Raw genomic sequence first — 62,515 nt, 5'->3', positions numbered from 1 at the left:
CAAAAAAAAAAAACTAAAATCCATGAAACTTCAAAAAGTAAAGCAAGAGTGCTTGAAGATTGAACTCATTAAAGAACCTATGAATCGCCTTTGTTTGTGCTCCCACCCCAGTGACCCCCTCCTCTTCCAACACACACACACACAAAAGGTTTTCTTTCCTTTCTCCTCTTCCCCGGTTACGCCCAACCCTCCCAACAAAAGTTTTAAGATCGGGAATGCAAAACCGCCATCATATCTTCCTCAAGGAGTAAAACCATGGAAGAGATCCACACGCGTCTTTCAAGCGGCATCCGAAAACCCAGTTAAATATCCAGAATGAGTTCAGGAACACAGCAGGGCGCAAAACAAAATCCCAACGCCCAATACGCCCACCAGAAACCACAGAGAGGAAACACAAGGTCGCAACACCCAGAGAGTCCATCAGAAACCACACATAAAATGAATAAAATAAAGAGAATACATACCTTGTCCGATTCCCGCTTCACCCACTTTCTGCTTATCAATTTGAGATGAAAAAAAAAAAGTACAAGAAAAGAAAAGAACAATTACATATGAGATCTTTTTAATAGTTATGATCCCTGATAACCCGTGTCCGTGAACTTTTCAGAGAAGAGAGATGAAGCAGCCAATGAAGGAAAGGCTAAACTACTTCCACTCCGGAGTCCGGAGGTTTGTTGTTCGGCTGCCGTACAGTTGAAAGACCTTTCTCCCACCTCCTTTCTTCTGCTGCCTTAAACTTTGTCTCGTTCGATTATTCGATTTTGCTGGGTTATCTTTCCTTCCGTAACTTTCCTTCTTTGCGTCTGTTGTGTTTGTATTGGATGCTTTGATTGGGTCTAAAACTAATTACAGAAGGCAATCGAGGAGCATTCAAAGGAGACTCATCTGCCTCGAAAAGCTCCCCCACCGCCCCCCCCCCCTTTTTTTTTTTTTTTTTTGACTCCCTTATTAATGGATTGGATTTTTTGTCTGGCCCTTGAAAAGTTCCACTCCAAAAACCCTTTTCCCATTTTACCAAAAAATTAAAAGAAAATGAAAATCTTTTTCCCGTTGCAGGCTTTAAAGCCCGGATTTAGCGAGGCCGAGAGTGGCGTCCTCGTTTCCCTGGATTTTTATATCCTTCTTAGCAAATGCCCATTCACCAATAAGATCGGATGGAAAAACATTTCAGGAGTAGAATTGTGGTCATTTGACTCCTAAAATAGCACTTTTTTTTTTCTTTTCCGCATAAGTAGCCATGAAACAAAAGTTTTCTCTTTTTTTTTTCTTTTTTTTTGGAACAAAAAGGTTTTCACTTTTAGGCTCGCTTCGGTAACTCTATAGCTATTTCAGGAGTAGAACTGTGGTTATTTCATCACTTCATGCCTATTTCGCTTTGAGAATTAATAAGTACGTGTTTGCAACAGCTCAAATCATTGAGAAAAATGTCATTTAATATAAAAATTCTTTCAAACCTTTCATTTTGAAAGTCAACAAAAGAAAAAAAATTCAAAAAATTTTGAATTTAGGGAGAGAGAAGGATATAATTATGAATTTATTGAAAACTTTTATCGACTCTGAAGTCTGAACTCAAATTGCTCCTTCTTAGGCGTTTTATGTGACTATGATGCTTAGGTAATTCTGTGTTCTCATTATTTATCTCCGACTCCTACTCCCAAATCTCAATTTCGATTTCCCGTCTTCCCGAGTACACATAAATAGAGCCACTGACACTCTCATTAATCTCTCTCTCTCTCTATCTCTTCACTTTGGTTTTTGAACCGTAAGAACTCAAAATGGAAGATCAATCAATCGGTGCTTTCATTTGTCTAAAAACTCAAAACCCATTAATATCTGTGATGAACCAGGAATTAATGACTCTCTGCAACTTCCCAATAAAGATCAGTACAGAGATAAGCGCTCTATCTCCCTTCTCTTGAGATTCCAACACCGCCATGGATGGAAGGGCTGAAGAAGGAGGTCAAAAAAGAAGCTATTGGAGATGGAGCAAATAGGATTTCTTCCCTGAACGGTCCTTCCAAAGCTGGAGTAGCTAGATCAGCATTCTCTCAGACATGTTTTCAATTCAATGATCATCTCCTAGACCGCTCCACCGAGTCAAACAAGTTGGAAGCGTTGAGTAAAGAGAGCGAGAATAGCATGAAACGATGCCTTGATAGAAAATATATATGCAATACATGTATGGAGATTAGATAAGCATACGATACAATTACTACATAGATGAGAACGGCATCCCTGAATCCATGGCTAAAGCAAAATAATCTCTTGTTGCAACACGAACATCGTTGTTGATTTGGTTTACCCTTTTTTCTTTCTCACTTTAGGTTTCTCTAGTTATTCACTTAATGGGTCAGTAATAACTATTTATAAGGGGTGAGGGTAAGGATCAACCCTTCAATAAAATTAGAGTTTTCTTCCCATTAAGGAAATATATATATATCATTAAGGTGTACTAATAAAATCCAATATCTCCATAGAGATCACTTACCAATAATATTAGATCATTTATGCTTACTCTATGTATAGTCAATACCACTAAATCGGTTTTGAAAACAAATCTTAAACTATGCTAACGCACCTAATTGGAAATCTTACATGCCTCACATGGTGGGATCTCATTTCGCTTAACTTCGGTTCTGTTGTTCGCACTTACTTAGCTTCGGTTCTGTTGTTCGCACTTACTTCGATTTGGATGTGAAATTGATGAAGAAACCTCAAATAAGTTCTTATACAGATGTTTAATAGAATGTGTGAGAGAGATTGGGATGCTTGGCTCGGTCATGGAAGAAGAACATTAATAAAATCTATTTTTAAATATTAAAATTAGAGCGATTTACTTCAACCTCCCCTCGCGTTTGTCTATATTATGTCCTCCCCTTCAAATTTTGTTTCTTACATTTAAATCAAAAAATTTAACATCGTAAAAGTTGTTAATTTTAGAATACAAAAAGACATAATTACCCTTCTTCTTCTTCTTCTTCTAAGTTCTTGTATCATCAATTGGCACATTAGTTTGACCCTAGACTAGTAACACCTGAATTTGGTATCGATTTCAATCCCTCTATCCAAGAACAACTACCATCACCACTGCCATCGCCGCCACTGTTGTCAAATTCTAATCCACATTTCCAAGTTTGTATAAGAGAATTTGACATGAATCATAAGTAAGAAGAAAGAATTAATCTTGTTGCAAGATCCATTGTTTACTCAAAATAGGATCCATTGTTTATCACCAACCAACAAGCGGAGGCTCTTAACAATAAGTCCAGCATCAAGGAAGAGGCAAAATTTTTTTTTTCAAAATTTCTTATATATTTTTGGTCCTATTCCTTAGCACCAATGTCCCTCACCTCCTTCAACGTCCCTATTCAAAGAAATAAAAAGGGCCCAAGGGGGGACTGCTAGTTTGCTACAAGAGTGTTGTTGGAGGAGGTTACAGCGGGGCTTGCGGAGGGCATGACACAAGAGTAAGGGTGTCAAAATGAAACCAAAATCTAAATCGAGATGAATTAATTGAACCAAACCATGTTAAATCAATTCGGTTCCTATTCCGTTCAATTGCACTAGTATTTAATTCAATTCAGTTCGATTATGATTTCAGTTCAATTATTGTCGATTTGAACCATATTACAAAATAAAATCCCATACAACACATCCCTTAAGGCTATGTTTGGTAGCTAAGAGAATAAAAGAAAAGAAAAGATCCCTATACTTTTTTCTTAGTTTAAGAAATTTTCTTTGTACTTGATATGTTCTGATTAAGAGAATATATATTTTTTTTAATTTAAAAATTCACCCTAGGAATGGTGAAATTTTTTTTCACTTAAAAAAAAAAATTTAAAAACACAAGAAAACATGAGAACATACAAATTTTCTTTTCTTCTCTTTTAATGATAGCCAAACAAATATACTTTTTCTATTTTCTTATCATTTCATTTATTTTCTAATTTTATCTTCTTCTTTTTTCTTTCATTTCTTTTTTTTTTTTTTCTTCTTCACTTAGCCACCAAAGACTAATTCCCGAATTCCCATGTCCCTTTTCACTTTTTAAATTCAACTCTCAACGACTTCAATCAACTCTCCTACAACCATGAAATCAATGGGAATCGATATCGGCTTGAGTATCGGATACTTATCTGGATCGGCCGATCCGACCCGATCCTTCTAAAAAACAAGTCTCTCTTTCTCCTCTCCTATCTCTTATACTCGTGTATATTTCAGAAACACAATCAGGGCTTCGCGGGAAAAAGGAAAACAATAAATAGAAAGCCTTGATTCGCAGCGTCTTTGGGGTTAAGTTCAGAGCTCGATAGCATCAGATTTTGAGGAGAAGCAGAGAGAAAGAGAGGAATGGGAGGACCGAAGGGAGAAGAAGCGAGGAGCAAGAAACGTCTTTGAAGCAGCAGGTTCTTGAGTTCTCTAACTCGCTTTTGTTCCGATATTGAAATCGGCATCGTACTTTTTCAGCTCCTTTTTGTAAAATTGAAAACAAGATTTTGATTTTGGATTCTAAACTCTTACCAGCCAAGTCTCAGCCGATCGAACTCTTACCACTAGTAAAAGTTAGTCTCAGTGTCTCTTGCAGACGACCGTTACTGCTACCCTTTTATAGATTCAACATACAGTCGACAAACAGCCTTTATTTTTCTTACTTCCTTCTCTGATTTTGCCTTTTTCATTTTTCTGAATTTTTTTTTTAGATTAAAAGAAAAAAATGGCGATTCTGGCCGATACCGTGACAGATCCGGAAAAACTGTACGATTTCCGATACTTGACCGATCCTTATCGATACCAATACGCAGTTGACAGACAACCTTTATTTCTTAATTCCTTCTCTGATTTTGGTTTTTTCATTTTTCTGAATTATTTTTTAGATTAAAAAGAGAAAAAATGGCCGATCCTCACCAATACTGTGATAGATCCGGAAAATCTGTACGATTTCCGACACTTGATCGATCCTAATTGACACCGATCTGTATCGTATCAGTATTGGCTGATAACTAAATCCCTGCTCCCAACTCGATCCCAAAGAACCACAATAAATCCCTTATCTCTTATTCTCTCATCTTCCTCCAGCGGCCTCTCGCCTCTCCGACGTCACCGATGCCTTTTGCTAGATGATTGCTGTTTGCCGTGGTGTTGCCCTAGACTACTGGTGCTTCTTTTTCTTCTTCTTCTTCTCATTTTCTATTTTTCTATTTGATTTCAAAAGGATAAAGATCTGGCTTTTCACACACGGTTAATGTAGACCTGGATGTTGCAGCGAGCAAAGATGTTGCTTTGAGATCAGGTTTCTGGGAAGCTTGCCGTTGCTTCTTTATCTTTGAGATCTGGGTTGTTGGGAACAAGGTTTGTGGATCTGGTAGTAGAGAAGTTTCAGAGGTGACTTGCATCGTCTTTTGATTGTTCAGTGTCCAAGAGTGTAAAAGGGTGCGGTGCGGTGCAATGACTGACATAGTAAGTTTGGAACGGTAACAAATGGGTCCTACGAAAATTTTCAAAAATTTGGTGTAATAAAACACGCAGGACAATGATATAATACGTGTTTAATACAATTGTTATGTAAAAATCTGGGAGCAAAAATACAAGTTTTATTTTGGTATTAATAATGAACTAAAACTGGTTGTTTACAACTAAATTCTAATATCACATGCTCTCATAAAGACTTAAATTCAATTTAGCTTTCCAATTGGAGATCATTTCTCAATTTTGTTTGTTTTACACCTAATATTAATTAATTTTAATCATGTTTATCATAGCCAATGTTGATAGGTGATCCATCAACTACTTTATTTCATAGTAAATAATATCATATATTTGTCAAAATAATAATAATAATAATAATAATAATAATAATAATAATATAGCATGTGGATAATCATTTAACAAATTAAAATATCACCATTGATATTATCTTATCAAACAAGAAAATTCACGGCAACCCCTACTGATGTGGATCTGTATTCTAAAATTGGAATCAGATCGCGTATAGGTTCATTCAGATATTCAATAATTCAATCGTAATAACCAACAGTAGATTCGTAATTAAGATAAGATTTTAAATTGAGGAGTAAAATTATAATTAAGTAGACTTAATAGGCTAACGGATAGGAACAAAAGGATGGAGACATAAGGTTCTTGACTAATAGATTTAGGATAAGCTTGAAATGAAGTTAAATAAATGTATAAGGTAATAAAGAAGAGAATGAGCGGTAATATGGAAAGAGATGTTGGAATTAATAAAATAAGAAAAGAAGACACACGTCATCCACATTTTTTCTGAAAATCGAGAAACCTACAAAAAGGGAGAAGTGCCATTTTGACTTTTGGGGTTGAGTTTTTTTTTTTTTTCTAAACTAAACGTATTAATAAAAATAAAATGTATTACATGCGTATCATACGGGTACCTATAAAATATGCGTATAATATGGATTTTTTGGATTGATATACCAAATTATGACTTTTTGATTGAAATGTTCGGACCCAGTAAAAAATCCGCATATTATACATGAATTTTCTAACTATCTTGACTGACAGTGTAACAAAACTCCAAACTGAATATTGGAATTGAAGTAAGGCTTAAAAATGAACCAAACCGAATAAATTTGACGTATTAGATTGTGGAACTGCTCAATTCCAAATGATACTGTCCAACATTTAAACCGAACCAAAAGGCCAGACCTGAGCCGATTGACAAGTGAAATTTTACTTTTCTAGGTGAACGAAAAAAAGAAGTTTGGTGTAAGTGAGTCGAATTGAATACAAGTCTTCTTTTTTTTGTTTTTTTTTAATTGATAAGAGATTTAGAGTCGAATTAAATATGAGCGGAAGAGTGACAAAGAATTTCCCCAGTAAATGCCACCAAATAAATTGAAAACATTCCCAATTATTTATTTTTGAAAAACACAAACCATTACTCCCAAGCTCTGTCAGGATCAGGTGACATGTCATTTTAGTAAAAATAAAAAAAAGGTTCAAATTCTCATTAACCCTAGGGTTAGTGCAACGATTCAAGGTAGGCAAGGAAAACCTCTTTTTTTTTCAAAAACAATTTCATTGAAAAAATGTAGTGTGTCAAAGAGTCCATTCAAGTTGATTTTGATCTATCAATGAGCGAGACCATAAGGGTGTTAATCGGTTTAATTTCGGTTTAAACGATGTGGATCGGTTTGGTTCACATTTATTTGACTAAAATCATAATCGCACCATTTATTAAACGGTTCCACTTTCTGAAATCGTGACCGTTTAGTAAAGGGTTTCGGTTTTCACGATTTCTAAATGGTGTCGATTTCACGATTTTAAACTGTTTTGGTTTCGATTTATTCTATACGGTTTATAAAACGGTTCACAATCGGTTTGTTATAACTTGCAACCATCTCTAAACTGAAGATCATAAGCTTATCCAAAAATAATTGGCAACCACAAATAAGAGATTCTATATTGACGATGATATGCCTTAATTTGATAATCTAGTGTTATTTCTTTACATGGCCATTTTCAAACATATAGAACTAATGTCATACAACATCCAAATCCAACCTTCTACAACATAAAATATTAAAATGACAGGTGGTTCAGCCAAAATGTCACATCCCGTTCACACAGAATCGGACCGGTGATCGGGTTAATTCCAGTTAACCCAAACCTGCCAGGATCATCTGATACAGTACCCAACCACAATATACACACATCTAAGATAAACGTTCAAAAGTTCAGCGGAAGACTCAATTTGCCTGTAAATACCTCCAATATACTTGATACCCAAATTGTAGTATATAGATAAATACATGTGGGCCTGCAGGCATGATATTTACACAAAAAAAATAACAATTCACGTATCAAGTACACAAAAAGGGGTCACCAAAAGAATCAAAAAGTAAAACCCTGTACGGCGTCAATACTGCGGTCCCGCAGCACAACCCTTGCACGTGCATTCCGTACCGTGCTCATACTCCTCGGGGATCCACCAATCCCTGTCGAAAAACTCAACTGTGGGGCCCGACCCTTGACCTTCAGGCGGGTAACCTGCAAAATCATTTAAAAGAGGTATATACGTGGGATGAGCTCACTAGCTCAGTAAGTGAAAAGAAGGACCACACAACAATCCACACAGCAATCACATCTATATGCACTACATACTATGCAATTCATTTTAAACCTCATCCACCTAAACATTACTAAGTCTTCGGTTTAGTGCTATTACAACTACAGTGTGCGTATACTCCGGGTACGAGCCGCGAACTCCATCCAGCGATACGCCCATAGGGCTGTCGGAGAAGGCCCACCATGAGTACTCAGAAAAGTAAAGCATGTCGACTATCAGCTCTCAACATAAAAGTAAATGACTGAAATTAAAGGTGCTGACTCCAGTAATTTAAAAGCAGTACGATTGGCCCTCTTGAATATACCACTGAGGTTACCGACTGTCCTAATGACCAGCCGGGCATATATCTAACTGCCACAGTGACCCGACAATCTCGACCAATGCTTCCCCCCAAATGGTAACCCAACACCTTAACCCCTGTTGGAAAGGGTCGTAGCACGGGAAGATGATAATCCTAAACCGCATACTCCTATATGATATAGTACGATTGTATAGTGCTACCGCGTCCCATTCCACGGGTCACTAATGCACTCGTTTTCAAGCCGACTACGACATCTAGACTAATAATGCATCATGCACAATGATCCTATCATTCATCACATAAGCACATTATTATTTAGCATTGAGAAAGTAAAACACAACACACATGTCATAATCATATGAGGATGGCTAAGCTACATATAATTTGCATGATGACATGGCTAGTCTAGATACAATTGAATGAATGCCAATCAAGCCTTAAAATAAGGCCAAACGTCCTCTCCCCACTTACCTGTAGTGTACAAAAACTCACGCCCCGTACGGGTGAGATTCAGCGTGAAAAACATAAATTTTGGTGAACCTATCATAAGTGAATGGGGTTAGCATGCCACCACTTTGGGGTCAAAACTAACAAGATTTGATGACAAAATCATGTTTAGAATCATAAAAGAAGGTTGCACGTCCGTTTTGGGTCCATTCGGATGGAAAAATCACGTTGGGGGCCCCTCGGGTGGGTCAGACAGCCCACCAGCCACGGCCCACCAATCATCTCAAGTGGGCGGATCGGCCCACCGGTCGACCCACCGGACATGATCGACGGGCAAGTCGGCCCACTGGTGGGGACCGAGAGTCGGGTCATGATCAGTGGGCAAGTCGACCCATCGATCGGTCGACCCATCGATCGGCCCACCGATCGGCCCCGAGAGCCTGCCCTCTCAGGCGGGTGCCCTCAGGAGGGCCACGTGGCCCACCGGTCTCAGCCCACCCGAGAGGGCAAAAATATGCCTTTTTTGCTGAAACTTTCCCCAACCTTTGGGGAATCAAATGTGACTTTTCCAATCATATTTTCCACACATTCAAGGTCTTATAAGATGATTCTAACCTAGATCTAAATTAGATTTAAGGATTGGGAAACCATCTAACCTTCTTTGCTCAAGAACTCTATCAAAACCCCAAAAATCACTTCCTTGCTCAAGAATCACTAATGCTTCTCCAACCTTGTAAACGCTTCTTCAAATCCTTCAAAATCAACACATAGACCATCTATTAAACCTTAGATTCATCATCTCAAGGGGGATTTACAAGACCTCAAGGAACTTTACCCAAATCAAGGGTTTTACCTGGGTTTGGTGAAAGTTTAAGAAACATAGCCTTTGCTCACCTCCAATCGTAGATCTCATGTTGGGGATCACTCTTCCGGCATCGAAATGGGAAGATCAAACCTTGGCGCCGCTTAAATCCATTTCTTCTTCCTCTTCCTTCCCCTTTCTTCTTCTCCGTTCTCTTTTCTCCCCTCTTTTATCTCTCCTCTTTACTCTTCTCACCAAACTCCTTAATGTAATAAATGAGAAAATGAAAACACAATAAATGGTATTTATACCTTTTTAAAATTTCTATTAACCACATGGGTGGGTCACTCAGGTGGGCGGATGCGCCCACCTGTGACCACCCACCTGAGGGCCGAAAGTTGGCCAATAAGTGAGATTTTGATGGAATTCAACTCTCGACATGTATCTCACTCTCGGCACAGGGTATATTATACGTATGCACTTTAGGATAGACTACATACCAGCATTATCCGTACATGGCCTTATGATACGTGCATGTGCATGGCTTGGGTACACCCGTCTCCTCTGGCACTGACTCGAACTTGTCTGGCCAACCTGTGTTCAAAGTCACCCTTGCCATCATGGTCCATAAGGATCCTGCCTTAACCCTCTCTGGTTTGGGTCTTGCATAGTTAAACCGGGTCAACCATGTAATTAGACCAGGTTTAAAAGTAGGGTATCACACAAAACACCCCATGTGTGATAACATAATAACATATATGGATTACAATTTCATGATATAAAGCCTAACTTGAACTGAATTGCAATAAATCATACAAAAGCAGGATGGACACTTAATTTAATTGTTAATTGTTATAAGGATTACTACCCTTTATTTAATTTTTATACGGATTAATTAGATTGGTTTAAACGGTTTCAATTTGGTTTGAACCCAACGGATTTTGCGGTTAAAATTGACCTGACCCGTTTAGCTAAACTTTAGCTAAACGGCCTGAAACTTGAAACCATAACCGCATCATTTACTAAACGGTTTTACAATTTCGATGTAAATGGATCGATTCGATTTCGATAAAAGGTTTCGATTACAAATTCACATCAAATCCAAACTATTTTACCCGTCTTTGAATCACAATGCCCGAATATTCGCTTTGGATAAAGATGTTCAGTTCAATATAGTGTGTCAAATAGTCCATTCAAAAGATGTTCATTGTTTTATACTTGACATGTATTTCAAAAAAAAAAAAATTTTGTTAAACAAGACTTCTTTTGCTTATTCAGATGCGCCAAATAGTTATGAAATTACATTCATAGCCTCTACTTTTGCCCTAGTCCGTTTGAGTGCTAAATTACTTCTGTAAAAATGCCTAGTGGATATATATACATGATCAATCTACACCAAAATCTAGGGAAATAGGGTTCTCCTGGTTCTGTATGGTGAGAAGAACGAGATCGGTGCAATACCGTACTCCGATCCAGGCAAAAAGGCGATCACTAGGATAGGTGCGATACTATACCTAGGACTAACTTGTACAAAATTAAAAATAAACAAATAAAAGAAGGAAGACCAAGAAGTCAAAAAATGAAAAATAAAATAAAAGCTACTTAAATAAAATAAAAGTTGCTTAACCGGATCTATGTTTCACAGTCGAGAGGCACTACTGTAGGCTTCTCTGTGAAGATAGAACAAGAAGCAAGTTGTAGATGCAGATGCAGATGCAAGAAAATAATGATGCGAAATTATAATTTGAAAGATAAAATAAACTTTGCTTATAATTTGGAGACTTTTGATTATAAGGTTTGGGTAGGCTTAGGTTGGAGGATTTGAGAAGAAGAAGGGTATATGGATCTTTGATAGAGCTTTTGAGGGTTGTTGATGCTAACCTTTGAGGGCGATCAAACTTGGAGGGGACGATCGGACCTTAGAGTTGTTGTTGAAGACCGGTGGAGCTTTGAGGAGTCCGACGGAGCTTGAACCTTGTAGAACTTGAGAGGGGCGATTCCTTTGGATGGAGGCTTCTCACTCTCTAAGTCTAATTTTGAGAGAGAATAACCAAGTGATTTGTGAAGAGGGAGAGTGTCCCTTTTATAGAGAAAGATGACACATTTACATTTCATTTGGGTTTACGATGCATTTGAATTTTATTTGGCACTATTCTAAATTACATTTGAAATAGTACCAAATTACATTTCATTTGATACTGTGCACTTGAATTTGCTTTTGGCACTATTTGGAGGCACTGTTGGCACCGAAAGTTAGACTTGATCTTAGATGTCAAAACAGAATCTTTGATTTTGGAATCTTGTCCTTTGATTTGGAATCTTCGATGATCGCACCACGGCATTCCATGTGTCTGGGATACTATTTTTCACATTGATTTGATCAAGGGGTTTGTACCATATGTGACTAAGCCTGGTATTGGCCTCACTGTCCTTTAACCTCGAATAGTAGTAGTACCACCTTTCCTCTAAGAGGTTGTCCGTGGTTAACTGACTAGGTGAGTTATCGACATCACCGGTCGGCTAGTTTAGAACCATCCTAGCAGACGTTGTAGAACAAATCAGCGTTTAGTCGAAGATTTTGGTTTTGAGGTGACCCGGCGAGATTTGTGAGAGGTCACCGTTTTGAATTTGCTTGAGGATGCTGCCTTGCTGGAGGGAACATCTGGCTCATCATTAGAAGAATTTGGGTCCTAGGCCATTTGTTGAGTGAGGCAATGGACTGCCATAGAACGTTTGATGGAGCTAAGGCTGTAAACTTCGTCACTTGATTCCTCTTCTGAGTCGGAGCCGAGTTCAGCGAGGTGAGCCAGAAGGGCTTCCTTTTCACTTTTGATGCTTGACTTTGAGGAAGCCGGAAGGGCTGGGATTGGTTTGAGGCCCGTAAGGCTTTGGATGAGGGCCACTTTTTCACATTTAGAAACATCACAATTGTCCCACCATTTGACGTGGTAAATACGTGAGAGGATGGGGGCGATCCAGTCCTGGGTTTGGAAGTCATTGATCTCGTAGTCCTAAAAAAGGATCCATGCCAGGCGGCAATGGAGGAAGAACCGGAGGAGATCAGACTGATGTGGTTGTTGTTGGGTGTGTTTGCAGAATACTTGGAAGGATTCTTGTATTTGCTGTGGAAGGATATCGACCATGGGGCCATATTAATCCCACTAACGAGGAAACCAGAGGGGTATTTGATTGTTGAATTTGTAATCAAAACAAAAGAACCAGGGATGCATGTTGTTCCTATTTTGGAATAAGAATGCTTTGTACCATGCCTCCTGGTAGTCATAGTAATGATACCTAGAAGGGGTATAGGTATTTGAAAAGTTTTTGCAAGTGAGGGGATGGTTGTTCCACTATTTGAGACTAAGGACTTTGCATATGGTTACGGTTGTGTGTGTGACCAAGGATGCGTCATTTTTTTCAAAATTGAGTTTGAGCCTGGTAGAGTCAGTGTCGACAAGAATGTATTCATAAAATTCTTGTGTTTTTGCTGCCGTAGGAGAATAATACTGCCATCCTTGAAAGAAGATTCGTTGAGCCATGTTTGAGGGAGAGTCCATGTAATTTTTAAGAACTTCTTCAATAGTGAAGAGATCTTCTTTGAGAGGTTTTTCATGGTATTGACTTTTGATTTTGGATCCTTGAGCAGTTTGGAGAGGTTTTGGCCTGGGTAGTTTGAAGGCTAGAGCTGGCTCTATTTATGGTTTAAAGGGGGCCGACAGCCGAGGAAAGGACTACGGCATGGGAATATGGTCGGTTTACAGAAGCCAACTGCGATTGGCTACGGGTGATAATTTGATTTAATGGAGCGACAGTAGTGCCGTAGCTAGATTTGGATCGAACTAGGGAATTTGAAGAAATGGATTCTTTTGGGGGAGCCATTTTGAGAAGGTTTATTTGAGGAGTCTAGCCCTGTAGGAATTCACGAGTAAGAAAGTTAGGGACAGAATTGGATTCTCCTTTAATATAATCAATTTGAAATTCAAAAATTGAGAGTAAAGCTTGCCATCGGGCAAAAATTTGTTTTAAAGCTAAATTTGAGACATTATTTTGTAAAACAAATTTAGCAGCGCTACAATCAACATGAACTAAAAATGATTTATTTAATAATGCATTTTAAAATTTTTATATACAAAGAACTATGGAAAGGACTTCTTTTTTGATAATGCTATAGTTCTTTTGTGCAGAGTTTCAGACATTAGAGGTAAACTGGACAAGTTGTTCTTTGTTAAAATCTAGGGGTTTTTGTTTGAGAATTCCACCATATCCAATATTAGAGACATCAGTTTCGATAATTTTTTATGCCTCAGGATTAGGGATAAAAGGTAAGGATTCTCTTTAACCAATTTTTTAATTGTTTGAACGGCATTAGTCTGAGTAGAAGACCAAGGTGTCAGATTCTTTTTGAGCCAGAGATATAATGGCTCAGTAATTTTACTAATTTGGGGAAGGAAGTCTCGGACGTAATCTAAACTTCCTAAAAACCTTTGTAACTAGGTTTTGTCTAATATTTGGTCAGAAAATTTATCACCAAAAGATATAGCTCGATCAATAGGGGTTAAGGTACCCTTTTCGATTAGATGTTTGAGAAAGTGGACCTTGGTGAGAAAAAATTTTATTTTTCTTTTTGAAAGGACGAGGCCATTTGATTTTATAATTTGGTAAAAGGTTCGAAGATGTTTGAAATGCTGCTCAATTGAATCCGAAAAAACTAGAACATCATCAATATAGACAATTGTAAACTGCCCATAAGAGTTAAAGATGCCGTTCATAATTTTTTAAAATTCACTGGGAGCATTTTTGAGGCCGAATGGCATAATGTTTCATTCATAGAGGTCAAAAGGGGTTGTAAAGGTTGTTTTGTAACGATCCTTTTCATGAAGCTGGATTTGCCAGAATCTAGATTTCATATCAAATTTGAAAAATATTTTGGCTTGATAAATTCTTTAGAGAAGATCCTTTTGGTTGGGAATTGGATAATGAATCCATTGAAGGGCATCATTAAGGGGTTTGTAATTTATAACTAATCTTGGAGTGCCTCTTTCGATTTCAGAGGCTTTTTTAACATAGAAGGCCGTACAGCTCCAGGGGGAGGTGCTAGGCCGAATAAGCTTTTTGGTTAAAATGTCATTGATTTCTTATTTGCACGTTTCAAGAAGTGTTTGATTCATTTGAGCAGGTTGTGCTTTAGTCGGGATTTGGAGGTCAGAAAAATCTTTGGCGTAGGGAAGGGAAACCATGTGTTTCTTTCGATGTCAGAAGGCATCGGGGACCTCAGAGCAAAGATCATGCTCAAATTTGGAACGAAGTTGATTTATTTAGTGAATAGTTTTAGGATGGTTGATCTGCTCCACAATTCTTTGATGAAGGAGCTTAGTTTTGAGAAAATTTATTTGTTTAGTTTTATTGGTGCTTTGGTTAATAGAAGTTTGAGCTTGTATGAAGGGAAAAATAACCTTTTCGCCTTGAAATTTGGTAGTTATACTGTCTTGCGTAATTTTGAATGGTTTAAGAGTTTCAAGAAATGGTTGACCGAGGATGATAGTTTGGTCAAGGTCTTTCGCCAGAAGGAAGGTTTGGGGATGGTAAAGACCATTTTTGCAGACATGGGTGTTGGATAATTTGTACTGGACATTCAACCCGAACCCATTTGAGGTAGCAAGCCGCTAGGTAGTACATTCATAGTACTAGGTTGGAATGACGCCTTCATTGATACAGTTGAGCTGGGCTCCTGAATCAATAAGGGCAATGGTTGGGAGTTTGAAAGAGGTATTACCCACAAGGGTTATGTGGATGTACCAATTTTGGGAAGAAATACTAAGGACGAATCCTAGAGGAGGGATGTCATTAGCAAAATAATTTTTCAAAAGGTTCATTTAGAATTGGTTCTTTGGTTGTAGGGTTTTGCGGAGGTGTTTACCGAGATAGGAGGGATAATTGTTGTTTGATAGTTTTGATTTCATACTGCAGAGTTGCAATAGTGGTCTCAAGGGTTTTGATTCGAGTTGAATGGTCAAGGGCAGAGGTTTGTGTTTTATCAAATTTGTGAAGTATATTCTGTAAATTATAAGGTTGGACAGTGGTCGGATTTTTGATATTTCGTTTGAGGTGTTCAAGACATGCCTTTTTGTGTTGGGGGTCTGTCAAATTATCAATATATTCAAAAATATTTGATTGGGGAGATGCTCGCAACATACAAATAGATTTGGAAGCACAATCTTCACAACTTAAACCAATAATGCAAGAATCACAAGCACAGGCTTAGAAATTGTCATTATCAGTAGAGCTGGAGACAGAATGCTCAGAAGCTTTTACTTGGTTTAGTTTTTAGTTTTGCTCATCAGAAGATGAGGAAGAAGTGTCTTGAAAAAGGGCTAAAATTTAGGATTTGTTTTCTTCAAAAATTTATAAAGAATTAATTCTTTTTGAGACTCGACAATACTTAGCGATGTGGCCAGGTTTACCACACTTAAAACATCCTTAGGAAGTTTGATCTGGCTTAGAATCTCTTTGATTTTTAAGTACCTTGAAAGGCTTCTTGTATTTGTTATATCTTGGTCTTGAAGAAGGTTTTTGGTAGAACTCTGGAGTTGTAAAAGGTTTGCGGGGAACATAATTTTTTGATTTGTAAAAATCTTTATAATATTTACGAGAAGATTTGTGTTTATGTTTATGTTTTGTCGGTGGCCTAAGAGGAGCAAAGCCAAATTGCTCACAAATACCCCCTAATTCCTTTTTATAGAATTTGTTTTCTTTGTTAATCTGTCTCTTTAACCTGATATCAGTGCACAGGGCTTAGCCCTCTTCATGAATCAAGTTAATAATTTGACCGTAAGTCATTTGGTCATAGGGAATAATCCCATCATTTTCTTTACGGAGACGTTGTTTGATTTTTTCTGAAAATAAAGTTGGGAGACCTGTAAGAAATTTTTCTTTCTAACAGGGAAGGTTTGCATCAGGTCTGGTTAAAACTTTGGTCAGGAAGGTATCTTTATACCATTTGAAGTCATGTAATTTTTTACACTTAAGGTTTGATAATTGTTCGACTATTCTGTCTTTGAAACGAGAAGGGTTACCTAAAAAAAATTTACAATGATGAAAATAAGAGTATTAACATCATCTTCTATAGGTTGTCCTTCAGTGTTAAGAAGGGGAGTACCATCAGGGGTAGTTTGGACAGCCATTAATATTTCAGTTTTTAGTCATCAGTCGGGACATAATCCCACCAACCTTTGAGTTAGCTGGTAAAGCCAGAAGTAAGCAAGGTTGCAACAGTACTATCGGCCGTATTTTTAATACAGTGTGCGTTACTAACCATGGTCATTTCTTGTAATTTGTTCATGAGATTATGTTCAGACAAACCATCTATGTTCCATTCATAGATGATTCCACTTTGGTAAGATGCTTGAGGAGCAGTTCCTCGAGCTTCAATTTGAAGGCCAGGAAAGACCGGATGTTAGGTTGAGCTTTGGCCGATTTGGTTAATTTGGGGGGCCTCAGAGTCAGAGCTGGATGACTAACTTGAAGAATATTTTGAAAAAGCGTCTATCTGACGAATAACAGACTCAGCAGTTGATTGATTTTGTATTGGTGTGTCGGGAGCTTCTAGATTTGCTAGACGATAATGATTTGGTTAAGTAAAAATGATTTGTTAAGTTCTCGTTGTTGTGTTTGTAGAATGTTGTATGGCTTAAAAAGGGGAGTACTAGGAGGAATAGTGGTCGGGATTAAGGATGAAGAGGCCATAGGTTTTGGTTAGACAAGGCTCTCAACTCGGGAGAGTTGATCACCTATGGTTTGAAGACTTAAATTTGTAAAATTCAATTGTTCAATTTGTTTTCTATTTGGATCATCCTGTTCTGCTACTTTGAATGGAAAAGTAGTTAATTCTGTTTTTAAAAGCATATTTGATACTTTCCACTGGGGGATGGATAGCAGTAGTAGTTGGACCAATGCTACGGGTCCAAGATTTATGGGTAGCAGTTTGGGTACAAACTTGATTATGCCATGGGTAATCTAAACTATTGTCTTGGGCATAAATATCAAAGTATGTAAAAAAGAAAACATTTGCTTTAAGATTTATCATAAAATTATACCAATTTGTTCTAATTTGATCTTGTTGTTCAAGATTAAAAGTTTTAAAGAACCAATTATGTTTTGGTTTATTTTTTGGTGATTCGAAATCGGTTTGAAGTAAGGATTTGTCAATTTGATATTCTTTACTAGTTTGAAGCATATAGACTCCTGGGTCACGTTGGGGTGGAGCCACCTCAGACTGGGTAGGAGATTGGGGGTGATTTTGGTCGGAAGAAGTTGAATATGGAACGGATGAAGTTTCATATGTCCCATGGATAACATCTTAACTGGAATTAACTCCAGAAAGGTTTTGGATAGGAGGAGTCCTGAGGGGCAGACTCAAGGGAAAATAATTTGAATTAGAAGAGGTCGAAGCATCAGAGCAAAAACTTCGAAAACTTTGGTAGATGCTTTGGGGTATTTATCGGTTAAACCAGAGGGTTACTAAACCATATATAGTATGGGAGATGGACTGGATATTGGTGTTTGAGATCTGGGGTTGAGGAGTGGTGGTTTGCAATTTCCACTCATTAGATAAAGAGATGCCTTTCCACTGAACGAGTCTAGGATAAACGACTTGACCTTGGATACAGTCAGTTTCAAGGTAAAGGGTTTGTCTTTTTGGAGATCGTTTAAGGGTTTTGGGTTTGACAGTTTTCATTGGTTTATATTTGATATGATGAATGACAGCAATAGGAATTGATCCGTGCATCATTCTGTATCCATGGGTTTTAAGGTTGATTTTGAGGGAATGTAGAATGCTTGGGTTTGTGAGTGCTATAGATATGTCTGGGTAAACATTAAAATGGACAGGACCATAATAAAGGCTAGTTTCAATGGCTCCCAGAAGGGAATCATCGAAATCTAAAAATCTTTGGTCACGTAAGGCCAATAACATGGAAGTGTTAAGGCCTTCACGATGAAGGGGTTTGATGGCCACTTGGACGAGGCCAATATGGACATAATTAAATTTACCAATATATATATATATATATATTGGACGAGGCCAATATATATATATATATATATAGATAAAAGAAAATTTCCAAACCTATTGGATTGAGTGGGATGAGGGAAAGATTGCAGATAGGAGTTTTTCATCAAATTTGTGACAACAGTGAGACAGATATCACGATCATTAACTTAGCATACTACTGGAGAAAGGATAAATAAACATCCAATCGTCCATGAATCTCGATGATCAAGAAATGAATTGGTAATTGATGTGGAAAGGAACCATAGAATACCTGGAATATCACAGAAACATGGATTTTTATGAATTGTTCATTTAATGAATTGTTCATTTAATGTATTTCGAATAGGAAGTATCTTGCTTTGACTGGTATTTATAACTAGATGAGATCGTAACGTGTGATGTGAATCAGCAAGAATCAAGATCAGGTTGGCCTGATTTTGAATTGATTAGTTTTCATATGATCTGTTACTGTCAAAATCCGTATGAGCCAACCCTGCACAAGTACAGAAGGCAGAGGCTCAGAGGTATCTCCAAGATTAGTCCTTTGATGCCCAAGTTTGTGACCGATAGGGCAATGTTTTTACAGGAGTAATGGTGGGTGTCGACGTACCTCCCCTAGGTTCCTTTTTGGTTCCCTCTTTTAGGGTTTCTTGGCCTAGGGTTTCGGGAACCCCTCCTTGGGAATCTTCTCCTCACGTGGTTTGAAGCCTTAAGGCCTCTATCGAATGGGCAACACGTGTCCTTCCCTAGGATGCCACGTGTCCTCACTTTATTGGGTGATAAATTCTATCGTATCAGTAGCCCTCTTCTTCCACTAGGAGGCTCTTTAGTGGGAGTAACCACCTAATTTCTCTTTCGAGTGCCCCTTCAACCTTCAGCTTCGGCGTTCGTCTTGAAAACACGACCTCCAATTAATTATGCTAGGTCCCGGCCTGAGACACCAACCGAGGTTCTGACCTTCAGTCAGGTTCACTCGGCCTTGGCCTGAGGCCACTACTGAGTTTGTGACCTTCAATCAGGTTCACTCGGCCTTCGCCTGAGCTCACTACCAAGTTTGTGACTTCGGTAAGGTTCACTTGGCCTTCGCCTGAGCTCCCTACCAAGATTACGACCTTCGGTTAGGTCTGCTCGGCCTTTGCCTGAGTCCCCTACTGAGATTGTGACCTTCGATCAAGTCCACTTGGCCTTCGACTGAGTCTCCTACCGAGATTGTGATCTTCGGTCAGGTCTGCTCGGCCTTTGCCTAAGTCCCCTACCGAGGTTGTGACCTTCGGTTAGGTCCATTCGGGTTTTGCCTAAGTTCCCTACCGAGATTAGGACCTTCGATCAGGTGCCTCCTCCTCATTGTCTTCCCAACCTCAACCTAGCCATAACCTTTGTTGTGCCATACCTCCTCACCTTCCTCCTGAAATCCTTCACACCTTAACCTATAAGGCAGTCCTCACCTATAGTGCCCATACAGCTCTCCAGCTATTTGAAATTTCCCTTCGCCATGATGGACTATCTCTTGCTGGTTCTACTTTCCACCCAGACTTCCCCTACCTTACAGTCTTCACTTTTACCTCCTTCTATAATCTACAAGAACTACCCTCTATCTTTAAGTGCATTTTCTGGCACTTATGCACGGCCTACTCCATAGCCCTATGTTTTCCCCTTCAGGCTATCCAGTCCATGTGTATGCGTTGGTGTACACCTCTGGATCCGCATCACCCTAACCTAACTATTTTCAGGTTTCTACACCTCTTTGCTCCTATGGAAACCTGGTTTCACCTTTTTACCTCTCTACTCCCACAATCTGATCCCCTTGAGCCGACGATGCACTACATCACTATCCTCTTCCATAGACCTCCAGCTATCCTTCAAACCACTGACCCTTCAGATCCACACCCATGCCACTACATTCACTACACAACAGATTATCATGTATATGGAATAAAGCCCTATGCACTCTTCACCACCAGAAGACAACATCGATCAAAATGGTGTCAGTTTCTCCATACAATGTGTAGAGTAAATGACAGGCAACCGCATCAAGTTCCATTTCCCCTTCTTCAGTCTGTTGATACAGCTTGGGAATTACATCAGAATGGTCAACTTCCCTATCCTCGCATTACTCCTCTGATGGATGCCTATGATGATTGGCTCATTGACAACGCTGTGTTCTATCCAAACAGCAGTTCGTCTGATCCAGATACTGATTAACAGAGTTCTATGTATTGAGTATGTCCATGTATTGAGTATGTCCATGTATTAAGTCTGTATTGAGTATGTATGTGTATGTCTATGTATTGAGTATGTATTGCGTATGCGTATGTATACCGACACTCCCGACATACGGAACACTCCCGACATACGGACCCACAACATGTGATGCCCATGTGTCCCTGGTCCCACATGTCTCATCCTTATCTCATGTAAGTTTTGGCTATTTAAAGCCCTATGAATGAAAGGTTTGGGCAGAGTCCCCTACCAGTTGCAGAGGCTAACTGGAGTAACAGGGCCGGGCTAGTTGGTAAGGGAAACTTATCATCGGCTAGGAAGAAGTTCAGAGGCCGATAATTTATCACCATCCGCATCTTACCACGGATCTGTTCTATTCTCTTGTTCACATAGAACGCCTGACATGCCCAAGGGGACACAGTGGGTTCTAACAATCCTTGAGCTTGGAGTTGTTGAAGTTCTTGGACTACAAGGGTGAAATGTTCTGGATTCATGCCAGGATGACTGGCCTTTGTTGGATGCCCATGTGTCCCTGGTCCCACATATCTCATCCTTATCTCATGTAAGTTTTGGCTATTTAAAGCCCTATGAATGAAAGGTTTGGGCAGAGCCCGGTTGGTGTCTTACCCCCTGAGATAAGAATGGTATCAGAGCCACTTCCTTCCTCCTTCTCCGGCTAAGGTCCTTTTCCGATGGCCTTCTTGGTACGGTTTGAACCTTTGCTAGTTAAAGAGACGTTCTAGGCCACGCCCTTTTGCAGGTTCCTTCTGGGTTTTGGTTTTCTGGTGACAGAGAAAGAATCCTTTGAGCGATGGGTTTTTCAGGCCAAGGAGTGGTTGTTTCTTTACCCAGATTGTAACCTTCGATCAAGTTTGCCCGGCCTCTGCCTGGGCCCCCTACCGAGGTTGTGACCTTCGGTCAGGTCTGCTCGGCCTTGGCCTGAGCCCCCTACCAAGGTTGTGACATTTGGTCAGGTCTACTTTAATCCATGCGCGGTGATATACTCGTGCACTTTGCTCGAGTGTACTTCAGGAACCCCACGTAGATGACATGTACTACATTTAATGAGGCTGGGGAGTTGTATCGACGCACTGTTGCCTACAAATAGTATCACTTTCTCTCATTTTGTGATCTTCTACTCATTTCTCTGACCCTTCGTCCTTAACTTTCCTCTAATCTTCGGTTCGACCAGTTATTCAAAAGTAAGTTATTTCTAGCTCTTTAGGTAGTGGCCCCTTATCATCCGAGGGAGAGGTTTCTAGGCGTTGGAGTCCTGGTCAGGTCTGAGGAATGTCCTCGGACTCGTCCTCCATATCCACATCTTCAGATGTCTCCTCGTACTCTACCGTCAGTGACATGAGTGGTGGAGGTATTAGGGAGGGGCTTCTCGACTCTAGGGCCCAGGAAAACGAGTCCCTGGAGGTCGAAGCCAGAAATATAATTTCGACCATGACCGAGGAGGAACTAATGGTGCTCTGCGCATCATGTAGTATCTCGGACGAGTTCTTCCTTCGGATACCGAGGCCTGAAGATAGAGCAAGCTACTGAAATCCTGAAGAGCTTTGCTTCTATTGGGATGCCTTCAAGGCTAGGCTTCGGCTTCCCCTTCACCCCTTCTTCAGTCAGGTGTTTCATCACTATGGCATCTCTCCAGCTCAGCTGACCCCGAACGGGTGGCGGTAAGTCCTCAGTTTCATCGTCTTCTTTTCTCGGATGGGGAGACCTCTCTCCCTTCCTCTCTTCCACAACTGTATGTCTCTCGGTTCTAGTAAAGGGGACTCGGGCTAGTACTACTTCTTCCCTAGGAAAGACCTCCGATTCCTGAACCAATACCCAACCTCGATACACGGTTGGAAGTTGAAGTTTTTTTTTTGTGAGGGTGTCTGAAGGGTTCCCCTTTGGTAATACTTGGGACATCCCAGACCTGAAGTATGTGAACTCTGCACCTACTCTCTTCAGGACAGATGCAGAGTCACTATCGATGGCTAAGGACAAGACCCTCTGTCGGCCTGTCGAGTCCAGTAGCCTCCAGTCGGATGCCTTCCTATTCCTATTCGGGCTTAGCCCGGGTGAGCCCTAGGTTTGCACATGTTTTTGCTTCGGATTTAACATTCTCGTATTGATCTTGACCCTCTCTGTTGCAGTGCAAATTTTGAGAGCAGAAGCTAGAGTTGCCGCGACCGAGTGAGAGGCCCAGCTGAAGGAGGCCAGGGCCCAAGACTCCCAACAAAGGCAGCTGAAGAAAGGTAAGAATAGAGGGGCTTCGAATTCCAACGCCCTCCTAAGGAAGAAGCCTAGATCCAAAGGCCCTACTGCTGAGGCCGTTCAGGCACTGGAGGCCCCAAGCCACGACACATCCCCTCTGAGAGCCTCCTCCCCTGGTGCTAACTTCCAAAGCCCGAGAGGCAGTCATTCTCAAGCCGAAGTCGGATTCATCCCTCGGTGGTCCATCAAGGAGGGTGAGACACTTTCCATTGGGCGGGTTGCCTGAGAGCTCATCCAGAAGGGGAGCCTGCCAGGGGACGCGGCCGAGGCCTAAAAACAAGGGACCAAGGCTATGATTACAAGCACTTGCGTGTTTATGGAAGCGATAATCCTCAGCCTTCGGCCTTTAGTAATTTTTTCCTTTTTTTCATTTTTTTCTAACTGTTGATCTCTTTCAGGCTCAAAACCGAGTTGGCTAGCTGACTATCCAGGTTGAAGCCCTGTCTAGGGACCTCAAGGTGTCCGAGCATAAAAAGTTGACACTCGACAAGAAGTGCACAGTCCTCCTTGAGAAAGTGGAACATCTGGAGGCCTACCTCCTCTGCGCACAGCAGGAGAGCGATCGGAAGCTCAGGGAACTGGAGGCATAGATGGTCGCGAAGCTAAGGGAGGCTGAAGCCCGGAGCCATCGAGAGCTACAAGTCCTCTGAGGACTTTCGAGAGGTGGTAAAGCGCGCGATCACCCCTGGATTCATCATGGGCCCCACCAATGTTCAAGACTGGGTCCTCGAACATCATCCCGAGGTATCCTTCGAGGGGAGTGGCCTCATCTTCGAGGAGGACGTCGATGCAGCTCCTGCCACCACCGAGGTTGCAGATGGCGAGGATAGCGGTAGTGAGGGAGAGGGGGTCTAGGTTTCTTGTGAGGTCCCTCTTACTCCTGGGAGAGGAGACTCTGATGTAGACATTGCCAACCATACTAGTGACGAGGCCATCCCTCCCGCAGACGCTCCATGAGGATTCTCTTTGTAACTTAGCCTTTTTTTTGTAATTTTGGCCTTTGGGCATCTTCATGTAATTTTTGCCTTCGGGCATCTTCATGTAATTCTGGCCTTCGGGTGTCTTTATGAATGAAATACTTTTTGTTCAGATTTGTCTTATCGATTCGCCTTTGCCCCTTCTTTTTTTTTTTTTTTTACAATTCCGAAGATCGATTCTGAATCCGAAGGTATTTTCCAGATCTTCGGCCTACAGGGGTATGAAGGCCGAAGCTCTCATTCAAGTGGTGGGAGCCCTTTATCACAAGGTTCGGTCCTATTGAGTCATTAGTTCGACAGCGGGAGAATAAAGGCCGAGGCTCCCTCACACCTCAGGGTGTCTTCATTCAGCCCCCGCCGTAGGTGCTTCCTTTCTAACCCCTACCTGTTGTTGGCTTTCAACTATGGTCCTATCTAAGGTTCCTGGTCAGGTCTGCTCTGCCTTGGCCAGAGTTCCCAACCAAGGCTATTCTTTTGATCATGTTATTTTGGCTTTGGCCCTAGTGCCCGACCGAAGGAAGTGCCTTATATTAGCAACTATCAGGAAGCGTTTGCCGTAAGCCAGCTCATATATTTATAAAATGAAAATCCTTCGGAGTGTTTGGGATAAAGAGCTACATCTTGGAAGTGCTTAGGGAAAAGAAATTACGAAATGTAAATGTAAGTGTGCATGCTACTTCTACTGGTAGAATTTCCTTAAGTTCTTCGAGTTTCATGATCGGGGTACCTTTTCTCCCCCCGTAGTCTCCAGATGATAGGACCTTGATCGTATTATCCTCGAGACTCTATAAGGACCTTCCCAATTTGGAGCTAACTTTCCTTGATGCCTCGGGTCTAATATCTCTGCCCTTTTGAGGACGAGGTCACCCATTCTAAACTTGTTCATTCGGACTTTGGAGTTGTAATGCCTCGTAACCTTTTGCTGGTAGGCAGTGATCCATTCTTGCGAGGTGTCTCTGACTTCAGTCAAGAGGTCTAAATTAGCTCAGAGTCCTTTATCATTTTCTTCTTCATTGTAATACTGGATCCGATGGGTTACGGCTCCTACCTCCACTGGGAGTATAGCTTTGATGCCGTAGGTTAAAATGAAGGGTGTTTCTCCGGTGGCTGATCTCTCAGTCATGCGATAAGCCCAGAGGATGTTGTATAACTCTTCTGCCTATAACCCTTTGGCATCATCCAGTCTCTTCTTTATTCCTTGGAGCATGGTACGATTGGTTACCTTTGTCAGTCCGTTGGTCGATGGGTAACCGGTAGATGTTTTCTTATGGTCAATGCCAAGGGCATCATAAAACAAGTCAAAAGTCGAGTTGGCAAACTAGGTTCCATTGTCCGTTACCACCACCCGAGGGATTCCGAATTGATAGACTACAGTCCTCTCGAAGAAGTCCCTTACATTCTTTTCGGATATCTTAGCCAGTGCTTCGGCTTTTTCCCACTTCGTGAAGTAGTCTACCGCTAACACTACAAACTTTTTTTTACCTCGTGGCCAAGGAGAACGGGCCCAGGATGTCCATTCCCCACATGACAAGTGGTACGGGGCTTGATAGGGAGAAAAGCTCAGTAGAGTGCTGCCGTGGGACGGGGGCGAACATTTAACACTTAACGCACTTCTTGATGAACGACTCTGTATCTTTCCTCATGGTCGGCCAGAACAAACCCTGCCTCAGCACTTTATGGGCCAAGGCCCGAGCTCCCAGGTATTGGCCGCATATCCCTTCATGTACTTCTCAGAGTGCGTACTCACCATTGGTAGGGTTCATGCACTTGAGGTACGGTGTGGTGATATTTTGTATAAGGTCTTGTCCTTCAATAGGAAGCGTGCTGACCGCATTCGTACCTTCCTTGCCTCGTCCCTATACTTGGGGAGTGTTCTTTCCTTCCGATATTCGATTATGGCATCCATCCAGCTAGGGCCGTACTCGCCAATGGGTAATACCTCCCGAGGTTCTTCGGTGCTTGGTTGGGGTAATACTTCAAAATACACCGATCGTCCAACGTCTGTGAAGTCAGAGGTGGCCAATTGTGACAGCGCGTCTACGGTGGCATTCTTTGCCCGCGATACCTGCCTTACCTCGAACTCTTTAAAGGCAGTTACTTTCTCTCACACCGTCTTTAAGTACTCGACCATTCTTTGTTCCTTGGCTTCATAGTCCCTATTCACCTGTCGCACCACGAGCTGTGAATCACTATGCACTACTAACTCTTGTACCATCAAGGCCCACGCCAGATTTATTCCGACTATTGGGGCTTCGTACTTAGCTTCATTGTTAGAGGCATTGAAGTCGAACTGTATTGCATACTCGATTTTGAATCATTCGGGGCTAACAAGTACAATCCCAGCACCGCTTCCCGCGCTGTTGGATGCACCATCCACATACAATGTCCAAGTCATTTCTGCCCGAGACTCAATAGACTCCTGAGGTTTATCTGTTAGCATTGTCTCGGTTATGAAGTCTGCTAGAGCCTGTGCTTTTATTGCAGTTCTTGACTTGTACTGGATGTCGAATTCTCCCAATTCTATGGCTCAGTTTACTAGGCGACCGGACATATCCAGCCTCTGTAGTATCTTCTTCAGAATTTGGTCTGTGAGCACACACCATATGCGATTGGAAATAGGGCCTCAACTTTCTTACCACTATCACCAGGGTGTATTTTACTTTCTCCACCTTTTGTATCTCATCTCTGCGTCCAAAAGGGTTCGGCTAATGTAATATATTGGTTGTTGTTGTCTTCCTCTTCCTTTATCAGTACCGCGCTCACTGCCATTGCCGATACAGCTAGGTATAACTGCAAGGTATCCCCCGTATTTGGCTTTGTCAATAGTGGGGCGTCGCTAAGTATTCTTTCAATAGTTTGAAGGACTTTTCGCACTCTTCTATCCACTCAAACTTTTTCGACCCTTTCAAGGTTTTGAAGAAAGGAAGGCACTTATCAGCTGACCGAGACATGAACCGTCCTAGGGCAGCGACTCTACCTGTGAGTTCTTGGACTTGCTTCACATTCTGTGGTGACCTCATATCTCGAATGGCATGTATCTTCACCGGATTGGCTTTAATTCCCCTCTCCGAAATGACGAAGCCGAGGAACTTTCTCGATGCTACTCCAAATGCGTACTTTGTTGGATTCAGCTTCATGCCGTATTGCCTTAATACTTAGAATGCCTTTTCTAGGTCTCGGATATGGTGTTCCGCCTTCAGGATTTTCACTAGCATGTCATCCACGTACACCTCCATAGTCTTACCGATCATCCCCTTGAAGATCTTGTTTACTAACCTTTGATAAGTGGCCCCCACATTTTTCAGTCCGAAGGGCATTACTTCGTAGCAGTAAAGTCCTCCCTCGGTCACGAAGGATGTCTTTGGGATATCTTCCTTACACATCTTGATCTGACTGTATCCCGAGTACGCACCCATGAAGCTCAGCGCCTCATGTCCCAAAGTGGCGTCGATGAGAAGGTGTATCTTTGGTAAGGGGTAGCTGTCTTTTGGGCAGGCCTTGTTTAAATCGGTGAAGTCGATGCAGATCCTCCAATTCCCGTTTGCCTTTGGGACCATAACCACGTTGGATATCCATTCGGGGTATTGGATTTCGCGGATGAACTTTGCTTCTAGTAACTTCTCTATCTCCTCATCTATCTTCTGCTGCCTCTCGGGGGCGAAGGTCCTCTTCTTCTACTGTATCGGATTTTTAGTCCGGTCAATGCTCAGAAGATGCTCTATTACTTCTTGGTCTGTCCCAGGCATGTCTGAGGCCGACCAGGAGAAGACGTCAGAATTGCCTCGAAGGAATGAGATGAGTTTTTCCCGTTGCTGTCTTGGCATTGTAGCCCCGACTTGGAATCGACGAGTACTATCTCCTTCTTCGGCTTCGACTTGTATCAGCTCCTCAGTCGGTTCTCCCCTTTGATAATTTGTGTCATTGCGTAGATCTTCTATCGGGAGTGCTTTGCCCGCCTTTCCCTTTCCCCATAAGGTGGTGGCGTAGCACTTCCAGGATGCCTCCTGATCACCTTGACACTCCCCAACCCCATTCTTAGTTGGGAACTTCATCTTGAGGTGTAGCGTGGAGAAGACAACTTTTAATAAGTTTAAGCCAACTCTCCCTAGTATGACGTTGTACGCTAAAGTGATGTCTACTACCAGGAAATTGATCATAACTGTTACCTAGCAGTCTCCGGTCCCTGCCCTTACCGACAGCTCAACTGACCCTTCTAATTTGACAGGGGCGCCTGAGAACCCTTGCAACTGGTGTTCGACCTTCTTCAGCTTTCCTTTATCTAGACCCATCTTCCGGAAGGCTTCAAGGAATAGGATATCAGCTGATCTGTCGTTATCCACCAAGATCCTTTTTACCCTGTAATCAGCTACAATCATGGTGATTACTAGGGCATCGTCATGTGGCATCTGCACCCCTTCCAGGTCATCATCTGAGAAGGAGATAATCGTCTCCGTTCTTACTCTCTTGTTTGACCATTCGGCCATATGCACGCTTCTCGCATATGCTTTTACTTTCCTGGTTGAGATGGAACTATCTCCAGCGGTTAGGCCTCCACTGGTAGTTGTTATAACCCTAGTTGGGCTTTTATGATCGTCACGGGGGTGATGGTGAACTTCTTCAGGTGTCTGGTCCCTTTTTCGTTCCTTATTGCCCCTGCGGGCTAGCCCCCTTCTTTTACGGTGGCCTCTACTGTCTCTTTGGCGGTTGGCCCTACGATTATTGCTGTCTTGGACATCTTCATTTTCGTAATCTACGAACCAGCCTAGGTATCCTTTTCAGATCATTCCTTCGATCTCTCCTTTCAGGTGCCAACAATCTTCGGTGTCATGGCTGTGGTCTCTGTGAAATTGGCAATACTTGTCCATGTTGCGTCTCTTAGGATGTCGTCCCATCTTCCTAGGCCACTTCATGACTCCGACGTCTGAGGTTTCTTTTATCTGCATTAGCACATCCATCCGTCTCTGATTTAACGATGCATATCTCTTGAACTTCTTCGGCAGACTGGGTGCCCGATCATGTTTAGACTTTCGTCCCTTGCCCTCAGAAGGTTGGTCATCATCTCTTGAGGTCCTTTTACTTCCCGTCTTCGCTTCAGCTTCCTTATCAGCTTGGAGGGTTTCTTCCATCTGAATATATTTATCACATCGAGCCCTCAACTCAGCTAGGTTCTTTGGTGTATGTTTCGCCAAAGACCTTTTTAGCTCTTTATCTTTGACGCTTCCCAACAAGGCCATGAACTCTTCTTTGGGGTCCAAACCTCTGATCGTGATCTTCTCCTGCTGGAAGTGCTTTATATGGCTTCGTAGTGACTCTCCTTCATGTTGTTTGACGTTGGTCAGGTTCAATGTGGTCTTCTGAAGGGGTTGGCTATTAGAGAATCCCCTTATAAAGAAGTAACTCAAATCGCTGAAGCTGTGAATCGATTTCGTCAGTAGGCGGTTGTACCATAACCTTGTCGCTCCTTTGAATGTTAAAGGCAAGGCGCGACACATGATGTTTTTCGAGACTCGGTGAAACTACATTGCAACCTTGAAGCCTTCCAAGTGATCGACGAGGTCTCCAGACCCATCATAGGTGTCATATTTGGGTAGACGAAAACCGACCAGGAGGGGTCCCTCATGACCTCATCGGCTAGAGCCTTGTCATTAGTGAGGTCTGGCTTGCGAGTTCTAGTCTGGTTTTTTTCGACCTTTCGGATCTCGTCTTTCAGGTCTAGGATCATCTGCTTCAACCCCGAGTCCTCACGTCTCTGTCCATCTCCTTGGATTGGTCCCCCATGCCTGGCCCCGGTGGCGCACCACGTCCTTTCTTTAGGTGCAGGGCTTTCCCTCATGGCTTGGTTTCGAGGATTCCGGCCAGACCTTATCAATCTTGAAATACTCTGGCCCTCATCTTGGGCTCGTTCTGGCTAGACATGGGAGCCTCGCGGTGCTCCACCGATCCTCTAAGAGACAGCCTTGGAGACCTCCTTCATTGTCTCGGCCATTCGGTCATACTTCTCATGAAGGGCGTCAAACTGCTCCCTTGTCACATATTCCTGCGCCCTAGGAGGGGGTGGAAGATTACTATTTCCATGTACCGAATATCCGGCCGAGCGCTGTCCCTTGTGGAACCTTCCCGATCATTGTTTCCCCGTTCTTCACCGATTTCCGTCGAGGGGGAGAGCCCTCCTGAAGCTTCCCCCCCACCCATGTTTATACTCGGCGTTGTTCTAGTTTTCTTACGATTGTAGGTTTTCCCCACCATTACTGTCGTTCTCACAGACGACACCAATCTATTACTGCCAAAAATCAGAATGAGCCAACCCTGCACAAGCACAGAAGGCAGAGGCCCGGAGGTATCTCCGGAATTAGTCCTCCGATGCCCAAATTAGTGACCAGCAGAACAGTGTTTTTATAGAAGTAATGGTGTGTGTCGGCATACCTCCCCTAGGTTCATTTTCGGTTCCCTCTTATAGGGTTTCTCGGTCTAGGGTTTTAGGAACCCCTCCTTGGGAATCTTCTCCTCACCTGGTTCGAAGCCTTGTGGCCTCTATCGGATGGACGACACATGTCCCTCCCTCGGATGCCACGTGTCCTCGCTTTATTGGGTGACAAATTCTATCGTATCATGATCCAATCCAATTCATTGAACAATGCTTGAGAAAAATCCACTATACACTTGTAAAAAAGATATACCCAGTGCACAAGACTCAACACAGTGCGGTCTAGGTTTGGAAGGATCATAATGCAAACAATCTTACCCCGTCTGTAGAGAGTTAAAGATGTTGTTTCCAACCACTAGGTCACAATGTACAATCCAAGCGTTGCACCGAGGAACAGGCCTCAACTCCGTTGCTTTTTTTTTTTTTTTTGGTGAACGAGCCTTACCTCCGTCGCTTGCCTCTACCCACTGCCCCTCTCCACGGGACAGAACTGACCTCCTAAATCTACTGACTCGCCTTCTAATGAATTGAATAATTGGAATAGATGGGAGCAATTGAATGGAAGACATTGAATTGCCAACCTTTGCTTGAGTATCCTCCCCATTAAAAGCTTGAATCCTTTGTATCTGTCTAAAGGTACTACTGTCTCATTTCTTAAAAAACAGAATATATACTGCAATCAATTAGATTTGGATGCGTCTGCAACATACAAAGCAGCGTACGGGATTGTCATCCGAGTGTTCATGTGCTTAGGAAATTTATTTTTGGTCAAAAGACTGTCACTCTCATATGGATTTCTTTTATTATTTTTTTCTCTTCCTCTTGCTCTGAATATTTGAACCTTATATGAATGATGTTTTCTTCAAGACTACCATTGGTGTAGTGTGCAAACAAATTCCTTCCGACAGAGGCAGTGTGGCATAATCTCTCCCATTTATAATTCCTTCTCGAATACTCAAACTGGCACTATATATCAAACCCAGTATCATTGTTCTTTTTCTGTGAAACAATCTCAGCTCCCACTCATGGTATGTATGTACATGCATCGCCTCTCTCTTTTTTCCATCCCCTCTTTCCAGAGAATGAGTTCATTCTTAACTATGTTAAACTAACATGTAGCGACATACCTGAAACAAATTAGCAGTAAATCACTGAAAGCCAACGTACTAGAGAAACATTTATATTATCCAACAAAAGCAGCTGGTTTTGATTCTTCTTTGTCAACCAGCCGAGTTCCACTCTGAGAGAGGAGTAGGTCCTTCATTTCTCTGTAACTTTTGAGTTCAGCGAGTGCATCAGCTGTCCTTCGGGGCACAAATAATCCAGAACCGGCAGTAGCTTCTCCCTCAAGTTCACTTGGAGAATGAGATGAGTAACAACTATGGTCTTGGCGCAGAGGTGGGGCAGTCCTTAGCATGTGAACAAGAACACCAACAGCAGCATCTTGAGATTTTCTGCTCGATGAGAACACTTGTGAAGTAGACTCAGTAGTTTCTTTCCCTTCAAGGCTCCTGCCAACATGAAAAGTAGGTCTTACTGAAGTCATGGCAGATCCAAAACAATAGCAATATTCCATCGACGGTAAACGTTAAAATTCAACCCAACTCAGACTTATTCCATTAATGACCTACAGAGAACTACTAAATTATGTCTAACGTAACATCTCAAATAAAAGTAATCATGGCAATGCCAAAGAGGGGGCGTGCAGATAGCAATATACCATTCCTGATCAATAATAATTACTGAATCATGTGTAAGTAACAGCTAAAATGGAAGCAGTCCCTGGCTCACAGAAATGCCAAAAAAAGAGGGTGAGGGGTATGTGGTTATTAGTTATTACCAATGTTGATTGCTGTAAGCTGGTGATGTCGATTTTTGGCCTCTATAGCATAAATCTGGTTTTCTAAAATAAGAGCAAAATCCATAATTTCACATGAATGACAAAACCTGCTTATATAGGCAAGTGGGTGAATTTCACTTAAATGGGCAAAGAGTAATTACAACTTTTTTTCCATGATGTACAAAAGTATTGTCAGGCAGGCTTAGCTAGCTAGTAATGCAAAGCAGCATTTCCAATCCATCCCAAGGAAACTCTATTGAGAAAGAGGGAGTAGGGCTCCTCTTTGGTTGACGTCAGTCCTAGCCTTCCTTTCCAACTCATAACTTCCATATCTATCTATTATATAAGATTCTACTCTTCTCATGTTCTATTACTCACATTATATACCCATTCACCGTCTTTTCAGTCAAGAACTTCAGTCAGCAGTCACATTGGCCAAAACTTTATTTCCAATTTTTGGCTCCTTCATATAATATCTATTTCCCCATGCATCTTTATCACATTCCTCTTCAACAAATAATAAAAAAAAAAAAAAAAACAGAAAAAGAAGAAAAAAAAAGAAGACACCAAGTGATCTCCAATTGTCTTCATGAAGAAGATGATATCAAACTGAATCAAACAGTTGAGAGTGTATGACCCACCAATTGACAAGTCCAACGAAGAAACATCTGAAAGGTCCTAACTCCATCAAGATCAAAAGCAGGCAGGTGCTAGGTTCTTCTGTTATTCATTCCTTTTGCACTTAATATTCCATGAGTTCATGCCGAATTATTTACAACAAAGAATTTTGTCTTCATCCAGAAAAAGTTCAGGGGTACTGTAAAAAGAATAAAGACATGGTCATTACGAACTGCTGATCAGCCTATGTAGGGTCCTGCCTATGAGGGGTGAGTTTAGAGTTGATCCTAACCTTATGCATTTTTGCACAAAGTGGCTGCCCTATACACCACAGATTCGGGGCTAAACTAGTATAGCTTGCACCCGTAACTTGATGGGCTCTGAACCTAGATTTGTCTGCAGGACAAAGAGTTGATTTCATACGGGCTCTACTTAAGGACTGAACTATAGAATAAATCAATATGCTTGCTGGTGCCACTGTGTATCATAGGAAGTTAATACAAAGTGTTGACGAAATATGAATTCAAATATCAAATAATAGTCAAATACCTGTCAAGTATTGTACCGTGAGTTCGAGAGGGGGAGAAGTCTAGGTTGAGTCATAGTCTAGTCAGGGAGAGGCTGTCCACAATAGAGCCATTCCATTCCATTCCTATCGTGTTCACAATAGAACCATTCCATCCCTTTTTCCAGGTGGTAATTTGAGAAGAGGGAAAGAAGGTTCGTTTGAATTCCTTCATACCTGAACCATTCGAATTTCGGCCCGAGGTTTGGAGGTGTATTCATACTCAAAGCAGCAACCTATCTTTGCTGATTTCCAGATTTGAGAAAGCCCCCTGTTGTGAGGTTGAGATAAGGAAACATTGTTAGTTCCCTTCTTACCATTGGGTTGGATTTCAGTCACTATTATTTGCTCAAGTAGTTGGTTGATTGGATAGATACCTCTTGCATTCAATAGGGATTTTCATTGCGATTCTACATCTAAAATTCCCAGTTGATCAGAGCTCCAAAGAGGAAGCATTTCTCCTCGTACCAGTCCGCCTTGCCACTGGTTTGTGTAATGTGGAGGTAGAAGATGACATCGTCTCCCCTACGACTCGATTGTTTTTTTATTATTTTAATTACAACTAATGCCCCTCACTACCTCTCTTATTACCTTATTGCCATATTTTAGAAGCCCTTCCAAGTCTGTCCCTGAACTACAAATACTGATCCTTGTCATATCCTCTCCTCTTTGCTTACCTAGGTAACCCTTGCAAATTCTCTTTTATTACGAGATTGCCACTGGTTCTTAAATTTGAGCTATTCATTAATTGGGTGGGTCCATAATTGGGTTCAAACCTGGGATTGCATGGCTTAATTAATAACTAAAAATTTGCCATTATTGTTCATGTTGGCTTTATTTGGTCTGCATACCAGCTGTTGGATTGTCTTCCTTTTTTTTGCAATTCTGTTTGATTGCCTTTCTATATAGTGCAATCCAGCCGTTGGATCAACTCAATTTTTGGGGACTATTGTTATTATTTGCAAGGAGTATTTGACCAGAATTTGGGTTATTAATTTATTACTATTCTATCCTGTTAATATCCCGCGTTGGAGTTCTTTATCTACTTTTATATGATTTATTGCTGCTATTGATGCTGTTGCGGCTAATTTGATTATGGGATTTATTATTATTTAGTGATGTTGGCTGTTAGTGGGTGAGTATGTGGCGCAATGATTAAGTTGCACCATTGCAACATGTTGGTCATTGGTTTGAAACTTGGAAACAGCCTCTTTTTGAAGCGGGGGGGGGGGGGGGTAAGGCTGCATACATTTGCCCCACCCAGACCCTGCAACGGCGGGAGCCTCGTGCACTGGTTGCTCTCTCTTCTTCTCGATGCTGGCTGTTGCTGCCATATGATGATGGGTTATCCTTCGGTGTTTTTCTCTACATTATTTGTTCATGTGTATTGCAACACATGGGGGGGAGACGGAGTTATCAATTGATATTTGAAGATTATTATTTTTATCTGTTCTAGTCATCAGCTGAAGATTATTATTATTTTCTTGTTTGTGTCATCTGCTCGAGTCTTCAACAACTTTATCTTATGAATATGGTTAGTTGTGGTTTTCAGAAACAAGACTTTGATCAGTAGCCTGCAATAACCTATGCTGCACTTTTACCAGGGGTCCGCAGTTATCTATACTGAACTTTATTAGTGGTTCGCAACAACCTATGCTGCACCTTCACTAGTGGTTCCCAGCAACCTTACGTTGTGTTATGTGGTTCACAGTAACCCATAATGCACTTTTATCAGTGGTTTGCAGTGACCTATGCTACGCTTTTATTTGTCTTCTTTGTGAGGATTACTACTTGCCTGCCTTAAGAAGGGCTTATGATTTTGTTGCTACTATGATGTTTTTGGATTGCGGTTGGTATTCTCTGCCACTTGTTTTATTCGTTGATTTATGGGTTTATTCGACATGAAGAGTTTTCTCTACTATTGTTGCTGATGATTGATGTGCTTGAGTTGGTATTGATACCAGAATGAAGTTCTCTCTATGTTCACTGGCGTCTACAAATGCTATATATGTTCAAGATTGGTTCTGCTGTTAAAATCTATTCTTCTTGTTCCAAGCTGGAGCATTTGGATGTATATATATACTTCAGCTAGATAGTGTTGAATATTGTACCGTGAGGGGGAGAGTTGGTGTTAAGTCAAAAGTGGGAGAAGTCTAAGTTGAGACATAGTCTAAGTTAGTCATTGTTATTTACTTTAGTTAGTTTTGGGTTGTTATTAGACACTTAGTAGGTATTTCCTACTAAGACTTGGTTGCTTGATTAATATAAGAGAGAAGTTACCCACAATAGAGGCATTCCATTCCATTCCTATCATTTTCACCCTCTCCTCTTCTCCATCTCCGTTGTGCTATTCTTCTCCTTCTTCTTCTTCATAGGTTCTAGTTGTTGAGGTCGAGCTTTGTCACAATACCCCTAAAAGTTTTCAACAAGTTGCACCAAGTGATCAATGAGCCTGTGACACTTGACTTACGCGTGACTTGGTTGATCCATGCCCTAGAACACCTAAGAGTAACTTGGTGACACTGGGATAACTTTGTCCCATATCACATCAGTTTGGTTGCACATAGGTTTGTTCGATAAAGTGAGTAGAAGGCTTTATGACGATGCACATACAAAGCAAATCAAGCCAGTTTTGACCACCTCAAGTTCAGGCCTTAAGAAAAGTGTATAGGACTTGGGACCAACTATTTCAAATTAGATTTACCCAAAATATTAAAGACCACTGCACTTTAAGAAAATCGTAACTAGTAATTTCAAGGTGAATTATATTTGAACACCCCTGGTGGGGGATAGGTAGGCTAAACACTAGGGTTCAGATATCACACCCCTTTAATAGTATGTTAAGAAAACCTTGTTAAGTTAATGTCGGTTCTGTAGGGGTCTATCTGTAATTTCTGGTTTCATATTAATATATAAACTTCCCCTACCCAAGGTTTGAGGGTTTTGCCATTCTCTCAAATCGTGGCCAGTATTCTCTCAACCTCTCTCATCTTCTCTTCTTTCTTATGACCAGGTGATGAATCAGGTTTTTTTTATTGTTACTTGGTATCAGAGCTTTGATTTCAATATTTGTGATTCCTTCTTGAGTGCTGTTCTAAGTGTGGTCATTTTTCGCTACTTTTTGGTGCTCAACCACATATGTTGTTTTGATGTTTGTTAGAACCCTAGTTTCTTAAACATGCACAACTAGGGTTCCATCATTGTTACTGAAGTTACTGAAGGAGGAATACTTTTTATCTGAAGACACCTTCACTATCTACAGGTTTTGTTTGATGATCGATGTTGGTTATTCCCCTCCTATGGTAAGCCACAAATGTCATTGTGAATACTTTTTATGGACCAATCATGTTCATTTGATGTGGTTCCTTGTTCCCGCCAAAACCTTAATTTGTTGGGCAATTGATGGGTAAAATCCTTCTTCCAAGAAACCTGTCTCTGGTTGGTTGATTGATGTGATCTTTGGAGGACTTTTTCTCCCTATACTACATTGTTTGTGGTCAAAATTTTAGACCAAATAGATAACCCTAACCGCCTACAGTTTTAGGTTTCGTTTTCTATGATTTAAGGGTTTTCACCCTTCTCTACAATTCTTTGTTTTGGAGTTTTTCAAATACCTAGTAATATGGTCGGTGGGGGACCTGAATCAATTATTCTAAGGAATGAATGCAACAGAGGCACAATGGCTACCAAAAGAAATAACCGAATGAGCGAAATTGGAATTAGAGATCCCTGGTAGGGAGGCAACTGAAGCATAAGATGAAGACAATGAAGAAGAGGGCTCGAGCTTGATTATCAGACGCTGGAGAGTCAACAGTTCCTCCTGATCTAAAGACACCCCTGTAGGAGCAGCATCGGTGGTTTTGGAGTGGTTGGCATTGGCTGGAGTTGATCAACCACGACCACAGCCACAGCCACGATAATTGGTGGGTCATCCATGAAGCTTCCAACAGAACTCCGTATGATGCTCCTTCCCATGGTAATCACACTTACACAGTTTCCTTGTCAGAAGTGGATCGATCATTGGAATGAGAAAAACCAACACGAGATAAAGATCCTGAACCAGAATAGAGGGTTGATCGATCCTATAAAACAGGCTGCAACATAGCGGAATGACAACTGTCCTCTGATTGAACCATGGAATAAGCCTGCTCCAGGGATGAAAAGGGTTCAAAATTAAGAACATGAGCCTGAGTCTGATCGAACTCGATGTTGAGTCCAGCCAAAATAATTGTAAACCGGAAGCTTATCTTCCTTTTTTATGAAGGCCATGGCATCTGTGGAACAAGTAGCACTAAAATCTTCATAAAAATTGAATTCTTGCCACATAACTCGCATCTCAGAATAATACTGGGGTAATGACATCTCCTTCAATTAGTTTAATGGATATTCTTGCTCAATTCATAAACTTGTGCATCATTGCCAACCTGAGAATATGTATCCATGGCAGCCGTATCCAATAATAAATGTTACAAGTCTAGAATCTTGCAACCAGATTAGAGAAGAGGAAGAAGAGGAGAGAAGAAGTAAGAGAGAAGACAGGAAGAGAGCTGGGAAAAATAGAGTTTCTTATTCTTTCTTCTTGTTTTTTAAGCTCTAAGGCCCTTACACCTTTTATAGAGGATGTGGAGAAGAATAAAGTCTTCCTCCCACCAAACTCTTATCTACCATCATTAATGCCCACCAAGCTCTCACCTAATATCATTAATGGAGGAGGCTGCCACCTATCTACCAATCTTTGACAATCGTGGAAGGCTCCCTTTGTTGACAAATGGCTCTCACCTAACATTGACAATGGAGGAGGCTGCCACCTAGCTCTGACAATGAAGGCAGTCCCCTTTGTTGACAATGTTGGGAGCAGGGAGCCTTAACTACACTAATAAGATTAAAATACCCCTAGAAACTCCATAATAAATAACCCCTTGCAATATTAAGGTTCATCGAATTGATAATGTAGCACATAACAAGGGAGTTATTTAAACTCCATTTTCTAAGACAGACCAGAAATGGTAGCTTCTCAGATTCCCCTGTGAGGTAGCTAGAATAGCCACGGGAATCAATAGAAAGGAAGCAAGATCGAGACCACATCAAATAGTTGCCCCCCCCAACTAATTTGATAGAGCTGATAGGGAACAAAGCAAAGTCACAGTTGATGCAGTAGCAATTTTGTCATGACTGCTGATCTCAAGTAGTCCAAGAACCAATCTCAGGAAAAATCATGAACATGTGCTATGTCAACCACAGTAAAATCAATCAAAAAACAGATTTGAAATCACCACATTTGGATTTTCTAAGAATAGAGAATCACTCGTAAAGGACCCCTAGTGAGAAATAACTCACCATCAAGGCTGAAGAAGAAATCACAGCCCACAAGGGACACCACGAGAGAGAGAGAGAGAGAGATAGAGAGGTGGCACTAGGGCTATAGCATTAGGTCAGAAACCCAGAGAAGGATCTCTGCTTTGATACCATGATGAAATTAATGGAACAAGGCTTATGTCAATATGACAACAACCCCTCTTTATTTATAATGAACAAAAGAATATTTTAGAACAGGTGCAAATACAAGAATACCTTTAATGACTAATTAACCCTTGTACCCATATTACAACAACAACCCCTATTCCCCCTCTTGTGAGGCCCACCCTGGATAAAGCTTCCTCCTTGTGCCTTGGCCCGTGTCATGATTCTTTTTGGGGCCTATCACTCGGTGCAGCCCTTTTTTTCTTAACACCCACATCCTTCCTCTCGAGTACTTACCTCGGCCCCACCACCTTAAATGAAGCCCAGCCCTAAGCCAACCTGATTGGACAAAACCCTCAAGCCCACCTCTCTCTCAGGTGGATCCAAGGCCACTAAACCCTCTATCTTCCCTTCCACCTGTAATCTACACTTCAAAATTGTCTCTTCAGTCCTATCCCCCACATATCGGCCCTCCTTTTGGTTCTCGCACTAGGAAGTCTTCTAGTTGCAACCGCTTCTCTCGTCCTGTGACCTCATATCCCATCTCCAGGAATATCATCGTTGTTATAGAGTCACCCCCGCCTTTTCTTTGCCAGGCTCTGAGGAGTTGTTGCAACACCTTTCCCCTCTTTAAAATGAATCATTATGTTTTTTTGGAATATAAGAGGCCTTCACTCCTCTTCCAAGCAAGCTGAAGTCCAATCCTGCATTAAGTCCCTCCATTCTAGTTTTTTGTTGCCCCACTAGCACCTAGCACATTGCTTCTGCCATTGGCCCCTCTCGGTCCTTTATCTCAAACTATTCTCACCACCCCAATGGCTGCCTCTGGTTCCTTTGAAATCCCTCCATCATCCAATCTACATCTTGTTGAATAATGTAATTAGGACTACTACTCATGTAAGGATTAGGACTACTATTTCTGTTATAAATAAAGGAAGGGTTGTGCCCATTAAGACACAAGTCCACATTGCACAAATCTACATGGTATCAGAGCAAGACTATTCGATCATTCAGGCTAAGGAACAACGTCGATTTGAGATGTTACAACCTATTTCTTAGGATCGATCTGCTCTTGTTTCTTCTACTGGTATAGGTTCCCGACCTATTACTTCATCCTCTTCCAACAAACCGGTTTTTAAATGTGATTTTTGCGTCACACAAGGGAGACTTGTTGGAAGCTTCATGTACGTCCTCCTAATTCTCGTGGGCATAATTAGGGTCGTGGGAAGAATACTCAAGAAAATTAGCCCAAGACTACAGTTGATTCTGATAGCTCCACTACTGCAGGTGTATCCTTCTCTACAGACGAAATGGCTATGCTTTTTCGTATATTAACTCAGATGAGATCCTCTTCTGTTGCTGTTACCCCTTCTCTGCTAACAATCACTACCTCCCACACAGCCCAATCAGGTACTATAGTTTGTAGTCCTAATGCATTCGTAGCCTCCCAGTCCTAGATAATTGATTCTGGGGCTACTGATCACATGACCGGTTTACATACCTTCTTTTCTATATATTGGCCCTCTTCAGGTAATACCAAAATCCGCATTGCTAATGGTTCCCTCACCTATTGCTGGGTTGGGTTCTATTCAGTGTTCTCCTTCATTATCACTATCCTCTGTGTTACATGTTCCTAAGTTTTCTACTAATTTGTTGTCCATTGGTTAGTATCACTAAGGATTTGAACTATAAAGTCACTTTCTTTCCTACTCACTATGTTTCAGGACTTGGTGACTAGGGCAACGATTGACAATGGTAGAATGAGTGGTGGTCTCTATTACCTAGACATTGGTCCCTCTCGGGCTCTACACACTTCATCTGATTTGGCACTCTAAACTTTTGGGATGGCATCGACGTCTGGGTCACCCCCCATTGGGCACTTTATCTAGATTATTTCCAGCATTAGTTAAACACTATACTATAGACCAATTTATTTATGATGTGTGTGTTTTGGCAAAACAAACTTGGAATGTTTATCCTCTTTCTGATAATAGAAGTCATGTTCCTTTTTCTTTAATTCATTTTGATGTTTGGGGACCTGTCCATCATGTCTCTGTTTCTGACTATCGGTGGTTTGTTACTTTTACTGATTCCAATACTCGTTCTACTTGAATTTATTTATTGCATCATAAGAGTGAGGTTTTTCAGTGCTTCCAGGGAATTCACTGCATGGTTAGGACCCAATTTGAAGCTAAAATCAAGATACTGCAAACTGACAACGGGAAGGAATATGGATGGTTCCTTTCAGTCTTATATGGTTGATCATGGGATGATCCATCAGATTAGTTGTGTGGATACTTCGGCGCAGAATGGTGTGGCTGAACGCAAGAATCACCATCTCCTTGAGGTTGCTCGCTCCTTAATGTTTGAGATGCAAGTCCCTGCTCCCTATGGAGTGAGGCCGTTCTCACTGCTGCCTAACTCATCAATAGGATGCCTTCTCCGATTGAGTTATTATCTGGGTCTTGTACCTTTGTTGTTCCTCCCAAGGTCTTTGGTTGTGTTTACTTTGTTCATAATCATCAGGTTCCGAGCAAGCTTGATCATTGTGGACTCCAGTGTATTTTTGTGGGCTATTTTCCCACTTAGAAGGGATACCGGTGCTATCATCCACCTTCTTGACGGCTCTTTGCTTCCATGGATGTGTTATTTCATGAGATTGAGGCTTACTTCTCACTTTTTCAGGGGAGTCCTCTATTGGTGAAGAGGTGATTCAGATTCCTACTTTTGAGCGTCCTTTACACCTTACCATAGATGATGGTGCTACTCAAAGGGATATTGGAATAAAGACTACTAGTTCGTATGTTCCCATTGGTGCAGAGGATATTACTTAGGGGGAGCCATCAATTCAGGAGCAGAAGGCTCCCATTCAGGGGGAGCCACAGATTCAGCAGAAAACATAGGATGGTCTAGTGATAAAGGTATTCTCTCGGAAAAAAAAGGAGCACTGAAACTACCACTTATACTACCATTGCTACTCCATTGCTTGATGATGTAGAGTCTTCTCTTCCAGGTATAACCTTTCCCCTCACTTTTGATTAGTCTCTTGATGTTCCTATTGCTCGTAGAAAAGGCAACCAGACTTGTACTCAACATCCTATTTCTAACGTGGTGTCATATAATACTCTCCCCATCATATCTTGCATTTGTGTCGTCCTTGTCCTTTGTTTCTATTCCTAAAACCTGGCAAGAGACAAATATAGAACTTAAGTGGAAGGAGGTAATGAATGAGGAGATGAGAGCTATTCACAAGAATAACATATAGGATCTGGTTGTTCTTCCCTTGTTTTGGTAGTTCGTCACTGCCCATCTATAAGATGCATCATCCACATTAGCTAGGTATCCCAGCCTAGGGAGTGGCTCAATCATAGATTATAGTGATAGGATGTGGATGTGGCATACAAGGTTGGGATGGATATCCAAAGAGTTAACAAAAGATGACCCACCCCCTGAACTACCCTCCTATCCAAATGAAGTTAAAGATCCACCCTACTATCCATACCCACCACCATATCCAAATGAACCGGTGCTCTCGAAGGATGGCACACAAGGTTTGGGGAGATGGGATTTACATTTTTGGTCCAAGCTCCCTTTCTTAGGTAGATTTGCTATGAATGTGCAAGATCCAAGCTTAGAATAAAGATTTGATAGCATAAGGGCAAAATCTTAAGTGTTTTCCCAAGTTTCCCACTTTATAGAGAATAAATAGGGGGAAAGGGTCGAAATTTTGAAATAAGAAGGCTTGGTTTCCTATTTAAGAAGGTTATATAAAGGTTGACCCATTTGGTCCAATTGAAAATTCCCACATTTAGAGGAAAATTCCCATATTTCGAGGAAAATTCTCACATTTTGGTCGAAATGTGAGAATTTTGGTCAATACTTGGCGAAACCAATAACTTTTAAAAGTCACATGGTATTTGGTATCAGAGTTCTGGGATATCGTGGAAATATGGAAAATTTCGATGGTATTGGTGGAACCTTGAATCATGATCAGACCAGGGATTTTATTGTTATAAAAATTTTCCCTATTCTGGCTAGTTCTAGTTAGTTTAGTTTCTGCCCAAAATTTTGAGTCGATTTGTTCTGAATGTTGCTAACTGGTTGCTGGTCTTATTTTTCATTGTTTTAGTCTCCTTAGCTGGTGATTTAAGTCCTTAAACTCCTTGGTTATTATTCAGTTACAGAACTTCTGAATTATTGAGATCGATTGAGTTGATCCTTGTCTATTTATCTTAGTTTTGTTATTATACTATTGTTGAGTTATTTGGTGATCGATTGGGTGTTCTTTGAGAGTATCTTGCTGTTTTGGAACTAGGTTAACTTGTTGATTCTAATTCTACATTAAGTGGTATCTTAGCATGGCAGAGAACAACCCTACCGCTGATATTATGAACTCTGTAGCTTCTATAATGGAGATGTTACTGAAATAACCTAGAGGGGGTGAATAGGTTATGCTAGTGAAAATTTTAACTCTTTTCGATGTATAGGTCCCAAGTGTGATTGCAAATTAAAAACGATGCGGAATAAATAAAATAGGCACAATCACACAACGCAAGATTTATAGTGGTGACTCAATCCGAGTCTAGTCCACTCCCTACAAGAATCCTCTTGTAAGGTATTCCACTAGTTCTCCCTTTCAGTACAGTAGGTAGGGAAGAAAACCTTTACAATCTTTTTATGGATAAGAGTATCCTTACAAATCCCCTTTATAGGTAGAGAGGCACCTTTACAATCTCCTTTAAGGTAGAGAGGCACCTTATACTCTTTTAAGGATAAAAGATCCTTACAATCCTAAGTACAGTCTAGAATTGTAAAAACATAAATAAATATGGAGTAGTGGAATAAAAGGAATATCTCAAGTGTGATACAAATGATGAGAATGAGAGAAGAATGATGCACCTTTAGTAAAGTCCTCTCTTATGGCTTTGACTTGCACAGGAGGGAGTGGAGGACTTGATTAAGACTTGAGCCTTTTGTTGGGGTTAGAGTAATCGAACAACTCAAGTATGATAGAATAATCTTAGTGACTCTTGAATGCTTACAAAGATGCTCTTAATGCTCTTTTTTAATTATATTTAATTAAGAGCGGCTTTAGGTATTTATAGGTGAGCTTAGTGAAGCATTTTAGGTAGGAAATCAGGCTCTAACGGTAGTATTCTGGGACCACCGATCGACCACCATTGGTATCCAGTCGATCGGAAAGAGCCGTTGAGGTAAACTAGCCATTGGAGCTTTTCCAGGGAGGCACCGGTTGACCGGGACTTTCTACCTGTCGCTCGGCTATGATCTCGGACAGATCAGGTTGACCGACACTTTTATCCGGTCGACTGCCAGCTTGACAGATTCTGTTATGACAGAATTTTATCGTATTGACTTGTCGACGATGCTTTGACCATAACTTTTTGGTCCGACCTCGGATTAATTCGAAACTAGTTGTGTTGGAATCGTGACTCGATTTCTTACAACATTTACAGAAGGTCCATTTCCTGATATTAACTCTAAGGTTACCCAAAATGCCCTTGAGTCAGTTCAAACTGTTTGCACAGAGATTTGATAGAGTACTCTACCACCTAAGGTCATTCTAGTATGATGCATGAGGTGCGTGCATATGCAATGTGTGTGCAGATTACAAAATATATTCTCTATCATATGGTCTTCATCTTGGGTCTTGATGTCTTCATCATCTTGAGTCTTGATGTCTTCATCTTCTTGAGTCTTGATTGTCTTTATCATCTTGAGTCTTGAATGCCTTTAAGCTTTAAGGCCATGTCTATATGAATTCAACCCTTGATGTCTTGATTCGACTCTTCTAAGTGTTTCTTCAAACTAATTACCCTTTCTTCAAGCTAATCACATTTTATCAAATCAAGTTAAAGACGTATGTTTGTTTGTTAACACCAAAATATAGTAAGGAGTGTGGACATGTTTCCTAACAATCTCTCCCTTTTTGGTGATGACAAACAAACATGGGCAATATATCCAAATATAAGAAATGATAGTAACACAGTGTAAAGTTCAATAGGATATTTTAATTTAGTGCCAGAAAAAAAATAAAGATAAATACATGTCATTTCTAGATAAATATTTGTCATTTCTAGAATAAACAAAGACAGATACTATTAAGATAGATGTTTCTCCCCCTTTTGTCAACAGCAAAAAGGGAATCAAAGCTGCACAAGATATTAAAGTGCTCCCCTTGAGCATGTGCAAAAAAAAAAAAAAAAATTGTATCTTAAGAGTATTTGAAAAAGTAACAGGAAAGACTAAGTTCCACAAGATAAAACAGAATAAGAGTTTAATAATAAAGTAACATCATATAAAAGGCGTAAGGACCCCTAATCCTCTGCATCCTCATCCTCAGCGTCCTCCTCTTCTTCTTCTTCTTCTCCGTCATCTTCATCTTCCTTGTCTTTGCGTAGGAGCTTGAGAATCTCATTCTGCTTTCTTTCCATCTTTACCAATTGGGCAAGGATGATGTTCCCAACCTTTTGAAGATCGCCAACAATCGCACATGCTGACGTATCAGCACCTCCTTGTTGTTGTGGTTGGCTGGGTCCAGAATCAGTCTTTTTGGAGCCAGTGGTCGTCTTGGGAAGGAGTTGCATCTTGCGAATAGTGGAAAGATTGATCTCTTGAGGAAAATGTTCAAATGATTCACCAGAAAAATCCACATGAAAGTGGTCCAGGATTTGGCAAATCATTCTCCCATAAGGAAGATTTCCCTTTTGAAGTCTGTCACCATGGATAATCATGGTTTTGAGCAGAATGTAGGGAAGATTGATACTCACAGTCTTGCAAACACAGTAGGTGAGATAAGCATGGAATGGGGAGACTTCATCTCCATGACCACTCTTTGGTAGGATGTTATAGGAGATGATGAGATTTACAATCCTCCCTATATTGGTGAGTTCCTTAGCCTTAATCTTGTATTAGCATATTCCTTCATGATGCTAGAGTATACACAGTCAACATCCATGAATTGTTCTACATAGGGCTTGGGTTGGTAGTATTTGAGTTCCGCTGCCACAAAGATGTCTAGGATTTCTCCTAATATCAGAATGTCTATATCTATAGGAACTCCCTTAACACAGGAATGGACTAGAAGGTTGTCACCTTCTCCAGAGAAAGTAAGATTGCAAAAGAACATTTTGACTAGGTGGGGATAACAGTTGAACCCTAGTTTGAGAATGTTGCCCCAACCCAGAGCATCAAATAGGTCTTTGATGTCATACCTGGACAAAGAGTCGGAATTGATGGTTCTACCTTGCTCTATGTGTCGAGAAATGTAGAGATCCCATGATTCTTGAGCAATGGAGGAGGAGAACCAGATATCTTTGTCAGAGACCTTCCGTTTTCCCTTGTGAGCGACTATCTTCTTGGCTTTGTGTGGGCGGTGCGAGTCTATGATGATGAAGGGCGTAAGAAAGAAGAGATGCAAGTTTTTGAGAGGGAAGGGAAAGGATCTTGAGAGATCTAGGTTAGAAATGGATTCTAAGCTAGGGTTTTGGGAGAGGAATGGTCGAAATAGGTTTTTAGGGTAACAAAGGTTTTAAAATGAGACAAAATGGGTCAAAAAAATAGATTTTAAAAGAGTGCGGAATAGAGTTTTCGGCGGCACCGATCGACCGGTAGATTGTGGCGGTCGACCAGCAATCCTTTCAGTCAGAGGCGGTCGACCAGAAGATTTTAGACGGTCGACCAGAAAATTCCAGAAATGCCTGAAAAACTAGAAAATTATGAATTTTGAAGGGGTTTTTCAAGTCCGAGCTTTTGGTATAAATATTAATGAAGGAATGTTTATTCATTCAACCAAACAGGTTACAAATTCCAAGCTCCTTCCTTAGGAAGCTAAAACGCTCTTCACCTAGTGGTTTAGTGAATATATCTGCAAGTTGTTTCTCGGTTTCAATGTATTTTAGAGAAACATTGCCATTTTGAAAGGTGTCTCGCAGAAAGTGGTGTCGAATATCAATGTGCTTTGCTCTTGAGTGTAAAATAGGATTTTTACTCAAGTTTATAGCACTAGTGTTATCGCACATGATTGGGCAAGATTCGAAACTCACTCCAAGGTCTTGGAGAGTTTGCTTCATCCAAAGGATTTGGGCACAACATCTACCAGCTGCAACATATTCGGCTTCGGTGGTAGATAGAGCAACAGAGTTCTGTTTCTTGCTAAACCAAGAGACAAGACAATAGCCGAGAAAGTGACAGGTACCACTGGTACTTTTTCTGTCGACATGGCAGCCCCCGAAGTCAGCATCTGAAAAGCTGACAAAATCAAGGGGGTTTTTGGGGTATCATAACCCTACATCACAAGTGCTTTTCAAATATTTAAAAATTCTTTTTACAGCAGTGAGGTGAGATTTCTTAGGATCAGCATGAAACCGAGCACATGCACATACACTGTACATGATATCAGGTCTACTTACCGTTAAATATAGAAGGCTCCCAATCATGCCTCTATATCTAGTTACGTCCTCAGAAATACCATCTTCATCCTTGGTTAGTTTCAAGGATGAACTCATCGGACTATCTGAAGATTTTTAACTGTTAATGTCAAATTTCTTTAGCAGCTCCTTGGTGTACTTACTTTGGTTTATTAAAATTCCATTGTCAGTTTGTTTTATTTGAAGTCCAAGGAAGAAATTTAACTCTCTCATCATACTCATTTCAAATTCATTGCTCATCTTGCTACTGAAATCAGTACATATTTTCTCGTTGGTTGAGCTAAAGATGATATCATCTACATAGATTTGAACAATGAGTATGTCATTCTTCAAGTTCTTCACGAACAGGGTTGTGTCAATCCTCCCCCTTGAGAAGCCACTTTCCATCAAGAAGGTACTTAATCTCTCATACCAAGCTCTAGGAGCTTGTTTGAGGCCATACAGGGCTTTCTCAAGTTTATAGACATGGTTTAAAAACTTGGGGTCTTCAAAACCAGGGGGTTGGGCTACATTTACCTATTCTTGAATGTATCCATTCAAGAAGGCACTTTTGACATCCATTTGATATAGTTTAAAGTTCTTGTGGCATGCAAAAGCTAGTAGCATTCTAATGGATTCTAACCTTGCTACTGGTGCATAGGTTTCATCATAGTCTATTCCCTCTTGCTGATTATACCTTTTGGCAACTAGTCTCGCTTTATTTCTCACTATGTTCCCATCTTCATCCAGTTTATTTCGAAAGACCCACTTAGCACCAATGATGGTGTGGTGGTCAGGTCTTGGAACAAGTTCCCATACCTTGCTTCTTTCAAACTGGTGAAGCTCTTCTTGCATAGCGATAATCCAATCACTATCTTTTAGTGCTTCTTCTATGTTCTTGGGTTCGATCCTTGAGATAAATGCAGTGTGATTGCATATCTCTCGGGTTTTAGATCTAGTTTGGATTTCTCCATCTAGATCCCCTATGATGTTTTCTAAGGGATGATTCCTATGCGAGATGACTTCCTTAGGAAGTATTTCTATTTTTTCAATGGTAACATCATTTGAATCATCAAGACAAGTATCATTAACTTTGTTCTTAAGCTCATCAAACATGGTATCATCATCATCAATAGGAGATTTATTTAAGTTATTAAGCAAAGATTCATCAAATCGTACATTTATAGATTCTTCAAACATTAATGACTTTTTATTAAAAACTCTATATGCCCTACTGTTGAGTGAATATCCTAGGAATATTCTTTCAGATTTCGCATCAAATTTTTCAAGATAGTTTTTGGTGTTTAAGATGAAACATTTACACCCAAAAACTCTAAAGTAGTCTACTTTTGGCATTTTACCAAAGTACAGTTCATAAGGGGTCTTAGAAAGTAAAGGTCTGAGAATTATCCTATTTAGTACATAACAAGCTGTATTTACAGCTTCAGCCCAAAAGTACCTAGACAATGAATACTCATTGAGCATAGTCCGAGCTGTCTCTTGTAATGACCTGTTTTTCCTTTCAACCACCCCATTAGATTGAGGCGTTCTAGGAGCAGAGAAGTTATGGTCAATACCATGCTTGTTGCAATATAAGTCAAATTGACTTATATTGTCAAATTCTCCTCCATGGTCACTCTTCACAGAGGTTACAGTGTACCCTTTCTGATTTTGCAGTCTATTACATAGAGTTGCAAATTCATCGAAGGCATCATTTTTGTTTTTTAGAAAAACCGTCCAAGTGTATCTAGAGTAGTCATCAACGATTACAAAGGTATAATTTTTACCACTCATACTAGATACATTGATGGGTCCAAATAAGTTTAAATGAAGTAGATCCAATGGTCTAGAGGAAGAAACAATGTTCTTCGACTTGTGGGAGACCTTGGTTTGCTTGCCTTTTTGACAAGCATCACAAAAATTGTCTATTTCATACTTGATTTTAGGGAGGTTCCTCACAAGATCCTTGGATGTAATGGTTTGAATCAACTTGACATTTACATGTCCAAGTTTTCTATGCAATAATAATGACTCACTATGGTTAGAAACCAAGCATACATTCAAGGAACTTGATTCGTCAAGCATACAAACATAGATATTGTTTTTCCTAGACCCATTTAGTATTGAATTATCATTTGCATCTTTAATGCAACAATGGGAGACATTAAATTCTACTTTGTATCCAATGCTACATAACTGACTCACACTTAGGAGATTATAATTCAGATTTTTCACAAAGTAAACATTTGAGATTGAAATACCTCCAAGTCTTATTTTTCCAATACCCGCAATTTTTCCTCTGCTGTCATCTCCAAAGGAGACCAATCCTCTGTCGTAGTCCCGTAAGCTTGAGAATAGGTTCTTGTTGGATGTCATGTGTTTTGAGCATCCACTGTCGATGACCCATTCAGCTTCCACCTTATTCTTCAAGCAAACCTATAATAGAAATTTAATCGTACATTGGTCCCCATAATCTCATAGGTCCATTATTGTTAGTGTCAAACTTTCCTACTGGAACCCAAATGGTTTTGTACTTTTCAGGTCTTTGGTTCTGCCTTTGGGATGACTTTGGGTTTCTTTGGGTTCTCTGATGTTCATACGATCCATTTGATCTTTGAGGAGTATAGTATCTTTGAAATCTATAGGATCCTTGGTCTTGGTATTTCCCTTGTGGTCTATAAGTCTCCTGAGGGTAGTTCTCATACCCTTGGTATTGTCTTTGGGGCCTCTCAATAGAGTATTCTCTTTGAGGTTGGGATTTTATATACCTAGGCAAGACCTAGAGTCTTCTTGAGACCTATATTGCCTTCTTAGGGGTGTGTAGTAGTAGGCATGGCTAACTCTTAGTCTCTCAGTTTGAGAATTGGGTTTCTTCCTTTTCTTAGAGTGACACCGGTTTATGGAATGTCCTGTCTTTTTGCAAAAACTACATTTAATGTAAGAGGTGGATGGTTGATTTCTTTGGTCACCCCTTCTTGGATTCTCACTTCTAGATGGATTTTGTCCATTGTACCCTAGTCCTTCTCTTTCATTTGGACCTTTCCTTTGACATCCAAGAAGATTGTCAAGGTTCCTTTGCCCTTGGGCGAAGGTGCAGAGGGTGGAGTTCAACTTGAAGTTTTCTTTCTCCAGTTCACTCACCTTTGAGGTTAGTGCATCCACTCTCTTATTTAGTGCGTCAACCTCTTTTTCAAGTTCATTTTTATCAGATTCTAATTTGATACTTTCTTCATACAAGGGTTCGAAGGCTTCTTGAAGCTCCTCATTAGAGTCTCTTATTAAGGATTCAAGTTGAGTTTGACATACCTCTTGTTCTTTATCTCCGATAGCCATTAAGGAGAGGTTGGTGACTTCTTCTCCAAATTCACTTTTCTCCTCTTCATCACTTGAGTCCCAAGTGGCTACATAAGCCTTCTTCTTTGGTTCATATGGGCATTCGGTTTTGAAGTGTCCAGGCTTTCTGCACTCAAAACAGACTATATCTTTAGAAGAGATTTCCTTGGGTTTAATTTTAGATTTACCTTTTTCCCCATAGGATTTGTCTCCGTAAGATTTGTTCTTGTGTTGAAATCTTCCTTTCTTTTTGAGGAACTTGTTGAACTTCCTCGTGATGAGTGAAATTTCTTTTTCCATATTGAATTCTTCATCTTCTTCATCATCGCTTACTTCTTCGATAGTTTGAGTTGACTTTAGAGCTATTGTTCTCTTTTTATTCTCAGGATTTGGTTTATCGGCGTTCAACTCTACTTCATGAGTTTGTAGGGATCCAAGCAAGTAGTCCAAAGAGATTTTCGTCAAGTCTTTGGCTTCTTCTATTGCTGTTTTCTTGGGTCTCCAAGCTGTAGGCAAGGCTCTTAAAATTTTCCTGACTTTTTCAGCGTTGGTATAAGTTTTGCCTAAACTTTTGAGACTGTTCACAATATCAGTAAATCTTGTAAACATAGAAGTTATTGACTCATTTTCTTTCATAAAGAAGGATTCGTAATCAGAAACAAGTTGGTCTACCTTTTTTCCTTTACCTCTGTTGTACCTTCATGTGTGACAAGACAATATAGTCTTGAATAAATTGAGCTCCCGCTCTGATACGAATTGAAATAACCTAGAGGGGGGTGAATAGGTTATACTAGTGGAAACTTTAACTCTTTTCGATGTATAGGTCCCAAGTGTGATTGCAAATTAAAAACGATGCCGAATAAATAAAATAGGCACAATCACACAACACAAGATTTATAGTGGTTCGACCCAATCCGAGTCTAGTCCACTCCCTACAAGAATCCTCTTGTAAGGTATTCTACTAGTTCTCCCTTTCAGTACGGTAGGTAGGGAAGAAAACCTTTACAATCTTTTTATGGATAAGAGTATTCTTACAAATCCCCTTTATAGGCAGAGAGGCACCTTTGCAATCTCCTTTAAGGTAGAGAGGCACCTTATACTCTTTTAAGGATAAGATGATCCTTACAATCCTAAGTACAGTCTAGAATTGTAAAAACAGAAATAAGTATGGAGTAGTAGAATAAGAGGAATACCTCAAGTGTGATGCAAATCATGAGAATGAGAGATGAATGATGCATCTTTAGTAAAATCCTCTCTTATGGCTTTGACTTGCACAAGAGGGAGTGGAGGACTTGATTGAGACTTGAGCCTTTTGTTGGGATTAGAGTAATCGACCAACTCAAGTAGGAATGTATGATAGAATAATCTCAGTGACTCTTTAATGCTTACAAAGATGCTCTTAATGCTCTTTTTTAATTATATTTAATTAAGAGCGGCTTTGGGTATTTATAGGTGAGCTTAGTGAAGCATTTTAGGCAGGAAATCAAACTCTAACGGTCATATTATGGGACCACTAGTCAACCGCCATTGGTATCCGGTGACCGGAAAGAGCCGTTGAGGTAAAAAACTAACTGTTGGAGCCTTTCCAAGGAGGCACCGGTCAACCGGGACTTTTTACCGGTCGACTGGCTATGGTCTCGGACAGATCTGGTTGACCGGCACTTTTATCCGGTCGACCGCCAACTTGACAAATTCTGTTATGACAGAATTTTATCATACTGACCTGTCGACGATGCTTTGACCATAACTTTTTGGTCCGACCTCGGATTAATCCGAAACTAGTTGTGTTGGAATCATGACTCGATTTCTTACAACATTTACAGAAGGTCCATCTCCTGATATTAACTCTAAGGTTACCCAAAATGCCCTTCAGTCAGGTCAAACTGTTTGCACAGAGATTTGATAGAGTACTCTACCACCTAAGGTCATTCTAGTATGATGCATAAGGTGCGTGCATATGCAATGTGTGTGCAGATTACAAAATATATTCTCTATCCTATGGTCTTCATTTTGGGTCTTGATGTCTTCATCATCTTGAGTCTTGATGTTTTCATCTTCTTGAGTCTTGATTGTCTTTATCATCTTGAGTCTTGAATGCCTTTAAGCTTTAAGGCCATGTCTATATGAATTCAACCCTTGATGTCTTGATTCGACCCTTCTAAGTGTTTCTTCAAACTAATTACCCTTTCTTCAAGCTAATCACATTTTATCAAACCAAGTTAAAGACGTATGTTTGTTTGTTAACACCAAAATATAGTAAGGAGTGTGGACATGTTTCCTAACAGTTACAGACAATAAGGACGGAACAACAAGCTCTTGGTTCAAGGGTAGTGACTATGGAGACCCAACTACAACAACCCACTCATGTACCACCTGAAGTGGATGCTCCTATGAATTTAGTTGCCCAATTTGCTAACAGGAGACCTAACCCTAATCTGAGAGGTCCACAGAGGATTCCTGTAGTACAACCAACTTTTGAAGAGCATATGAGGAATTATTTTGACAATGAATGTCCCACATATCATACGCTCAGGAGACTCACAAAAAGTCAAGCTTGACCTCAAGGAGTATGATGATAGGCATGACCCCCAAGTGTTTTATGACTGGATAGCAGCAGTGGATGATTATTTTGATTATTATGAATTCTCTAAGGTACGAAAAATTAAATTAGCTCATGCTAAGCTAATTGAGGCTGCTCGTGATTGGTGGAGAACCTATAAGCAAGAACTTGAAGATCGTGGTAGAGAACCTACTACTTGGGAAGAGATGAAAGAAGAATTGACTGACAAGAATTTGCTATGAAATTTCAAAGCTCGCATATAAGATCAACTGAACTCTCTTCGTCAAGGAAATATGACTATTGCAGAGTACGTAAACAAATTTGATGCACTTTATTCTCACACTGGCATTAGGGAGAATCTTTCTCGATTCCGACTTAGATTGCGAGCTGAAATTAATAGAGGTATTAGTGTTACTGATGTGTACACAATGAGAGATTGCTTTGACAAGGCTCTTCGAGTAGAGGAACTCATAGAACCGGAAGATAGAAGGTTTGATTTTCAAGCTGGAAAGCATGAGAAAAAATTTCCGACACCTAACTCTATTACTACCATAGTTGTCATGGCGTCACCTAGGCGTCGCCAAGGCGGCGATTTGGGGTCCTGGCGGAAAAAGAAGTTTATGGCAGTGCTACGATTTATGTGACTCACAAATGGCGATCACCATTGGCTGATAGACGTCGCCATGGCACCGCCATGGACGCCAGGTCATCCTTGATTCACTAGGTGATCGATTTTTTGTAAAATGTAGGGTGATTTTGATAGGGATGATGATTTGATGTTGCTTAATGTTGGTTTTATATGTTATAGGGTATATATTGTACGTTTATAGCATGCTAAATAACTTTAGAAAATAGGAAAAATAAAAAACGACACATGGACGATTTGACCACCATGGCAAAGCCTTAATCGGCGATTCATTGCCAAATCGATTAGCCACCCCTCCACCGCCTTGGATCGATTTGACGCCATGACAACTATGATTACTACAACTCCTACACACGCCACATTTCCTCACATTTGGACAAAGGGAAGCCAACTATGATTAGAGGTAATAAAGCGCAATGTTATCACTGCCAAGAGGTTGGGTACTATGCAAAGACTTGTCCACATCATCAAAGAACAAATGTTGTTGCAAAAATTAAAAAAGGCACATGATAAGGTAGACCCTGATCTATATCCTTATCATATCTTTGATGAGGCCAATGCATATGATGATGGGTCTTATGGCATTCATGTTATGACTTACGAGTAATGTCTTGGTTACTGAAGCCATGGAAGAGGACTCCATTAAAAAGAATATAGTAGACAATATTGAAGTCCTGGAAGATGAGGTAGTGGTTGAGAGCGCTCCACAACAAGTCTTTGAGATTCATGTTGAAAAGGAAGAGCTTGTTCCTCCAATCCTTGATGAGAAGGTTACCAACATTGATGGCTCTATGCATACAACATTCATTGTTGGTATTGATTCAGAGGTTGAGCATATAGAGTTTGTTATGTCATCATGGTTCTTTGAAAAGAAAGCTCTATGCCTTGAAGACTACATTCTAAAAGTTTGCAAGCAACCAGAATTTCGTTTGGGAATGGTCAAAGCTGATAATCACATGTTGCTTCTCCCTCATCACTACAAAATTCGAGAACGAATCTTTTCAAGATGGGGAGAGTTGATGCAGATTCTTCACCAAACTAGACTTGTTTTATTAGGAATAAGTCTATGGTTGGGTTCCATACATGTTGGGCTTCGATTCCATATGTTTTGAGTGTAATAGGCCACTTTTATGGACCTAAAAGAGGGGCTCTAAGGTTGCATACGGGATTACTAGTTTGTTTCCTTTTTCATTAGTTTCCTTTTTTAGTTGGGTTTGATTTGAGTTATATTTGTTTCCTTAGGAGTCAAGTCATTAGTAGTTAGTTTTCTCTTTCAACTAGTTTCTAATTCCAGTTTTTAGTAAGTATTGTATTAGGAGACTAAATTAAGGTTTCCTTTTAAGGAACCTTCTATTTTGCAATTTTCTCCCCCATCAACATTATAAATAAAGAAGAGGAGGCTCCTAAAGCTAAGAATGATTTTATGAAACCAAAAAAAGAGCTTCCTGCTGCCACTAGGTCTTTGCTGAGACTACCTTGTGTTTGATCAAGGTTTGGGGCTGGTGTTTGATCTGGTCGACACTCTGCTGTGAGAAGCCCGAGTGGTTCCTTCTATCTTCTCATTTTCTTATTGTAATTTTCTTCAGCCATCTCCGGCAAGCGATCTGGTCTTTTCTTAATTCTGGTCTTTAAGAATCCCAGATTTCTCCTACCGACCCTTCACTGATCTGAACAACCAGCCACCTGATGGCTCCTCTATTCTGGTCGAGTGTTAGGCCTGTTGAGAGGGTGGTTCGATCCTAATTTGGAGCCAATCAGACCTGGGATTTTATTGTTATGAAAATTTTCCCTATTCTGGCCGATTCTAGTTAGTCCAGTTTCTGCCCAGAATTTTGAATCGATTTGTTCTGAATGTTGCTGACTGGTTGCTGGTCTTATTTTTCATTGTTTTAGTCTCATTTGTTGGTGATTTAAGTCCTTAAACTCCTTGGTTATTATTCAGTTACAGAACTTCTGAATTATTGAGATCGATTGAGTTGATTCTTGTCTATTTATCTCAGTTTTGTTATTATACTGTTGTTGAGTTATTTGGTGATCGATTGGCTTTTGAGAGTATCCTGCTGTTCTGGAACTAGGTTGACTTGTTGATTCTAGTTCTGTTATTATACTGTCTTTTTATTTGCTGTTCTAGTATCAGCTGATATTAAAAAAGATTTTTTTTTTTATTTATTTTTTAAATAAACCAACACTACATAACCACCCTAGTGATCAAATTCTGGTCAGATGACCCCTCTAATCACTCACATGACCCTTCTAATTACCTTTTGTGACTAGAACCCTCACAAGACACTTACATTACAGACACATACATTACTTATAGAAAATGAGTATGCTTTGGGTAGTCCTAGAGCTCTATGAAGCTCTAGATACCACAAGTGGTCCATTTGGAGTCATGTCAGTCTGGCAAATGAAGCCTATAGAAAATCTATATCCTTAGATGCTTTGGGTTATCCTAGAGCTCCAGGAATCTTCCAGTTAGATGCCATAGTTGCTGCATCTGGAGTCCAAAGTCATTCTGGCAAATGAAGGCCATGGAAATGCCATTGAAGTGATTTTTTTTCCCAAATGGTTGATAAATGAAGTCACCATAAATTTCTCAAAGGTTCTGATGCGCTTGAATCTTTTTCCTATAGATAATGATTTATTTAAATCACAATATGAACTCTGATTTCACTGTGTCCTAAAATATGTGACTAACATCAATATATCAGCAAAATACCAAGTGAAAGTAAACCTAAGCAAGATAACCATGTATCTGAAAACCAAGTAATAAAATGCATGGAGTGTCCAAGGATTATAAGGAACATCTCTTGCTGGACATGAAAACATGTTCAATGGCCCTTACAATCCAAGAGAATAGGATTGAAGGTAGTGAACTAGTTTTCGACATTCAGCTGGGAAAATGCTAACTTGAGTTGTAGATGTATAATGAACTATTTTAACTAGATGTAGGCCAACTAAAACTATACAGATACCTGTTTTGAGTATCTGACATATCAACGTCATCCACAGCAAAGGGACATGAAAAGTCGCACTCATCTAAATCATCCTGGAATGACAATCGGCTGGAACTCCTCGAAAATCCAATCTTCGGAGAACCACTCGAAGAAACCAATCCTGAGAATCGCCCTGAATCATCTTTACTATCTTTGGAGACCTACCAAAGCAAAACAGAAGACAAATCCTAAGCATAAGTTGCAAAGCTTTCCAAACGGGATATCAACAAGCATTTGATGGAACAGAACTACCTTCTGTCCCAAGTAAAGATTTGTAAGCCCAGAATAGAGCTCTCCTGCTTTTAAAATATCTGTCTTCCTAAAAGACCTGCTTCCTGATGGAGAATCCTGGGAAGAAAGCTCAGGCTTCGTGCTTCTGGGGGACATGGGTGGAAGAGAGTGTCTATTTGGGTCAGAGAAGTTAGGAGTAAGATACCTATGATTTCTACCAATCATTGGCAGCGGAATACTAACAGGGGCACTTCCTGAACGTAGACGATTTTGCAAACCAGAAGAATATGTTGGGGGAGACGGTGTTGGAGATGATGAGAATGGAGGGGAAAGCGGATATTCATCAAAACTGATACCCTTTTTATGCGTTGGGGGTCTATAGCCTTGAATCTTGCGGCCATAGAAGTCGGGGGGAGAAGAAGGATAATCAGAATGTAAATGAGAGCTACGGTAAGCAGGGGGAGACACGCCGAGGTGATGATTCTGTGTGAAAGGAGTTGCTCTATGTATGCCACTAGTCCAGCTATGTGGGCGCTGAAATGGAGCAGATACGGGCGAGCGAGTCCCTCGCAATGGGAATGAGGTCGGCTGAACACCCTTGTCCTTGCCGGAGAAAACCTTCAGAGGATCAGTTGCAGGGCTTCCAACATAATCAGTGATTATCTGTGGTGGAAACAACGAAGATGGCTCGAGGTTGAAATCTGATAGTGTGGGTCGATATGTAACGGATATGCAAAGGCGACCAGGAGGAGCCTCTATTGGTACAAAACTGTGATGTTTCATGGCATCCTCCTCTGACCTCGAGAATGGTTCGCTGAAAGATGAAACCTTATAAATGAGATCAAAATTATATGTCTGGTTGGAAGAACATAGCTGGCGAAATAACCGATAAGCTGGCAGAAGCCTCAATGTCGAATAAAGGGAGCGTAGGAGTATGATGGATTTCTTATACATCTTCTTATAGGAGGCAGGACTTTCGAGCAATTGAGGAACCATGGTCCTTGGGGACTCGTATTGAACAATCCATCTCTCTATAACCGTCTCTGCAGAAGCATCCATTCCCGAAGTAGAGCAGAATTCATCCACAGCGGAAGAAGTTGACTCTTCGTGGACCAGCATCACATCGATTATCATGGGATCCATAACGTTCCTGTGCAAGAAATTCAAATTCTCCAGAGCTGCGGGGCGGTCTCCAAGGGCTAAGTTAAACCATTTGTCGCTCCTCCTTACACGAGACACAGGCGTCAGGTCGCCATTGTGATCATGCCGACGCAGAGAAGGAATCCTTGAATCCAAAACAATGTGTAAGCTCTTCAAGAGAAACTGTGATATTATCTGCTCGGATCGTCCAGATTCGGACTGTGGGCTATTCTGCAGAGCCATGACTTAATGAAATTGAACTGATCCCCACTTCCAGGAGACGAGGGAAAAAAGAATTAAAAAAAATGAAGATGATTGATGAAGAAGAAGAAGAAGAATTTATTAATACATAAAGGTCCGATCCATATTTGTTTCAATGTGTTTTCATCACGTTTAATAGCTGTCAGTGATCCCCAAACTTCCATTGGAAGACCTAAACCACCCATCGAAGGAATTCATCAGCAGACGCATCGGCGAGAACACCAACATGAATTCCGTCGGGTTCATTGGGAAGCTTACAGGAACAGATCCAATCATAGCTTGCCAGATTACAGAGAGAACAGTTGAAAGCCAGAGAAGGGTCTCGATCGGAAAAAAAAAATAAAAGGAAGATTGTGGAGAGACAGATAAGTGGAATCAAAAACAGTTCTTCAATTCAAGCATCCTAGAAAAAAAAAGAGAAGTATAGCAAAATAGAATCAACTTGTTCAACGTCAATTTCTGGTCGAAGAATCACAGAGTCGAACCTCGAAACAATAATGAAAACCTCACCATGGATACACCGATGGAAGGGGAGAGAGAGAGAGAGAGAGGAATGACCGAACTCTTAAACAAAGAAGAAACGATAATAAAGAATGAGATTCATATGCATCAGAAATCAAAATACAGAAGAGAAGCGATAGAAAAATAGAGGGATACGAGACGAGCAAGAAATCAATTCTACCGATTGACGAAAATCGAGAAGAGAAAGGGAGCAAGAAAGAAGACAGCACTGAAACGAAATCAGACCAAATTACCAAAACGTATGGCATTTTGATGAGAAGAGACAGGGAACGTGCAAAGGAATACTCCTTAACTTATTAGTTAATACTTCTACCAAACAAAAAAAATATATTACTAGTAAATACGTGTATATAATTAAAAAAAAAATTAATGTATTTTTTCGGTGAAAAATAAATTTATTCAGAGGAACTCAGGGGTATCAAGCATATTGGATCCTAGGATCAGAATCGAGCTAAATTGCCATGCCCATCCCACATAGCGTCCTCCACTCCGCCTTACCTAGGAGTCAATCAATGTAAAAAAAATATAACATAAAGATATTTTTGAAACACATAATGCATGTTAGGAGTGAAACAAGTCGGGTTTCTTAAAACCCTAGTCTAATCCTAGGTCTCCAAAACTCAACAGGCCCAACCCTATTGAGATGATGCCAATCTTATCCAGTCCTAATTAACCGTGATTGGACTAGACTGGATCGGGTTAGACCAGATTGACAAATTAGGCTACGACTAATATCTAATCAAAGCCCCCATTACTACTACAGTACTATTAAGAGCTTTAGTAGGTGATAAATGTGGTTTAGACTTGTGTGATTAAACCATTCGTAAATGTTGACTATTTTTCTAGTGATTACCTTTTATTATATTTTCCATTTTGTAATAGATAGTTAGTAGTCATCCTTTTTATGTAATAACAATAAGATCTTCCTTTTAAAGGATCTGCTATTTAGCACTCTCTTGGATTTTGGCACCCCTTAGAATGCTAAATTTGAGTAATAATTCAATTACTAGAAGTGAAGTTTCAGTATGTATTGAGGTAGGAGAGTTTATAATTAAGCTTGTATAATTTCTACACTTTGGCTTATTTTTCATATTTATTCAACTGCAGCTTTTAGTCTCAACTTAAATTGTTGTCGTTGTGGTCTTTTTGTTGCTGCTTGTTTAGTTTATTATTGCTCACATTAATCTTTGTTATTCATCATCCAAGCTTTGAGTTTGGGACATTTACTTTAGTTGCAAGAATTCTCATTTAAATCTGTTAGTTAATTGTTTTTTAATGCATGTATGATGCTTTGATTTGACCGATCTATATGGTACATCTGGTAGACAGTCGGTACCTTATTATAGTCTGTCATTATAATCATATGATTGCTTTATAGTAGTGCGTCAGGTTGACACCTAACACTTATTATAATTAGCCATAACCCATTAATCTTTTGCATGGCTCCTTGCACTTGTCCTTGCTTGGAATCTCCATGTAGCTAATCCCATTAAGTTGAGATAAGGTTTTGGATATTATTGTTGTATATATACAATCAAACTTTCTCAAGTTTTCAATGTGTGACTAAACAAAAGCACATACATCACTTCCAAGTAATTCAAAAGAGCTAAGCTAAAGAAGAAAAAAGCTCAAGGGAGTTGATGTTTTGAACTTAAAACACCAACTAAAGAAGGTGATTTAGGGTTTGAAATCCATTTTGGACACTCAATGTAATACCCTACTTCTTAAACCCGGTCTGATTACACGGTTGACCCGGTTTAACTATGTAGGACCCGAACCGGAGAGACTTAAAGCGGGTTCCTTATGGACTATGATGGCAAGGGTGACCTTAAACACCGGCTGGCCCGACAAGTCCGAGCCAGTGCCAGAAGAGACGGGAATACCCAAGCCATGTACATGCACCTATCATAAGGCCATGTACGGATAAAACAGGTATATAGCCGTATTTTAAGGTGTATACGTATATTACATCGTATGCCAAGGGTGGGGTTCGCGCCGAGGCCCAAACTCTGTCAAAATTTCAAGTTTTGGCCCTTAGGTGGGCGAACAGGTGGGCGCACCCACTCCCTGAGTGACCCATCCATGTGAACTATTTAGTTATTTAAGAAGTATATATATAGCATTTATGATTTTCTTTTCTTTTCATTTATGACACTCATACGTTGGTGAGGATAGTAAAGAGGAGAGAGAAAAGAAAGGGAAGAAGAAGGGAAGAGAAGGAAGAGGAAGAAAAGAAGGATTTCAATGGTGCCGAAGCTTGATCTTCCCATTCCGGCACCAGAAGAGTGATCTTCAACGCTAGATCTACATTTAGAAGTAAGCAAAGTTGGGTTCATTAAACATTCACCATACCCAAGTAAAACCCTTGATTCGAGTAGGGTTTCTTGAGATCTTGTAAATCCCCTTTGAAATGATGAATCTATAGCTTAATAGATGATTTATGTGTTGATCTTGAAGGATTTGAAGAGGTATTGACAAGGTTGGAGAAGCATTGTGGGTTTGAAGTGATTTTGAGGGTTTGAAGGTATTCTTGAGCAAAGAAGGTAAGATGGCTTCCCATCACTTGAATCTAACCTAGATCTAGGTTAGAACCATCCTATAAGACATTGAAAGTGTGAAGAATAGGTTGGAAAAAGCCCCATTTGAATCCCCAAAGAATGGAGGAAGTTGGGAAGAAACAGCAGTTTTCCCACCAAGACCGGTGGGCCATCTGACCCGCCTGTGGGCACCCGCCTGAGAGGGCAGGGCCCTCGGGCACAACCGGCGGGCCAATCCATGGGCTAACCGGTGGGCCAACCTGCCCGTCGGTCTTAGCAGCCCCCTAGCCCAATCAACAGGCCAGACCGGTGGGCCAACCGGCGGACCAACCTGCCCGCTGGTCCAGACCGATGGGCCAGACAGGTGGGCTGTCTGACCCACCTGAGAGGCCCCGAATGTGATTTTTACGTCCGATTGGACCCAAATCGGACGTGCGACCTTATTTTAACATTCTAAACATGATTTTATCATCGGATCTCGTTAATTTTGATCCTAAGATGGTGAAATACTAACCCCGCTCACTCATGTTAGGTTCACCAAATCCTACGCTTCTCGCACCGGATCTCACCCGTACCGAGCGAAAATCCTTGTACACTATAGGTAAGTGGGGAGAGGACATTTGGCCTTGTTTCAAGGCATTGTTTGGCATTCATTTAAATGTATCTAGTCTAGTCATGCCATCATGAATATGCTATGTAGATTAGTCATCCTCACATTGTTATGCATGTGTGTTATGTTACTTTCTAAATGCCAAGTGATGAGATGCTTATGTGATGAATGTTGACATCTT

The 62,515-nt window shown here is 40.6% G+C and overlaps 2 protein-coding genes across 3 annotated transcripts in view; both read right to left on the bottom strand.

Moving 5' to 3' along the window:
- LOC122061877 (probable methyltransferase PMT18) overlaps nucleotides 1–913 on the bottom strand; it is a 3,907-nt gene extending 2,994 nt beyond the window's left edge. Inside the window, exon 1 of one of the 2 annotated variants that reach the window (XM_042625400.1) lies at nucleotides 465–913. The gene's annotated coding sequence lies outside the window, so the exon portion shown is untranslated. The remainder of the gene's footprint in view (nucleotides 1–464) is intronic. The other variant, XM_042625399.1, reaches the window with a different exon arrangement.
- A 30,592-nt stretch (nucleotides 914–31,505) lies between these two features.
- LOC122061498 (autophagy-related protein 13a) lies at nucleotides 31,506–59,458 on the bottom strand. The gene is made up of 3 exons (XM_042624772.1): nucleotides 57,286–59,458; nucleotides 57,013–57,194; nucleotides 31,506–32,100 (listed from the first exon to the last, which is right to left on the bottom strand). Exons 1-3 carry the CDS (start codon nucleotides 58,645–58,647, stop codon nucleotides 31,773–31,775), a joined length of 1,872 nt encoding a protein of 623 aa, XP_042480706.1. The 5' UTR covers nucleotides 58,648–59,458; the 3' UTR covers nucleotides 31,506–31,772.
- Nucleotides 59,459–62,515: the final 3,057 nt, after the last annotated feature.

Source organism: Macadamia integrifolia, chromosome 14 (genome assembly GCF_013358625.1).
Source record: "Macadamia integrifolia cultivar HAES 741 chromosome 14, SCU_Mint_v3, whole genome shotgun sequence".
NCBI lineage: Eukaryota > Viridiplantae > Streptophyta > Magnoliopsida > Proteales > Proteaceae > Macadamia > Macadamia integrifolia.
This window is presented reverse-complemented; position numbering and strand designations above follow the sequence as displayed.

What these genes read in the sequence shown, in the direction of transcription:
- LOC122061498 (XM_042624772.1), bottom strand. Translation starts at nt 58,647, where the DNA reads ATGGCTCTGCAGAATAGCCCACAGTCCGAATCTGGACGATCCGAGCAG. An exon ending in ATCTTTACTTGGGACAGAAG is followed by an intron (nt 57,195 to 57,285) that starts GTAGTTCTGTTC and finishes TTGCTTTGGTAG; the next exon opens with GTCTCCAAAGATAGTAAAGA. An exon ending in ATGTCAGATACTCAAAACAG is followed by an intron (nt 32,101 to 57,012) that starts GTATCTGTATAG and finishes TCATGTTGGCAG; the next exon opens with GAGCCTTGAAGGGAAAGAAA.